Source organism: Hemibagrus wyckioides, linkage group LG16, assembly GCF_019097595.1.
Source record: "Hemibagrus wyckioides isolate EC202008001 linkage group LG16, SWU_Hwy_1.0, whole genome shotgun sequence".
Taxonomy (NCBI): domain Eukaryota; kingdom Metazoa; phylum Chordata; class Actinopteri; order Siluriformes; family Bagridae; genus Hemibagrus; species Hemibagrus wyckioides.
In genome coordinates, this window is record NC_080725.1 from 8,835,638 (window position 1) to 8,907,726 (window position 72,089).

General features: G+C 37.9%; 4 protein-coding genes across 9 annotated transcripts in view; 3 read left to right on the forward strand and 1 right to left on the reverse strand.

Moving 5' to 3' along the window:
- LOC131367309 (transcriptional activator protein Pur-beta) overlaps positions 1–57 on the forward strand; it is a 1,827-nt gene extending 1,770 nt beyond the window's left edge. Inside the window, exon 1 of the mRNA XM_058412651.1 lies at positions 1–57. This exon is cut by the window's left edge and continues 1,770 nt beyond it. The gene's annotated coding sequence lies outside the window, so the exon portion shown is untranslated.
- A 12,930-nt stretch (positions 58–12,987) lies between these two features.
- Positions 12,988–24,485, forward strand: erap1a (endoplasmic reticulum aminopeptidase 1a). The gene is made up of 19 exons (XM_058411263.1): positions 12,988–13,215; positions 13,361–13,876; positions 15,757–15,895; positions 16,039–16,173; positions 16,250–16,370; positions 16,659–16,813; positions 16,896–17,009; positions 17,286–17,417; positions 17,508–17,639; positions 17,985–18,068; positions 18,251–18,408; positions 18,487–18,566; positions 18,666–18,849; positions 18,939–19,095; positions 19,613–19,797; positions 19,888–20,049; positions 20,171–20,311; positions 22,649–22,730; positions 23,022–24,485. Exons 2-19 carry the CDS (start codon positions 13,407–13,409, stop codon positions 23,169–23,171), a joined length of 2,781 nt encoding a protein of 926 aa, XP_058267246.1. The 5' UTR covers positions 12,988–13,215; positions 13,361–13,406; the 3' UTR covers positions 23,172–24,485.
- A 69-nt stretch (positions 24,486–24,554) lies between these two features.
- Positions 24,555–42,210, reverse strand: LOC131367129 (uncharacterized). Its single transcript, XM_058412383.1, has 17 exons — positions 41,942–42,210; positions 41,766–41,829; positions 39,028–40,205; positions 37,516–37,548; positions 37,258–37,406; positions 36,962–37,133; positions 36,107–36,157; positions 35,363–35,471; positions 32,042–32,208; positions 31,666–31,718; positions 30,795–31,443; positions 30,426–30,593; positions 29,377–29,504; positions 28,080–28,262; positions 25,653–25,824; positions 25,417–25,458; positions 24,555–25,211 (listed from the first exon to the last, which is right to left on the reverse strand). The coding sequence occupies exons 3-17, from the start codon at positions 40,186–40,188 to the stop codon at positions 25,113–25,115; spliced, it is 3,336 nt and encodes a 1,111-aa protein (XP_058268366.1). The 5' UTR covers positions 40,189–40,205; positions 41,766–41,829; positions 41,942–42,210; the 3' UTR covers positions 24,555–25,112.
- A 4,343-nt stretch (positions 42,211–46,553) lies between these two features.
- Positions 46,554–72,089, forward strand: part of zfyve16 (zinc finger, FYVE domain containing 16) — a 27,217-nt gene continuing 1,681 nt past the window's right edge. Inside the window, exons 1-17 of one of the 6 annotated variants that reach the window (XM_058411592.1) lie at positions 46,554–46,704; positions 47,365–47,463; positions 51,855–53,887; positions 55,865–55,961; positions 61,296–61,472; positions 61,670–61,809; positions 62,024–62,231; positions 63,124–63,246; positions 63,347–63,502; positions 63,609–63,833; positions 65,678–65,760; positions 66,212–66,316; positions 66,395–66,545; positions 66,640–66,720; positions 66,937–67,102; positions 70,793–70,898; positions 70,998–71,174. In XM_058411592.1, the coding sequence (XP_058267575.1) occupies positions 47,394–47,463; positions 51,855–53,887; positions 55,865–55,961; positions 61,296–61,472; positions 61,670–61,809; positions 62,024–62,231; positions 63,124–63,246; positions 63,347–63,502; positions 63,609–63,833; positions 65,678–65,760; positions 66,212–66,316; positions 66,395–66,545; positions 66,640–66,720; positions 66,937–67,102; positions 70,793–70,898; positions 70,998–71,174 (4,098 nt within the window). In that variant the 5' untranslated portion in view covers positions 46,554–46,704; positions 47,365–47,393. The remainder of the gene's footprint in view (positions 46,705–47,364; positions 47,464–51,854; positions 53,888–55,864; positions 55,962–61,295; positions 61,473–61,669; positions 61,810–62,023; positions 62,232–63,123; positions 63,247–63,346; positions 63,503–63,608; positions 63,834–65,677; positions 65,761–66,211; positions 66,317–66,394; positions 66,546–66,639; positions 66,721–66,936; positions 67,103–70,792; positions 70,899–70,997; positions 71,175–72,089) is intronic. The other 5 variants (XM_058411594.1, XM_058411593.1, XM_058411595.1 and 2 more) reach the window with 5 other exon arrangements.

A 72,089-nucleotide genomic window follows, 5' to 3' on the forward strand; every position in this document is an offset into this window, starting at 1 on the left:
CAGTATATTTAAAAAAAATAAATAAAAAGTTTTGATTTTTTCGTTATAATATTGATGGTTATGGACGTAAAAGACCATAATTAATTGCCCATGTGGACCAGAAGAATAACACTGCTGTCACCTCCCCATGATGGGCTGTTATATAAAATGTATGGGCAAGTCATAGGAATAGTCATAATAAACTGAAGTCAGGTTATAACCTATACTATATGAAAAGAAAGTAATTAGTGGATGGGTATGACTTAAAGGCCCATGTGGAGGTATACCACCTTCAGCCGGGAGAGGACGAGTAATCAGTCCTCAATACATTTTAAGAAATATAAAATGCATCATAATTAAAGAAATGTTCATTTGGGGTGGATTGGATGAGCAAAAAATGTTATGTAAAACGGGATTTGAGCACTGTCTTTATCAACTCTGGTCCAAATTTGAATGTCTATACTGGAGTTAAATTATATATAACTTCTCTGTAGATATAAGGACCAGTTAAGGCAATGAAACCACACTCCTTTTTTATTTACAGGACAAAAAATAGACAATTCTTTTTGGTTGGTTCCTGTACTTTTTTTTTTTGTTTATTTAGAAAAATATAATGGCAGATTATACTTTGACAGAATTAACTGAACAAACCAGCATATTTTTAATACCTTAAGTAGAAAATATATTAAAGCCTCCAAGGCAAATTTTCTAAGATTAAAAATAATATGGAATTTGAAATAAAATGTCTTTCTTTTGCAAACAATTTTAGAATATATATATATATATATATATATATATATATATATATATATATATATATATATATATATATATATATATATATATATATATTATATATATATATATATATATATATATATAAGTATATAAGTATATAAATAAAGAATGTTAATGTTAAGTACATCTTGTTTCAGAAAACACAAATATCAACCTTTTTCTCCAGCACACCATCAGATTTTACATTGTATTTGCCATTTTTTTGCTTCATTTTCCTGTCTAAGTCGCTTCACTTAAAGGGACAGTTCAGCCAGACAATGCTAACAGTGTAAAAAAAAAAAAAGTTTTAAAAACTGTTCAGCATTTGATTGCTCAGAAATTAGCTCTGTTGGATTGAACTTGCTCTTTAAGTATACCCAGTGATAGCACTCAAGCTTTTCAAGCTGTCCTGTATTAATTATGGTGTTGTGCATGCTTTCCCCACATAGTTTGTTTAATTTATTAAGTTCTTTAAACATGGTGTATTGAGCTGTGTTGATGCTACAATATTTTGTTACTGTTTCTTATTTTCCCTTTCTTCAGAACATGCATTTAGAGGGCAAAACAAACAAAACCATCAATTGCTTACTTTAGTTATCATCTAGGCTGGGCACATGTTTTGTGTTTTGTTTTGTTTTTCTTACAATGAATATGTGAATTACCCAATGGTGATGACCACAGCTAGTAAGTGTTGCGTTGATTTGTTTGCCACATTTCATTGTTGCACCTTAAAAAGGATCAACAGTATCCCAGCGATTATGGTGCAGTTTACTGATAGTGATGTAGGTCATAATATATATATATATATATATATATATATATATATATATATATATATATATATATATATATATATATATATATATATATATATATATATATATATATATATATATTTTTTTTTTTTTTTCCCAGTTTGTTTGGGGTTTTTTTTAGCCACCTACTTACAGCAGTAAAAATCAAGAGATACTTTTGGGAGACATAAGTGTTCTGTATTCTTATATAAAACCATCTTTTGTTATCCCTACTGACTGTTGTACTGTTTCATGTTAAATGGCAGCTGTGTCCGTAACTGTGTCCTACTGTAAACGCTCAAGATCCGATTAATAAAAGAAAAACTTGTTTTATGCAGAAGATCCCATGCAGGAATTCGAGCGCAGTTTTTAACACAGAATAGGACTGGAGCAGAGTGACTTTTTGATTTTTTTTTTTTATTTTTTTTTTCCCCAATAAGTTGTCATTGGCACTTTTTCCTTCATGTTCTCCTTCAACCTGCAATCGCAGCAGCTGTTGTCCTGCAGCAGGGAGCTGACTTAGCAGACTGCCTATTTTAACATGAGTGGCGTGGAGAGGCTAGCATTCCTATCCAGGATTCAGCTGTGCCGTTAGCACTGGAGTGCTGAAAGACACAAGGGCTCGATTGTTGAACCCACTGTGCAAAGACACCCTCCCAAAAACGCAATTGCATCAACGAGACTGCAGTAAACACCCTTTCATTACTGTTCAGACCGTATCATCCTTAGCAAGGGAAGTAGGGCAACCCTGTCAGCCTTGTCTAAAGTTGTTGTTGTTGCTGATGTAAACTGAAGATTTTTCAGATGGCATTTCTTATTCAATATAATGCCGTTCAGCTGTTAATGCACTCCAGTACAATTGGCTAGAAGTGAATTGTTTGTATAAAGCATTGGGCTGGGTAGAAGCAAGCCAAATGAAAGTGTGAGCGAGCACCAGCAGCTGTTGGCAAGAAATCCTCCCCCATCAGCTGTGCTGACTACTTTTTTTTTTGGCTCCCATACCACCCTTGCAGTTCACTTAAGAAAAAGGGAAATCATTCTGATTATTGTGTTCATTCTGTGGACCTGTGACTTCTCTGTGCTCGTCGTAATGTATGTAAACTGAACTAATGATAGTTTTTTTGGTCTGTTTAAAATTTACTATATGTGGCTGGAATTATCCGATTAATCAGTACACTTCAGAGAGGAGTCTTACTGTGGATATAAACAGGCATTCCACTAATTACATTTGTATGCACTACATCATATTTCAAAAGCTCTATAATAGTTAGGATACTCTCTGCAAAGTCATCTTAATTGTTTCTTGTTTATTCTCACCAAGAAAGTCATGCCAGGAAACAATATACACGCAGAGAGAGAGGTTTGTGCCTATATATCCTGCTACAGTGGATTGTTTTGTCTTCCTGAGTTTCAAAGTTGAAGAATGTGCAAGTTCCATAGACTTTTTCCATACATTTCATAAATTTTCTTTTTTCTTTTTTCTTTTTTTTTTTATTTAGTTTTATTAGAAACATGCCAGTGTCATGTGTTGGATTTTGTTAAATGTGTTGCTGTTCCAGGTGATTCTCCAGAGCTCAGCGATTACTTGATGGACTGTTTTTGGACATGCAAGTGTGAACCCTACTTTTAATGTAATGTTCCTTCACAAATCTAAGGAATAGTTATTTTTTCAATTAATATGTTTTCTGGCAGATACGCTAAGGTCAACACCAAGCCCATATATGGTTTCTACTCAGGTTTTAGGTATCCTCAATTTATCTTTGTGCGCCCATCACGTACATACCTCCCGCTAAGATTTATGCTGAAGTGGTTAGGAGGCAGACTAGATCATTTTTCCTAAAATGGGAACTCTAATGAGGTGAACACTCCAGTCCTGCTGGTGCTTGACTATCTTAACCTCAGACTGCCTCCAATACACCACAAACTGGGTGGCCATCCATTTCTCTATGGGTGCTCACTTTTTCAAGTGGAGATTTACAAGTCTATATTTAGAAAATGCTATGTATGTTTGTACCAGAATAAAGAAACTTATAATTGATGGTAAATGAGTTGCTGTCCTGGTGCTGATGTCTCTTTTTTCTTGCAGGTTTTAATCTAATCATGCTTTAATTTTGACCACAAATGGGTATTATGGACTTTCAGATCAGGCATGGGCAAAACTTAAGAAAGTAGTCTGAATATAAAAAACATGTTACATGGTGTGTAATCGCTGAGATTGTGGGCCTAATTTTAGAGTATTTTTAATGGTTTTCTTATATGCCCAGTAGAACTAAACCGGGTTCTTTCTAAGGTGAGAGCAATTTAGCAGTGACTCAAATGCCTGTGTTCTTGCTGGCCCATCCAGGATTCCTAGGACACTGAGCCTGCTGCTAAATTAAATAAATAAAGCTAAAAACCATGCTGATTATTTAATGTGTGTATATGCAGTAATATTTTGTTGGGGTACAAACTGCCAGTGAGAGTGCTGACCCAGAAGTGATGAAATGGATAATCTCATGCCAATGATTTGTACCTAAACATTAATGCTGTAATCATAAAGAATGTTTTTATGTACTAAGACTCTTATTTGCAATAGTGGAGTTCTGTCAAGCTGCTTTGTGGCAATATTCTTTGTCAAAAGAGATGGAAGTAAGAGATTGAATCAATTTGGTTTTTAAGGAAACATTGCTAAAATACACTATATGACCAAAAGTTTATCTGCCAAAAGGAGGCCTGGGCTGTAGTCAGTGTTCCAGGTCATCCCAAAGGTTGAGGTCAGAGCTCTGTGCAGGTTATTCAGGTTCTTCCACACTAATCTTGGCAAGCCATGTCTTTATGGAGCTTGCTTTGTGCACAGAGGCATTGTCATCCTGAAACAGGTTTGGGCCTCTCGGTTCCAGTGAAGGGAATCAATAATGCGAGAGCATACATCGACAATTTATACAATTCCGTTCTTCAAAGTTTATGGCAGTACTTTGGGAAGTAATCATTATGGGTGTGACAGTCAGGTGTACATATACCCTTAGCCATATGGTAGTAAAACTGTAATGATAATAAATGAGAGTCAGTCAGTTGTAATCCTTATTTTGCATTATTTCTTAGAAAATAGTTGTCTCAACGGTAAATAGTTTTATCTCCATCTCATTCAGTACAAGTCTTACAAGACTTAACGAGTGCCTGGACTCAGTTGATTCAGTGCTAATCCATATCACAATTTCAAGGTTTTAATTTTATGCAGTGAATGCATGAGTGGGACTTCCCATACTTCTTGCTCCTTGTAGGAAGCTTCTGTCTATTCAGTACTATAATATAGTACTGATCATGTATTATAAGTAGAATATTACACTACAGGGAAACAGTGTCTAATAAGTGCTTAAGCTTAAGGATTGAAAAAACTGCTATTAATATAAATGCCTGTGCTATTTATGGGAAGCTCTGTGCTTTAACTCTACTAATAGAGTAATACTTCCTGGGTTCCACCATTGTAATGAGTCATTATGTTTATGCACAGGATAATAACAGCAATTGAAATGTTTTCAGCATGCTATGTCAGTGGATACCAGGAAAGCCTGTAGCAACATGTATGTTTTCAGATATTGTTAAAATGCATTAAAATTGTAATACATAAGCTTCTAAAGGGTGGAACGCTCATCCCAATTGTCTTACATGGTACTGACGAATAGTACATTCAGCTACCACTGTACCAAACTACTGTCTCTAACTTTTATTCCAATCTATGCATATGCATGACATCATCATAGCAACTATCATAGCAACTATGAGATCATTCATTTATTTATTAATTAATCCATGTTTAATAACTGCTTTATCATGGCCAGGGTCACAACAGATCCTGGAAACATTGGACCCTGAATGCAATGCCAAACTATCACAGGGGGAATTTTTCATAGTCATTCCACCTACCAGCATATTTTTGGGAGGTAAGGGAAACTAGAACACCTGAAGGAAACTCACACAGACATAGAGAGAATATGCAAAACTCCAGAGAGTAACCTGAGCTCAGGATCATGGAGCTGTGTGATATGGCAGCTTCACCCACTGTGCAACCATGCTGTGGGGGATGGGAGTTAATATGATGTCTCTAAAGTGAATTGTAAATTTTAATTGCATTACCATCACACACATGGCCCTAAGGACACTCAAGGCCCTGAAGTGTATTAGAATCAACCTTTGTTTAGTGTTAAGTGAAACATAGTGCTTTTATTAAAGCAGTGCCAAAGCATAATGTGTTCTCTCAGATACAGAAAATAAGGCTCCTACAGCAATTGCACATGTATCTAGGGAATTATTGGCTGTGAGATAAACACTACTGGAACGTAATCTGGCTTAGCAGCAAATATAGGGGCATGTTCATTGTTTAGTGTGCTTCCTCAAATGCAACAGTGTTTCAAGGACATTTCAAAACAATCAGGTAACCACACACAGAATGTGGTTACAGGTTAAAGCAGATCACTTCTAAATACCTACAGTTAGTATCTCACAATTATATTATGCAAGAAAAAAATAGAATAAATGGAGCCATTACCCTGTCTTTGTTTTATAAAAAATAAAAAAACCCACTTAACCTGATAAATGTTTTGCCGGCAGTAAATTTTAACATTTAATTGGAGTTTATGGAGCATTTAAATGAAGTTACTACCAAAGAAAGGAGATATATATGTGTGTGTGTGTGTGTGTGCTGGAGGTTGTTTCATGATGGAGGGATCCTGTGTTTACAGGAGAAAACCATGATCCCAGCGCAAGGCTGTGCTGCCAGGCTATATTTAGCCTGTGTTGCTGTGTGTGTTGAATGTGCATGGCAACATCAAGACAGGCGTCATCATACTGCGCATGTGAACATGCGAAACTGCAGATGGTTATAGAGGGCTGGAGGCTGTTTTAAACATGTTAATGCATATGCTGATGTGCAAATTTATAAAGGCTTTCATGAGATCAGTTATCCACTATTTGTAACGTTAGAACATAATCATTCTCCCATAATGAGAGGCATACATATATGTGAATATCTTATAAAAAAACAAAACAAAATATCTTCAATAAATAATAATGTTTCTCTGTTTGAGCTCATTAATACAACGGAATAGTAATAAACTGAATAGATTTATAAATTCTATTTCACAAATCTATATTAGTTAGTTCACATTCACAGAGAATACTGTACTAATTCTTTTTTTTTGCAAAATCTTTTCATTGGAAACATATTTGAGTCACATAATATTTAACATTACAGATTCCCATTTTCATTTTTACATGAAAAAGGAAAATAATTACAACAACAACAATAAAAACACTACTACTAATAATAATAACAATAATAATAGTAACGTTGATCGGACAATAAAAAAAAGAAAGAAAAGACAAGAAAAGAAAGAAAAAAGAAAGAAAGAAAGAAAGAAATAAAGAGAAAAAACAAACAAACAAACAACCCACAAGCCACCCACCCACCCAGGGTCCTGGCCCTTTGACAAACATAAACATAAAACACACATACATTGTAATTTTACAAAAGAGGAGAGAACCTAATCCGGTAGAACCTGAAGGGCTGTAAAATATTAAATAAACGGTTGCCATTTATGGAAAAATCTGGAAGTATTACCTCATATTGTATATTTAATTTATAATTTTTTTAAGGAAAAATGCTGTAGCCATAGTGAGTGAGATGGTGGGACAGAGGACTTCCACTGAAGAAGAAGGCGATGTCTGGCCAACAATGATGTGAAACTAATAACTTCTTTTTGCATAGAGTTTAACTGAGATGCTTCATCTGGAAGTCCAAAAATAGCAATCAATGGGCAGGGTAGCAAATGTACTCCTAGAATAGTGGACATTGTCCCGAAATAACCTGACCAATAATTATATAGTCGTGGACAGAAAAAAAACATATGACTCAGGTGACATTGTGAGTTAGAACATCTGTCACAGATGTCCTCAACATCTGGGTAAATTTGAGACAGTCTATATTTTGAAAAATGTACCCTGTAAATGACCTTAAACTGGATAAGTGCAAGCCGAGCACGAGACATTACGTAAACCACTCACAACACTATCCCACCACTTGTCCCCAAGCTGAAGTCCAAGTTCCCCCTCCCAAGCAGCCTTTGTTTTGGAAGTAGTTTGATCACAAAAATCCAGAATATGTTTATAGATCTCAGAAACAGCACCTTTTTGTTGTGATTTAAAAGTAAGCAAACTTTTCCACTATTGGAGAGGAGGAGATGAGGAAAAGGCAGGAAAACATTTTTGGACGAAATGCCTAACTTGAAAAAATCTAAAGAGGTGGTTGGCAGGTAGCCCATACAATGACGATAAATTAGAAAAACTGTTAAAAAATCCCTCTGAGTACAAGTCAAAAAAACAGTGTATACCTTTGCTATACCACGTTGAAAAAAAGAATCCAGACAAGAAGGAGGAAAAAGATGGTTGTTACATAATGGACCTAAAGGAGAAGCAGTTACAAACTTGAAATGTTTCCTAAATTGATACCAGATTTTTAAAGTGTTAAATACAACAGAATTTTTAACATACGAAGAAATTTTAATTGGAAGAGAAGAATATATTAGAGCAGATATAGAGGATGAGGAAGAACGTGACTTCTAACTTACACCATGCTAAATTAGGTGACTCAACCCAGCACCGTATCTTATGAATGTGCACTGCCCAGTAATAAAACTGAAAATTTGGTAGCACCAGACCGCCGCTGGATTTACATCTCTGAAGTAATGATTTATGCACCCTGGGAGATCCACCAGACCAAACAAAAGAATTAATCAACAAAAGAATTATCTAATGAATCAAAGAAGTGGACAACAATGGGAGTGTTAGAAATAAAAAGAGGAATTTAGGCAGAACATTCATTTTAATAGCATTAATCTTCCCAATCAGAGACAAAGGCAGACCATTCCATCTCTGAAGATCAGACTTAATTTTAGTTATAAGTGGAGTAAAGTTTGCAGAAAAAAGACCTGAGAATGTACGTGTCACATTAATACCAAGGTACCTAAATCCAGCAGGAGTGATTTTGAAGGGCATGTAATGGTGCTTAAGTTGCAAAGCAATTGTGTTGATTGGATAACATTCACTCTTCTGAAAATTTAATTTATATCCAGAAAAGGAGCTGAATGTACCAAGAGTGGATAAGATACCGGGCAGGCCAGATACAGGATCAGATACATAGAGAAATAAATCATCTGCATACAATGATAGTCGGTATTCGACGCCATTCCTAATGACACTCTAAAACAAAGTAGAGGTTCGCAACGAAATGGCTAAGGGTTCAATGGCCAAGGCAAATAGAGATGGAGACAGAGGGCAGCCCTGATGTGTCCCACGTTCCAATGGAAAATACTCTGAACGCACATTGTTTGTTTGAATACTAGCTTGAGGTGATGGTACTAATTCTTAAAATACTAAGATAGATAGATAGATAGATAGATAGATAGATAGATAGATAGATAGATAGATAGATAGATAGATAGATAGATAGATAGATAGATAGATAGATAGATAGATAGATAGATAGATAGATAGATTTTTATAATTTATTATTTAATATTATTTTATTATTTTTATGACTATATTTTGTCAGGATATATGCAATTTAAGGAGGAGTATGCAATTGAAGGAGTATCAATGGATTAGGCCAAGCTAGCAGGGGAAGTAAATTGGCCCACCCCCAACACCATCAAGGAGTTGCAAAGCTTTTTTGGCTTTGCAAAATACTGACACTTCATTCAGGACTTCAGTGCTATCGCTCTTCCCCTACATCCCTCATACGATAGCCCCAAGTTCCTGGTGTGAAATCCATCAGCCATGTGAGCCATGTCCCAGCTCAAGTAAGCTTTCAACTCAGCCACTGTCCTTTAGTACTCTGATCCATCCTAGTCCTTTGTAGTCAAGGTTGACACTTGAAAATCCAGGGTAGGGCGATCACCTCACAGAACTTTAGCAATAGATACACGCTCTATCTTGTTGCCTTCTTCCCTCTGTCAGAAGCCAAATACTACTACATTTTGGGCAGCCATGAGGTACTATCAGTAAAAGTGGCACATCCATTTCTCATCTTTACTGACCATAAGAACTGTAGTACCTGCGCATTGCCAAGATTTTGAACCATAAACAAGGCCTCTGTTCTTCACCAGGTTCCACTTCACCCTCTCCTACTGGCCAGCCTCTAAAAACACTAAGGCAGATGCACTGTCCCACATGTGCTTGGTTGAGCCCCAATCCGAGAGACAGCAGCTGATAAGAGAGGAGGAAGATCAAGCCCTAGCCCACGTCTCATGATGCCAGATACCCATTGCATGCCACCTAATAAGCTATTCATCCCAAGGGCCCTAACAGCCAAGCTTCTCACCTGGGCTCAAACCTCCATAGCCACGGACCACCCAGGGGTTCAGTGCACCTATAAACTGCTGTGGGTCAGGTAGAGGTAGCTAGAGCCCAACCAGCTGGCAAACCAATGTCATTGCCCACACCCCAAAATCCCTGATCCCACATGATTTTCTCATAGACCTTTCCAATTTTTTCATACTACACCACAATCCAAGTCCCAATGCCTTATTTTGGCATTCCTAAAGGTATAGTAAGTGTGCAAATCAATGGTGTGGACCAGTTTTATAGAAAAGTTGCCATTACCTCCAGGTACCACCCTGAGTCAAATGGCCAGGTCGAGTTGGTCAACCAAGTGATAAGCAGCTTCCTCCTCTCGTTTTGTGCCAACAACCCAAGGGATTGATCCCAATTTCTGCCCTGGGCCACTCTGCCATGCAGTTGACAAGCTTTCAGTGTGTGCTGGGGTATCAGCCACCTCAGTTCCCCTGGAACACCACCCCCACCAACTTACCTGCAGTGGATGAATAGTTCCGGCACAGCAAGCAGGTGTGGGAAAGCACCTGCCAGATTCAAAAGATTGGAGATTATTATAACAGTAAAGGAAGGACTACATCTAAGAATGGTAATAGAAATGGCAGTTTAATACAACCCTTTTTTAAATCATTTTTGATATAAGTAAAGCATAAAAGATGACAGGGCATGCTGAAGTGTTTTATTCCACTTATACCTCAAGAAACTATTACATTATACCATTACATTCTGCTGTCTATCAATTTCTGGTTAAATGTAATATTGTGGGAACAAGCACAAAATAAGATCCCTTGAATTATAACAGCTCCCTTACCAGTCTCCTTTTTGTCCTCTCTTTTCATATTAACAAGACACAAAACAAACCTTGTCGTAATCCTATGGGGAAAAATCCTTATTGGCTTTTACAAAGCACTGAAACTGTAGATTCCTTACATAATTCATAATAAAGCTTCACCATATCAATATACATTCGTCGTTGTGAAATAAAATATTTTCAAGAACTTTTAGTCTTCGATTATATAGAAAGTCCACTATACAAATCCCTGTCTAAGTGTGTTTTGGTGCATTAATATAAAGATGTGAATTGCTTTGTTATTTAATTTTTCAAAAATTCTGACCAATCACTGACCAATCACAATACTAATCATAAATTAGTATATAAATAAGCAGAATTCCATCATAAATAGTTGGCACCCCATCCATGGAATCCCCTTCCTTGTGCCCTTGGATAGGCTCCATGTGACCCTGTGTAGGATAAGCAGTACAAAAAATGAATGGATATTAACATATACATAGTTTGAGTCTTAGCTAAATGTCCAGATATATAGATGCTATATAGCACTTTTCCTTCAAATCAGTAACCCCAGCTCGTCTGTAGTCTTGCATTGTGTGAATAAATGTAATGCAAACCTTTAGAGAGACAATAAAGGAAGCAAGTTAACGGTCTTCATGCATCAATCCTTGTACTCTACCTCTGAGGATGTTTTAGCTCATAAATTTTCCACACATTACACCATTATGTTACAAAATGTAATGTTTGTACTAATATAGGCTCTGTGGTTGAGGGTGGCAGTAGAAGACATATCTATATACATTTCCCCAAGATGTTAGCTCTCCTGTAAAGCTGGCAAGCTTCCTGGAAATATCTCAGTATGTAGGTTGTTATGGCTTTCCTCACTGGGATTTGCACTAGTAGCACTCATGTATAGCAACCTGCTCTCTGTTGACCAAAATTACTCATGTTGATTTCATTCCAGATACACAAAGCTGTTATTATTTTTTAAATGTAGTCCATTGATATTTAGAATAGTAGGTCCAGCAGGTTCAAAAGCACAGGATATTTCACCGGTGTTGCTCTCTTCACTTAATTTCAAGCCATGAATGTTTATAATGAATATTTTACTTGATTAATGAAGTCAGCAGTGATTTTATGTCAGGGAATTCTGTAGGTAGGAAGCATAGAACTGAAAGCAAAATTATTTAAAAATTAAAATTATTATTATAGCTTATTTCAAATACAATAAAATCCCATTCAATTTAATTCAGTTTTATTTGTATAGCATTTCTAACAGTGTACATTGTCACAAAGCAGCTTTATATGAATATATAAATGAAGGATATAAATTATTGTATAAATTATAAGTCCAATTATATATTGTTTTAAAAATTGGGGTTAAACAACAAAATAAATTTACAATTTTTATTTCTCTTTAAAAGCAAGCTGTAAAATTCCTTGGTGCTCATATGTTTTATGTTTTTATGCTTATTAAGTAAAGTCTTTACTGTCATGACAGGCATGTGAACATTTGAGTTCCTGTGTGTTCCTTGCATATGTACAGAAAATCCTTAGTCATCATTCTGAGACCAGTTAACACAGAAACAACTATATGTGAAAATCTTCTTAGGCTAATAATAGGGCTAGACTAATAGAGATTGCGAAACTAGTAATCATGCTATTGAGCCTAAATACTTACGGTATACGGTAATGATACTGTGATATAATATTCAGTATGTAGTGTATACATGTATTTTGTCTCAACAATTACTTCTAAATAAGTCATAAGTAAATGTTGTATGGTACAGCTCTACTCTCAATGAAAACTCAATTTCCCAGATTCCTCCACAATCAGTTTTGCTATGGACTCCATTTCCCATGATGTATGACTACAAACACTGTCACATGATCAATCACATGATACTCAGTTCCTTTCAGTTGTCTGGGCTTGCATAAGAACATTACAAAGTCTCCCTCTTACATAGCCATCAGTCAAATCCTGCTGATTGTTTAACAGCCATTCTGACTTTTTTACATCAGTTTGGGTTTGCAGTTATGATTTATTTGCACAGTGTACTCCACATCAACATAGTATAGCATTTGGCAGCTTTTCTAACTGCATATCTTTTCGTATTTACTATTGATTAATTAATTATTCCATATTTAACTATAAAAGATTTTAGATGAATAACTGAATAATGGTAGGAAATTAAAGATGAAAGTGTAGGTTTTGCTCATTGCCTCAGCTCAATCCTGTAGCACAAGCTTCTTCTTTTGTAACTGCAGAGGGCACTGTTTTCTGTAGTGGTGAGGTTTTATTTCCAGTTCGTGGGTTAAACACGGGACAGTCAGCACTGAGATCGCGACAAATTATATATATGACAAAATATTGCGATTTGTTAGAGTAGTATAGAGTATATATGACCTTCTCTTCCGGGTTTACTCCAGAAAGTATCTCATTTCTGGCGGAAATTAGTTTCTTTCACTTTCTCTTTACACGGCATGGCTGTCGGGGATATCACTATTCAGGTGTGTGTGTGTGTGTTTTGTTTGTTTTTGTTTTATCCATAAAACAAGCTACATCTAATTTACATTTAATTTAAGTTTAGTCTTGCGCTTTGCGATAAATATGATCCTAGTTTATTTTAACCCTGTTATTGCCCTTTTCCAATAGAACACTTACTTCCTCCTGAGATAAAAGTTTCTCATCCAACAAAAATATGATGCAGATCTGCTTTCTCTTCATTTTCCTTACTCTCGTCAAGCCTATCGATTCCAAAGACTCAGAAAACACCGTATTTGTTACAAACGATTCCTATGTCCCATGGAAACTGAGATTACCAGAAACAGTAAAGCCAGTTCACTACGATTTACTAATCCACCCCAACCTGACTTACCTCAACTTTACTGGAAGTGTACAGATTCAGCTGGACATTCAGCGGGACACCAAGCACATTCTTCTTCACAGCAAGAACCTTCACATCTCCAGAGCAGTTGTTCTGCAGTCTGATGATGCTCATCTTCTTCAGGTCTACGAGTCTGATCCCTTTGAGCAGATTGCATTGTTTTCTCAGGACTTTACGTTTAGAAAAGGAATACATTTTATCCGGTTAGATTTCTCAGCGAACCTGTCCAACAGTTTTCATGGCTTTTATAAAGGCTCATACACCACACAGAGTGGTGAAGTCAGGTAGGAATACATTTTAATAAGGTTTTATGAATGTTCATTATATTTTGTATGTATCTTAAATGTTCGGTTTAGTTCTGGGATCAGGTTACTGTTTGTGTGAAGCTTCTGTGGATGTTCTTCCCATATCCATGTGGGTTTCTTCCAGGGCCTCTGGTTTCCTCCCAGCTCCCAACATGCCAGTAGATAGTTTGGCTACATTAAATTGCTGTAGGTGTGAATGAGTGTGTAAATATGTATAATAAATATGTGTGCAGGGTGTCCTGTGATGGACTGGTCTCCCTTTCTAAGTGTGTCCCTACTTTGTTCCTGTGTTCCTAGGATAGGATCAAGTTGCACCACAAGGAAAGAATTAGTGTAAAATCTAAGTGAATTCAGAAATTATGCTGATTTCTAAATTGTTCAAAATCTCCTGGTTACACAATTGTGTACACAATTGTGTACTGGTTACAAAAAGTGTGATTATGTACAGTTTTAGAAAGGAAAGATTTATAATCACACTCTTTGGTGTCACCCAGATGAGGATGGTTTCCCTTTTGAGTCTGGTTCCTCACAAGGTTTCTTCCACATATCGTATTATTTATATTCTGATTTTTTATATTCCTGTAAAGCTGCTTTGAGACCATGTCCAATGTTAAAATCTCTATCTAAATAATCTTCTTCCAAATTCAAGGGAATTATTGGGAAGTAACACAATAGAATTATTTTGTTACTGTACTTAAGTCCAATTTTTAAGTATCTGCCATTTGCTCAAGATTTTTTGGCTGAGGATGAAAACTAGCAAGGATTATCCTTCTTATCCTGTGTCTGTGCTGATCTGTGCCTCAAAACGTTTTGTTGGTTCTTTCGTACCAGCACTAACACTCACAGTTAAAAAGACACATTTAATTGTCATTCCACAGTTATTGCTTATATCATCTCAGGGAGATTGTCCTTGAGATTGTGCCACTGTTGCCTCAGACTTAAGGATAAGTTAAGGATAAATATAAATTTAATTTTTAATTTTGTCATTTTTATTCTGTAATTTTATATTTCTGCAAAGCTGCTGAGTTTTGTAAAGCTGCTGTCTATTGTTAAAAGTGCTATGCAAATAAAATTGAACTGAAAATTCCACATACCAAGGATACTGCACATGTAGATATACATAATTTATTATTTCTACTTATCTTATGCTATTTTGTATAGTATTCTAAAATTATATTTTTTGATTTCTTCTTTCTTGATTTTCATTTATATATTATGCTGTTATTTATCTTAACTTTATTTAACACAACTGAGCATTTAAGGGTTAAGGGCTTTGCTCGAGGGCCCAGCAGTGTCATCTTGGTGGTGTTGGCATTTAAACTCACAACCTTGAATAAATAGCCTTTAATAAAGGTACATTTCATCATCTCAACCCAAGAAACCCATGACTTAATATCCGTCATTCTAATCTGTCCATGAGAAACTGCTTAATATTGCAGCTGGCATCATGACAGATAACTGTTAGCTTGAATAATTATAGCTAATATCATGCTAGCTAACAAGTAAGATATTAGGAATAAAGTTATTATTAGCTAAAGTCTACCTATCCATTCCTTCCCACCACCACCATGGTTGCCTTAGTTTCTTGGTCGTAAATGCATTCATTTACCATCAATAACCAAAATCAAGATGCATACATCTTTGCTATTTGTGAATCTTTTTTGTATTCTAATTTCTGTGTTTTAAGTAAATTTATATTATTCTGCTTTACCTTAAGTGACAAATTTGAAGCTTAGATTGATGTTATGCTGAATTTATTTTAAGCCTTAATTTGCTGACAGAAACCAGCAGTTTAACAGTTTGGTGTACTTTGAAGTACAAATGATTTTTTGATTCATGTCTATGTTGATTTGTGTAAGGGCTTTGGCATCCACCCAGTTTGAACCAACACATGCTCGTGCTGCTTTCCCCTGCTTTGATGAACCTGCCTTCAAAGCCAACTTTTCTATTCGCATACGCCGGGAGCCAAGGCACATTTCCATCTCAAACATGCCTAAGGTACAGAGTGTGGCTGTGTGTTATTCACTTCAGATTTTCACCATCGCTGATTAAACAACTCATAAATTTAGGGGCATATATATGTATCTTTGTATTTGTTATGACTACGATGCATCAATTAACATTACTTTTTTTTTTTTAAGTTGAAAACGGTGGCACTCGCAGCAGACTTGCTGGAGGATCACTATGACATGAGTGTGAAAATGAGCACTTATCTAGTGGCCTTCATCGTTTGTGACTTTGTCTCCATCAGTAAGAAAAGTCAGCATGGCGTTCAGGTCCGTCATTTTCTTGTTTCTATCACCTTCCACTGAATATTTTGCTCCTTTTTCTAATATGGCCATGTTTTTGCAGATATCTGTGTACACTGTTCCAGAGAAGATTAATCAGGCAGAATATGCTCTCAACACGGCAGTAACGATGCTTGACTTTTATGATGATTATTTTGGCATCCCGTATCCACTTCCCAAACAAGGTGAACGTTCATTTTGTATCAAGTTACTATATAATAGAGGAGCTTAACTTATTGTAAGTGGCAGGTTGGTGATTTCTGGGGTCTAATACACTGCTAATTAACTTACTGATTAAGTCATCTACACTTACAAAAAAATGGCAATTTACGCTGTACTCCACTTCTCCTAGAACAAAATTATTTTTATTGTTACTTTTAAAAGTATTTTAAAAGTTTTGTACAATAAAACATCTGGTTTGATGATAAATCATATTACTTCTTATCAGCTAAAACTTGCCCTATTATTCTCAGATCTTGCAGCAATTCCAGATTTTCAGTCCGGTGCTATGGAGAACTGGGGCTTGACCACGTATAGAGAATCCGGGCTCCTCTTTGACCCTGAAAGGTCTTCGACGTCTGACAAACTGGGCATCACAAAAGTTATTGCCCATGAGCTTGCCCATCAGGTTGTGGATTTAAATTTTTCTACATTTTGTTTTAAAACACACTGCTCTGTTGGTTTAGGCTAAACTGCTTTCTTTTCCTCAGTGGTTTGGTAACTTGGTGACGATGCAGTGGTGGAATGACCTGTGGTTAAATGAGGGCTTTGCCAAGTTCATGGAATTTGTATCCACCAACATCACCTATCCTGAGCTGCAAGTGGTGAGGCTGAGTGGTTTTCATCTCTGTATTATTAACGTTCAAGTAACTGAAGCTCACATAGCAGTAAGACATCTTATGATCCTCTTATGATCTTGAAGACAGGTTGCCAACAGGTGTATGACTTTTCATCCAAACTGATCAAATCTTTAGAGGAAGAGACAATCTTCGCGATATTAAGGCTCCTGATCCACTGCAATTGTGAATGTATGATAAACTGTGTTACTGTGTCACTGTATGTGTGTATTTTTACTTTCATTAATTGTGTATCTACTTTAGAATGACTACTTCTTAGAGAAGTGTTTCACTGCCATGGGTGTAGATTCTTTAAGCTCCTCGCACCCCATCTCTACCCCTGTAGAAAATCCAGCAGAGATCAGAGAAATGTTTGATGATGTATCCTATCAGAAGGTACAGAAACAGCTGACATATCGTTCTTTACATATCAATGTTTAACTTCCTGTCCAGTATAACATTGATCTTTGTTGTGTATTCTGTCAGGGGGCTTGTGTTTTGAACATGTTGCGAGATTTTCTGACCCCAGAAGTGTTTAATCTTGGGATTATACGTTACCTAAAAAAACACAGCTACCATAATACCGTGAATGCTGATCTCTGGGACAGTCTGACAAATGTAAGTTTATTGTTTGACGTAAAACAACAACAAGTTTAGACAGCAGATGTCTTCACTGATTTGTATGATTTACTTAATGCACTTTTTGCATCTTGCCTCTGCTTGCCCCTGGTAACATATACATGGTGAAGCTGAAGTTTTTCCTTTATGAATCCCCCAACCTCTGTGGCTAAACACATTAATTTGTTCACTAAGTTGAGCTTTACAATACTTCTGCAGCCACACACTCTGAATTCAGTTCAGTAGAGTTAGGCACATACAGAGAGAAAGCTTTATCAAATCTATTTTACTGCTGTTTTCTCTACATGTGACTCTTTCATGACCTTTTTTATGTGCCTTTGTCAGATCTGTGACTCAAATGATTTTGACTTTGGGACACTGAACACAGATGGATTCTGCGCTGACAGCAAGTCCAGATCTTCTGCATCTGTATGTCAACGTGAAATGCCTCTTTATCTTATAATAATATAATAGCTTGTACATGCCCACTGAGCTCATTTATCAACTACTGTAAAATTGTTGTAGCTGCCAGAGCCTCATAACTATTAAATATGCATTTGTTATGAATTATAAGCTTTTTGGTCTTCTTGGCATTCTAACTGCATGAATAGAAATGGTACATGGAGGATAACCTGAATGTGAAAGCTATCATGGACACCTGGACACTGCAGGAGGGTTTCCCCATTATCACTGTGGAGATCAAAGGTCGAGAGGTCAAACTAAACCAGGAGAGGTTCCTTAAGGGGGCTGATACTTCAAAGAATTCAAGGTAAGATGTATGTAAATTAATGTAAATGTTTATAATGGTTCGGTAACATAACCAGTGTATTGTTTTGATTTAAACAAGCTTCCTTTGGCAAGTGCCTTTGACCTACATCACCAGCAGCTCCAGCTCTGTCCAGCGTTTTCTGTTGAAAGATAGAAACGGTATGTGCCACGTCAACTGGAAAGGAGAAAAGAAAGGTATTCATATAATTATACCAATTTCTGTTTCTATTAAAGTTTAAACGTCACCTTTTTCTCCAGACGTATTGTACTTGCCAACAGAAGTGGAGTGGATTAAATTCAATGTGGACATGAGAGGTTATTATATTGTCCATTACGAAGCTGAGGGCTGGGAAGCTTTGATCCGGCAGCTTCAGCGCAATCACACAGTTTTTAGTGGGAACGACAGAGCAAGCCTCATTCATGACATCTTCCAGCTGGTGAAGTGAGAGCAATTTTTCTTTTCAGTTTAGTCATTAGCTTCCATTTTAAGGAATTTCAATTATGGACTCATCAAGATTTTGTTTGTCTCAGAATTGCAAAGGTTCCTCTGGATAAGGCACTAAGCCTGAGTCTGTACCTGAAGCATGAGACTGAGATAATGCCAGTGACGCAGGGCTTCAGTGAACTCGTCCCGTTTTACAAACTCATGGAAAAGAGAAACATGGCAGCTCTGGAGAACCAGCTGAAGGTGGGGTATTTGATTATTGCTACTACTTCTATACTTCATCTACTACTACTACTTCCTACTATATACTACAACATTCACAACCCCTACTACCACCACTATGTCATTAGTTATTCAACTACTATTATTACTAATTATGTCACCCGTGGTCCAGTGGCAGGATTCAGTGCCCTCACCACTGTGGCCTGGATTCTATTCCCAGGCAGGTATCCAACCCATGGCAATGAGGGTTTAACTCTCAGTGCCTAACTCAAATATAGTGATCAGATGATCCGCTGTGACAACACTGGACAGGGAGCAGCCGAGGGATAGCAACATTATTATTATTATTATTATTATTATTATTATACATGTAATACAGTCCACTAAACCATATAATACAGTCCACTAAACCATATAATACAGTCCACTAAACCATTCAATTCAAATATAATGACAATCTTAGCATTTTGAAATAAAGTCTAATAAAATCAGGGTAATAAAGAATATTAAAGGCTGTTGTTTAAACTTTTGTTTGAAGGCCTACTTAGTGAACCTGTTCCAGGGACTGATTGACACACAGACTTGGAGTGATGAGGGCTCAGTGTCAGAGAGGATCTTGCGGAATTACCTGCTCCTCTTTGCTTGCGTGCGGCGTTACACACCCTGTGTTAGCACTGCCCAGGATCTGTTCCTCAAATGGAAGGAGTCAGGTGGCAACATGAGGTCAGATATTACCATTAACAAGGTCTTAATTCCTCATTTCCCTTGTAAAAAAAACATGCACTTATTACACCTTATGCTGTGAAACTGCAGGTTGCCTGCTGATATCCGCTTGGTTGTGTACACTGAGGGTGCTCGAACTGAAGAAGGTTGGGACTTCCTTATGGAAATGTACCGTCACACTATGTATCCGTCGGAAAAGAGTCAGATTAAAGCAGCGCTGTCCTACAGCCCACTGGCTCACAAGCTAGAGTGGTTGGTCCAAATATGATTCATAGAATGCAAATTAAACAATCAAAACACACACTGAAAAACACTATATAATAGGAGACCCTAGTAAGTAAAGTTTTGTTTTTCTCTTGCTCTCTAATCCCAGGCTAATGAAGCAGGGTTTAGAAGGAAATGTCGTGAAGACCCATGAACTGCCATCACTTGTCATTAGCGTCAGTAAAAACCCAAATGCATATAAACTGGCCTGGAATTTCCTGAGAGCCAACTGGCAAGAACTGGTTAAGAAGTGAGTACAAACTATGATGTAAAATGATATATTACTTAAAATAGACTGTATTATTCATTAATTCACTTTGATTCTGCTTTATTCTGGTCAAACTCATTCGCACCTCGGAACAATTTAGCATAGTCATAGACATCTAGGTCTAGGTGCGAATGTTTTGGGGCGATTGGAGGAAATCAGAGAACCCAGAGAAAAGCAATATTGAAGTGAAGCAGAATCAATTCCAGCAGGGAGCAGAACTTTAGAGCTGTGGTAGACTCAATCTGGTCACAAATCTTAAACTTTTCAACAATCACTGCCTTATATTTGGTACTTGCTTATTATTTCGGTTAATCAGTTTGGTCTTCTGGAAAGCATGGTGGTACGGTGAGTTGTGGTGCTCCCATTTAGGGTATGTTCTCATCTCACACCCACGGTTCATAAGCTTCTGATCAATTAAAACCCTGACCAGGATAAAATGCCTCCTGAATATGAATAAATGAAGCACAAAGTAGTAGCTTTATATGATTTAGATGAGTTTTACTGGTATTTGAAACAACATTGTAGTTACAGAAATTAGTTTATTCATATATTCATCATTCATACATACAGTACATGATGATAGATTTATGAAAATTCTATAAATTCAGAATTCATATCCTTCTCCTGCACCTTAGTGTTTGTAAATTTACTAACTAGTGTAAAACTCGCCTTGACTGTTTTTTTCTTCTCAAAATCATATAATCTGAATGGATTATTCCACATTTCTATGCAGTTTCTATGCTTCTCGGGTTTAAGTTGCATATTTTTGTTACATATACAGACCCCCTTATCCAGTGCTCATTTATTAATATTATATACAGTAGTTTTAAATATATTTGCACTGACATAGAAGTGACTCAAAATAACTTCCACTTTTCCCTTTCAGCTTTTGCTCTCTTCATAAATTTCGAGTCAAAACAACTACCACTTCTGTTTTGCAGATTTTACCTTGTTCATTTCATGCCTTCCTCGTTCATGCAGTTTTGTGGGAGTACACATATGCGTATAAAGAACTTCAAGTTTTCCAAAAGTGCTAAATCCTTTGGAAAATTTTAGCTCAGATTCAGTTGCGGCTGGTGCTAAAAGTTTTTGGGGGTACGCAAACAAACTTGAAGGAGAAGTTGACTTCCAGAACAAAAATCTACAAATAATTTCCTCACCTCCTTGTCATCCAAGATGTTCTTGTCTTTCTTTCTTCAGTCATAAGGAAAGTTTGAGGAAAACTTTTCAGGATTTTCAACGGTGTCTCCGAGTTTGAATTTCCAAAATACAGTTTAAATGCAGCTTCAAAGAGCTCTAAATGATCCCAGCCGAGGAATTAGGGTCTTATCTACTACTTTTCTTATAAGAATAAAAGATTGTATACTTTTTAACCACAGAAGCTCATCTAGCACTAGCTCTGAGAAGCACATCCTCGACACTGCTCACCAGGGTTTTAAAGAATGCTTATTTGAGTTACTATTGATTTCTTGTCAGCTCAGATCAGTCTGGTCAGTCTGCAGAGCCTCTGTTCACAGGAGGGGTTTTTTTGTTGTTGTTTTTTGCACCATTCTGCGTAAATGCTGGAGAATATTATCTGTGAAAATCCCAGGAAATCAGCAGTTTTTAAAATACTCAAACGTGCCGATCTGGCATCACCAACCATGCCATGGTTAAAGTCACAGAGATCACACTTTGTCCCTTTTTTCTTCTGATGCTGTCATGTGAAGCTCTCGATTTGCATCATCATTGCCAGTGTCATCTCTGGCTTGCTCATTAGGCATAAAGTTTCATTTTAAAATGTACTATTTATTTCCTGAATTTTTATTTTCCTGTAAAGCTGCTTTGTGACAATGTCCATTATTAAAAGCACTCTGCAAATAAAATTTAATTGAATATTTTAAGGGTAAAGCATCACACCCAAAGCACTGTAATCACTGTGCTGAAAATTCAATTTAGTTTTATTTGTATACCACTTTTAACAGTGGTCATTGTCACAAAGCAGCTTTACAGGAATTTATACATACAGAATAAAAAATATAAAGTTTAAAATTGTAATTTATATTTATCCCTAATGAGCAGACCTGAGGCAACATTTTCAAGCAAGAAAAAAACTCCCTGAGACAATATGAGGATGAAACGTTGAGAGGAACCAGACTCAAATGGGACCCCATCCTCATTTGGGGAGTAAACCGGAGTGTAAATAAATAATCCTTTCTATAACTTCATGATTATGTGCTAATACCCAAATGATCTCCAAATTTCTATTGATGTCTTTCTTCCCAGTAGGTCTTCATCAATCCAGAGTAAAATTTTGAACTAACTTTTTTTTTCTTCCAGGTTTGATCTTGGTTCCTCTTCAATCTCACGTATGGTTGTTGGAGTAACCAATCAGTATTCAACCAAGGAGATGCTAGAGGAGGTACATGCATCTCCAAATATCATACACAAATCCAAAACTTGGTAAAGCGGAATATCAGCTACATATACAACCGTTTCCTGCACTAATATTCCCAAAGCACTAACCACACTGACATATTTCTTTCTTATTTTAGGGATAAAATAGAAAAACTTAACTTTACTTAATAAAACTTTAATATTTTTCCCCATTGGTTCTATACTTCTGTAAAGCTGCTTTGAGACAATGTCCATTGTTAAAAGCTATACAAATAAATTTAATTTAATTTTTTTTCCTGATCATAATTCCCTACAGGTACGCGCTTTCTTCAGTGCACTGCAGGTGGACATGGGGGCAGGACTGCGTAGCATCCAGCAGGCCCTGGAGAATATTGAGGAGAATATTCGCTGGATGGATAGAAATGTTCCTCTGCTTAAAGACTGGCTCAACAGCCACAGTGAATGAATGTGTGTGTGTGTGTGAAACAGAGTAAAATACCTAGATCACTCTACTCCACTTTTTCCCCTCATGCATTCGATCAAACACATTCATTTTGATTCCCTTTGGACTGTGAATACAGAAAACCAGCTAGAACATGTTGGGGTTGTGTGTTCGAAAATTAAAATCAGGTTTAATTGAGGAACGCAGCTTAACTTAAAGTTAAGGCTAATAAGCACTAAAATGTAAAGTGTAAATAATAGACCTGATCAGTGAATGCTCTTTGATATGTTCAGCTGTCCCATAAAACTCTTATTTTCTGGTGGAGTTAGTTGTGTTGTTATCAAGAAAATAAATTAATACATAAAAATAATTAAAAATAGAAGATATGGAGTTATTATTTTAAATAAATTAATTAAAATAATTAATTAATCATCAATAACCACTTTGTATTGGTTAGGATTCTGGAGCATTGGGCTTCATTTATTTACAATTTAGAAACGTGTGTGTGTAAAAAATACTGTGATATTTTATTTTATTATTTTATTTATTTTATTTTTTTATGATGGAAGTGGTGGAAATCAACCTACTGTTAGCAAACATATTCCATTAATTACTGCCTTCCTTGTGGCTTGACCGGTCAATTGAATAAATACCTCAAACCAGTAGGCTTTTAAGTAATGTTAACTTGAATCTAAATATAAAAAAAAAATGCTCCAATATCTGTATTATGGTGCACATTTCTATAATGAGCAAAATATTTAAGTTGTTTGATCACACGATGTGTTGAGGGAAAGCCATGGAATTTATTTTACTGATTTATTTGAAGTGAAAGAAAATGAAAGAAAAAAGAGAAACTGAAAACAAGTGACGACAAGAAGAAAGATAAATATAAAATGCTAAATTCCATTAATGCAGCTTCTCCTTCTTCATTCAGTTTCTTTCTTTATTTCTTTTTCTTTGGTCTTATTTGTCTTTCATTTGATTTAATTGATATGAATTGACTCACAAGGTTTCTTAGTTTTATTGTATCTTTAAACTTGACACAGAAATTTTGTGAAGTAATTTAATTATTAAACAATGCATTATTAATCATTTGAGGTTCATTATTGAATCATTCTTCTACTTAAATTTACACAAATGCAGGAGCTCACATAGCATCCAAGCATTTTACACAAATCAAGGAGCATTTAGTAAGACACAAATGTTTTTCAGAACTGAATTTTGAGGAATTTCCATATTTTGGGTTTGTGCTTTTGAAAATGATTTAAGAACAAATTCACTCAAATGCAATTTGATGAACAAGACACAATGTGCGAAAGGTGAGAATATGGCTTTTATGGGAACTGCAGAGCAACACACACACACACACACACACACACACACAATATAGTTCTGTATCTGTTCTGTTTTGCAAAAACTTTGAAGAAAACATTTATTTTTCAATGTCAAAATTCTGTAAAATACAATTTGTTTACGGAGTGTGTTTATCTAATAAAAAAGTAAAATCAGTACACTGATCATTTGTATATTTACAGACAAACGTTTACATAAAAAGTTATGAAATTACAACACTTACAGTCCCTTTAAACACATAAAGCACAATACATGAACCTGAGTCTCTAAGATGAAAAATGGCCATTTTCACCCAAAAAAAAACAAACAAAAAAAAAACAGAAGGATAATTATATAATAACTTAAGTTGGCACAGCTTACGTTAACAGACGAAAAAAAAGTGATGGCTTTAAAATCTTTAAAATTCTTCACCACTACACACAGCTTTAATTTTGCACACCTGATTTTATCACAGAATTCAGGTTTAAAACCTTATGTAAAAATGGAGAAATCCTTTTGAATTTCTTGCTATCCAGTAAGAACAATTGTTTCCCATACTTCGTGTTCAGATGCCAGACACCAGATGGATGCAGTAGGGAGTTTGGTTTAGTTCTTCAGAGTCTCTAAGAGCTTTTATCTTCTACTGTTGTAATCACTGACCATTCTCTTGATGTGGCTCAGCTTTGCCTTCAGGTCCTTGCATTTCTTCTTCTTCATCCGGTAGTCGCCGCTCTTGAATAAAAAAAAATGAATAAAGGTGGCAAATTAATCTACAGTTCTAGTATGCATGTCCCTGTTCATCATCCTCTTCCTATCCATAAATGTTTCAATGGATAAATAAGTAAAAAGAAAAAAATTACAATAAAAGTAAAAATTCAAACCCCTTTCACCTTTATTTTAGTGCAACAGGATTAGTGTTTTTTAAATTCACTCTTACCCTCTTTTTGTCCTTCAGTGCATTGTACTCATCCATGACATCCTGTTTCAGGACAATAACAAGTCAACAAACAAGTATGCGAAATTTATATTTCTTGTAACACTCCCAGCATTAAAACACCCTACAGCAATGATTGTATTAGCAGTAAGCTTCATTCTTAAATATCTGACATGTGTAACTGAGGAAATTCCTATTATTCTTAATGTAGTACTCAACGGACCCAAGATTTCTTTTACCTGGTACTGTGGAGTTCCCTCCTGAAGCTCATCAAGCTCGCGGTCGACCTCAGCTAGCCGCTTGTTGATTTCATCCAGCTCGGCCTGCAGACTCTTGTATTCTTGGTGATCTCTGTCAAATATGTGCTTATAATTCTCCCTTTCATCATCATCAGCAATGGGGGGAAATTCCCTGAACAAACAGAAATAGAAACATTATATCAAATATCTAAAGAAATAGGACTTTATTTGATTTGGTCTTTGCAAGTTTGCCAGTTTTTAATAATTACTTCTACTTCTTGCACTTTATAGACAAAACAGTACACAACAGTCTGACTTTAAACTTATTTTCACCCATTTTGTTATGGAGTTGCCCTACTTTTTTGCTGCTTTAGAAAAAGAAAAACCAGGACAAGAGGATACTAGAACCAGGATCGAGTTTGATCATTATTTTTAACACACCCATGCCAACTTCCCTCCAGCATTTCCCCTTAGGGAAAATCCTATTTGTCACCGTGACATCTGGAGATGGGTTTATCTCTCAACTCATTCCTGATGGATGATTATTTTATTGTAATTAAAATCTGACCTGAAGTTTTTTTTTTGCAGACAGGAACCTCTTGTATCATTTAAACATTTCCATTTTTGTTATAATAACCGATAGGATATATAACTGGTTTCTTTAAAACTTGGATAACTGCCAGGGAAAGCGAGAATCAACTTGATATCTTTTTGATGAAGGTGTGAAAGTCGTATTTACTGCAAACACTGTCATGCAATCATTCCTGGCCTTTTTTTGTTATAAACTGAATACATTTGTGTTTGAGATCCAACAATATAAGCCAATACTGATAATGATACAAATATCATTATCAGTATTGTCTCATATTGTTGGATCTCAAACCCAATGAATAAATCCACGTGCGTTAAACAGCTTAAAATCTGGCATGTATAGCAAAAGTTTAGTAACAGATCATAAAGTAAATCACATATTTGGTTACATGTCTCTTGCCTGCAATAACTGCATAAAGCCAGTAACCCAGTGAGGAATTTGTTGTGTTGTTTGTTTTGGGTTATTGTCTTGCTGCATTAAGTTCCTAGTAGTTAAAAAGTAGTTAATTTCTCTGTAAAAGACAACGTTTTGAACTTCTGTGGCTACCATCATGAGTTACATCAACAATATAGATTATTGAACTTGTGTCAGAAGCTGCCATGCAAACCCAAGCCATGACATTACATCCACTGTGCTTGAACTTTTGGGTCATGAACAGATCCTTCTGAATCTTCTGGTCTGCTGAGGAGAGGTTTACATCTTGTGGTATGGCCTCTATATTTCTGGCCTTGAAGTCTTCTTCAAAAGATGGATTGTGATGACTTCACCATTGCCCAGTGGAGGTTGTTGTTGGTATAACCAACTATTGTTTTAGGGTTTTTCTTCACAAGTCTGATAAGGTTTCCGTCATTAACCACTGAAGGTTTTCCCTGGATGACTCATTTGATGTCCGGTTGTTGGTACAGCTGTGTTATTTCCCTTTTCAGGACATTCCAAATTGTTGTATTGGTATGCCCACTGCTTGCACAATGGGATTTTCTCCTCTTTTCACAGCTTCTAAATGGCTTGTGTTTGTCCTATAGACAGAGCTCTAATCTTAAGCTGGTTTATCTTTTTTAACAACAAATACAGTATTAACGAGTGAAACCCCAAGCTCAAACCAAGCAAAGACATTCAGAGCTATTAATTGGGCAGCAAGAAATACTTGTCAGTAACATGAAATTTGGTTGGGTTCAAAACAAATGGCTCCATGTGCTAAGTTGGTTAACACATCTAGATTGAAAGTCTAGCTGAATTTCTGATCCATCATCTCAGTCGTCTTGCTCTGTTGCCTTTTGGAGGGGAGTATTTGGTAGAGCAGTTTACTTTTCAGATTCTGAAACCTCCTATCATTATTAACAGGCCTAAAGAGGATTGGGTGTGATTTGTCAGGTGTCCACATACCTTTGACCAAATACACTGTATAACTGAGATTTCAGTAATGAATCCAAGTTTTAGATTGGAGCTAGCAGTAAAAAGGTACCGTTCCCAAGCAAGTTCAGGCAATCTTAAAGCTTATACACCTGATGCTTATTTTTAAGTTACTGAGTTATAGATTACGAAATGAATAAATTCCTTCATATCCTAATATACATGGCATCATTTTAAAGCACGAAGAACAACTATAATTATAGCGACTGTAGTGTGCTCCAGTATCATTACTTCACTGAAAATATAATAATAAAAGAGAATCAAGCTTTAAAATTGCTAGGGGAATTTGCTAGGGCATGTTAAAAAATTGTACTGGAGAGTAGAGCAGGACTAGGATCTAAAAAGCAGCTGATAATGACCCCAGTTTTGTTGTTTTTCTTAGCCAGTCCATTAGTCCATGCCCCATTGTGTATAAACTAGCTTACCTGGAGAAATCGTAGTCATCTAGTTCGTCTCCAGACGATGCGTAGTCCTCATCGTAGTCTTTACCACCAGTATGGTGGGGGCGTCCTGCACGCTTTTTCTTAGGCTTGCTTGTGGAGCTGCCCATGTCTGAACTGCTGTAGTAAGGAGCTGAATTCTGAACTGGAATATTGTGCTCCACACCCCTGCACCACACACAAAATACAATTCAATGTAGCTTTCATAGAAAACTAGGATTAAAAAAAAAATCAGCCAAATCAGGTGGCAGCAGGACAATGGGTACATTCATGCAGATATAGATCAAGAGCTTCAGTTCATTTTCACATCAGAAGGAGGATCTGTAACCGTGGAATGATTGTTGGTGCCAGTTTGAGTATTTCAGATACTGCTGAAGTCCTGGGACTTTCACATACAGCTGTCTCTACACAGAATGGTTTAAAAATTAATGTCCATACTGTGAGGCTGAAACACCTTGTTAATTAGAAAAGATCACAGGAGAATGACCAGATTGGTTTGAGCAGACAGAAAGTCTATAGTAACTCAAATGAGCACTCTTTACAACTGTTGTGAGCAGAAAAACAACTCAGAACATACAACAAATCAAACCTTGCTCACATCACCACATTCCACTCCTTTCATCCATGGAATCTAAGGTGATAACAGGCACCAACTAGACAGCTGAAGACTTTTTATTGTCATCTATACCTGCCCATGATGGTTTCAGGATCTTGTTCTTGGTTGACTGCAGTGGAACCTTATGTGGTCTTCTGCTGTTATAGCCCATCCAGCTCAAGGTTTAATGTTTTTTGCATTTTTAAATGCTTTTCTGCTCACCGTAGTTGTTAAGAATGATTATTCAAGTTACAATATTTGAAGCTCTTGACCTGTATCTGCATGATTTTCTGCTTGTGCTGCTGCCAAATGATTGGCTGATTAGGTAACCAGGTGGATGTGCAAGTGCTCCTAATAAAGTGGATATTGAGAGCAAGTCAAAACTCATGTCTGGCTAATATTTTAAGATGTTATGTTGAGGGCATAGAACCAGAGGGGTTTAATGAGACATGTAAAAACACACAAGACTCACATACTCATACACGCTGTAGCACACATGTACACACACACACAGCAAGAGAGGCATCACTCATTTGCTCTCGCATTTTACTATATAAGAATGTAAACCATTAAATCTGCAAAAGAAAACAGTAAACACACATTTCATCATTATTTATGCAACTAAAGGGCAGAGATACACGACCACCATGCTTAATTTCTCTGTTAAAGTGGAAGAAGTGTACTCACACAAGGCTTTCAGTGCCAGGAGGTTGGTCATAGTTTGTACTGTTGTCATCCAGGTATTCCCTTGAACCTCCAAATTTCTCAGGAAAATCACTATTTACTAGCTCTACATCACCATTAACATTATTTACCTGGAGAAGGAAATACACAACAGAAAGGTTTCTTTAAATTTACTTTGTGATTCCTAAAATGAACACAAAAAAACCCCAATCTAAAATATTTGGTTTTGAGCCTGTGCAGAGTAGAAGACAAGTTGGGACTCGCATATGTTCAAAAGGCACCTGCTGCGTGCACACGTGCATACCTGCGCAAACACACAAACACACTCAGACACACACACACACAATAATACATACTCACTCACATACGCGCACACACACAATACTCACACACATGCACAGACAATAATACACACATTCACAATAATACATACATACAGTAGTGATGATACATTGAGTAACCCCTCTTATTATGACTATTAACCATATGTATGGTTTTTTACACTGAGCCATATTATAAACAGTAATGTGTGGCATATAAAAAGTAAAATTAAACCTTTAAATCTGTCTAATAACAATCAACCCTCATAAACACTTCAAAACAAATAAATGTGCTGCTTTAGTGACTAAGGAAATCGTATCTCTCGACACATTCCAGAAAGCATCGCAGTGAAACTGCCACTACAAACCACTCCCAGAAACCAGGTCTGAGAATTCCCTTCCCCCATCACCTACTGCACAGACAAACCTGTCTTTCCACCTGCACCATGTTAGCTAAGAGTAAATGAATGTACAATCATATGCTGGGACAGAATTCAGTTGTGGGTTAAAAATACAGAAACTAAAGTGACTATTCTCACATGAGCGTCATCTCATCATTCAAAAACAGTCAGGAATGGACTGTGTAATTTCTAAACATTCAACTGTTTCCAAGAATGTCTTGATAAGTAAGACCTTTAAAAAAACATCTAGAAATGACAGATTTAAAAACAAATAGAAAACAAAAACAAAAGACTAATTTTTTTTTCAAGGAAATCAAAAAAGAACGCTTACCCAATCCTCTACATCCTGAGGAGGGTTAAGCTCTTCAGCAGGTTTCTCTTTGCGCCACAGAATATTCCCCTTCCCATAAGCATTAATGTTCTGGCGGGTCTTGATGGCAAAAACCATGATGATAATAAGGCAAGCAAAGATCAGGAAGCCAAAAACAATGGCGACTGCCTGGAAAAAGTGGAAAACAGAGTTGAAGATAATGTGAATATAAATATTAAAACTGTAAACATATTGATTCTGGCAAAAGCAGTCAACCAGATAAATGCTGAGGAGTATAAAAAAAAAAACCCACATATATTCAGTTACACAATCTGAAACAATAAGCTGTATTAGTTTCGAAGGGAAACTACAGCCAAGCAATGGGCTCACCTCCTGTGGATCCACCACACAGTAATGATACAGGTACTGGTTGATCATGAGCTCTGTAGGACGAGGACCCTGGAACTGGGCACACAGGGCCTGAACCTGGTAATATTGGACCGAGCCTGAGGCTTGTGCCATAGGGTTAACCGCAACCAAATAAACTATTGTGGCCACAAGCATAAACAGTGCCAGGATGGCTGTGATGATAATGATAATCAGGAAGAACTTCCGACTTTGTGCCCAATGCTGATGGGATAGGAGCATGATAAAGATGGCCATCACAGTTGCGAAGGTAACAATGGCCATTGTAATCATAAACGCCTTTGCTTGTCTCGGATCATTTTGTGAGCCCAGAATGCCATAAGCAAAGGGTCCGCCACCAAAACCTCCACCGAAGGAAGTGCCACCGTAGCTTCCACCATAACCTCCAGCGTAGCTTCCACCGTAGCCTCCACCATAGCCTGAAGAAAATCCTGTCACACTTGAAGTGGTGTCCCAGGCTAAAGTGGATGCCACACATGCAAAAATCCCAACACACAGGAAGATGCTGATGATCGCCATGATTTTGATGATACCTGGTGGCGAGTTCCAGCGATAGTAGTGTTGGATCTCATCGTCTGCATAATAGGAGTATGCAGGTTGTGGCACCATATCACTGTGGGTGGTGAGATTTAATATATATTTTAGAAATAAAGATTCATTTCATTGGATCTGACGAGGAAGGCAAACTATAGTACAGTAGGTTGTGAACACTCGACGTAAAAAAAAAAAAAATTAAAAAAAAGTTGAGCAGCATCAAGTAATATATACATAAATAAATAAACCATGTATATTCTATACCAATAAACCAAGAACATTAAAAGTTACATGCACTTACTATTCATGTTCGGACTCATAGGGAGGTGGACTCCCATTCGGCTGGAAAGACATTGTTTATTCTGCAGGAGAAAAGAAATCCGTAAACATTCAATTCAGTTTCGATTACTTAGGTGCATTTCATTTAAATGAAGTAACCTGGAAGGCTTTCTGTTGTAATCCAGTTTAAGCTGGAACCCAAACAGACCCGGAAAAAACAACAAATAAATCTTCCATTGAATGTTAATAAACTTATTTAATATTTTATCTTGCGTTTGTATCTGAAGCCTAAAGCCATTGGGACGCACAAGAAAGATTATTTTAGAGTACATAGTACAGAACATGAGCTGGAATACCATAAATATGTAGTAATAAAGGTAAACGTAAAAGACACTCACCTGTTTTGACGGAACGCTCCTCCTCACACTGATACCAGTACCTGTTTTCACATCGCTGTAAAGGCAGTCTAAGCTCCTCCCCCACACAGCCCAAGTGACTTCGGATGCATTAGGGTTGTCTGATTGTCTCTTTAAACCACGAGTGGTTGCAGGTGATAGTTTTCTACCTGGAGTTGAAGGTAATGCCCGTCAGGAGTAAGGCTGTGTTATGAATCGCTTCCTTCATTTTCTTTCTTTCTTTCTTTTAAACTTATTTTGACTCCTGCATATCAGGAAATTAAAAATGTAATCATGCTGGGTCCGTGTATATTCCGTCCAGTCTGTTTACTTTATTAGAAATTAAGCGTTAGGTAAAGAAAAATGACTGAAAGCGTATAGTTTAGTTTACAGTTGATTATAATTGTAGAACCGGTTGGTTTTTATTTGCAAAATTAAATTCTTTACAGAAAATGTAATGTAAGTGATCCTGTAATATCGATGTCTTGTCCTGGTATCTTAGACTAATACTTACAGTAGATGGGGGAAAAAAATACATGCTGAAGGACAAGGACAGGAATCGTTTAGTATCCTTTTTCTTAGAGCACTCTAGCACTTTCATATTTTTATGCTGTATTTATAAAATACTGTTTTAGTTTTAATAATTAATTTATTTTCAAAGGCAGAAAAGGATCTTGGAAATGTTCGTTTAAGCCCAAACACTCACTATACAAGCATTTTGTTTTCAGAGTTTTATTTCTACAATTTTAGAAACAAAGGTTTGCTTTTTCTTGTCTTAGGTGAAAGATACATACATTAAAACCAACCCTTCTACCCTTGATGGGTAGAACAGTGACATGGAAGGGTACAGCTTTATTTCTGAATGTCCATACACACTGAGTAACAACTGCTTGTCTGTGGATTTGTTTGTTCACTTTCCTATACAGTCAAACCCCCCAAACACTCACTCTGTCAAAATAGATGGAGGATATCTAAGTCGAACGCTATCTTTAACCACTTTCACAAGTCCAGACTTGTAGTCATAGCAAGTCTACTCAAAGTAACAGTATGCAATCAGTTATATAAGCAGTATACACCAGACTGGCATACAAAATTTGGATAGATGTGCGTGCATGTGGTTACCTGTATGTGTGTGTCCACTGTGATAATCTGAGAATCTGTTTAATGTGAACCCACCTTCTGAAATGTACTGATGTTTGGATGACCTAAAAAGAAGGCTTTATTTGTCATATATACTCATGCATGCATATACTGTATACTTGAGTTGTCTTTGCATTACTCAGCTTTTTAGGAAGTAAGAGTCAGACCCTTTATACAGCATGCAGACTCTGCTCAAGACCCCAACAGTGGCAGCCTGGCAATACTGGGGCTTCAACCACCAGTTCTGTGTAAAATTTATCAGTATATCAGTAAACAATATGCTATAGGTTAAAAAATAAATAAATATACTTTCAGGCCTATGGGAAAATGGCCTTGACTCCTATGACTGGTCCATTTTTAAAGATGACACTACACAGTGCTTAAGTAAAATGCTTATTAATAAGTAGAACCTAAATAAGTAAAATACTTATTTTCTTTTGGAATACTTAAATACATGGTCATGGTATAATGTACAGTACTGTGCACAAGGTTTATGTAGGTGTGAGAAAATGATGTAAAGTAAGAATGCTTTCAAAAAAATCTATATTTTAGTGGTTTATTTTGATTAATTTACCAAATCAGCAAACAGAAGATCTAAATCAAATCAATAATAGGTGTGACTAAGCTTTGGCTTCAAACCAGCATCTTGCACGCTTTGTACACTTGCACAAAATCAGGGATTTTGTAGGATCAGAGTCAAGTGTATGATTAACCAACTATACCAAGCAGGTGCTAATGACCATCAGTTTCATATGTAGGTTGAAAAATTGTCATTAAATGAAACAGAAACAGCTGTGCAGAAGCTTAAATCTGTGTGACGAACAGCCAAACACTGCTACTAAGGTGAGGTTGTGGAAGACAGTTTTATGTTTTATGTCACAGGTCATACACTAGGGCAAGACTGAGCACAGTAACAAGACAAGCAGACTGGGGTTTCAAGATGGACTGTTCACTCTATTTTGAAGAAGCACAAATAAACAGGCAATGTTTAGGACTGTAGACACAGTGCTCAGCCAAGGAAACTTGAACAGTAGATGAAAGACCCTTCATGCTTTTTTCCCTTTGACATCAGATGTCCAGCAGTGCCATCAGCAAAAAAACTGCCAGTGGAACCCAGGTACACCCATCTATTGTCTGGAGAAGTCTGGACAGAAGTGGTCTTCATGGATGAATTTCAGCCAAAAAGCCATACCTTCAACCTGGAAACAAGACTAAACCACTCAACTATGAACAAAAACATATGAACTGATCTGCTGAAAAATGGCAGCAGAAGATCTGGACTGATGAGTCAAAATTTGAAATATTTGGCTGTAGCAGGAGACAGGTTGTTCGCCAAAGAGCTGGAGAGTGGTACAGGGATGAGTGTCTGCAGGCAACAGTGAAGCATGGTGGAGTTTCCTTGCATTTCTCAGAATCAGAATCAGCTTTATTCGCCAAGTGTGCACAGACACACAAGGACTCTTGTGGTTTTTAAGGTGTTCTTGGTACATACACACATATACATATCTGGAATGAGAACAGTAAACATTAAAATAGTCAGACTTAACAATAACTTAAAGGTTTGGTTCCTTTTTTAATGAGCAAAAAGGTTTCAGGAAATACTGTTAATACATTTCACACTAAAACCTGCATAACAGAAAAAGTAAAACTTTTTTGTATGAAATGTGAGGAGTCATTCAGTGCATCAATAAATGTAAATCCTCTCTGTCTCTTTTTCATATATATACATACATACATACATATACACACGCAGGTTAAAAAGACAAACTGAAAGTACATGGACAATAACCAAAAGCATTTTGATATAAAAACATAAGTGCTTTTTTTAAAGGAAATTCACAACACATATTTTCAGATTAAACAGTCAAAGTCACAGTGTTGAAACGATTTTAAGAACATCACAAACCATGTAGTATTTATACACAAGATTAGTCTAATAAAACCAAAATGAGGAAAAAATGACCCAATAACATAGATATGATTTTCTCCTGTCAATACTGTATTTTGCTGAGCATATTAAGACTTATAATGCAAATATTCATACTTATAGACTTTCCTTTGGCTTGATTGTCTGACGTCTTGCATGTGGGTCATTTCACATCTTTGTGGCTGGTTTGTGCAGCATCATGAAGAAATATAGGACCTTTACAGCATGTAGTGTCAGGAAAATCTTTTATCCATAGCCATCATTCCATGCCATGACCTTATCATATTCTTGAATGCGATGCTTTATGTGAGAGAGTTTGTTTTTGAGGTATTCGCATCGTTCCTTTTTCTCAAGAAATGAAGGATCCTTTATTTAATAAAAAGACCAAGACAAATAAGTAAGTTTACTATTCACATCAACAGCAAAATCCAAAGTAGATCTGTGAATTGTTTATGCAAACTTTTACTCAAATCAGAATTCTATAAGTGCATACTAATGCAGGGGGCTAACACTGCAAAGATCAAGAGAAGGGGGAAATTCTGACAAAGAGAGTTGGATTTACCAGGAATTGATTAATTAACATTAGTTATTTATATGAAAAAATGTTTTTAAATGTTTTAAAACAAGTAAAATATTAATCTATATTTTAAACAAATTATGATGGCTTATGCAATTGCATTTCACGTCATTTCACTGATAAAAATCTGCTTATAAACATTATAACATCAAATATTATATTATACTAAAATAATATTTTTTGTTAATGTATAATTATCCTTTGACATCCAGGCACATCTATGGTTTGTATTTATTTCACCACCATTAAACGTATTAAGTATTAAAGGATTTTTTTCAAGTCCCCCTTTTGTCTGAAGAGTCAACTGCTATTTCCTGTCTGGAAAAACAAATTAGCCTGGCCCTTTCCCTCCCACCCCTCTTCCTCCTTCATGCTTCTGTGAAGCAGGAATTAGGACTGGTATGTAAATATGCATTGAACTTACATTTTTCTTTTGCTGATATATCTGAAGGATGTGGTTTATGCGGTCGTATTCCTGAGGGAACAAATAAATTGGTTTCAGTTTGCAACTTTGTTTTTTTTCTGTGTGTACAGAAGATATACATAGAATGTCAATATTGTAATTAAAATTTAAAAAAGTCTAGTGACTGCAATCTCCAAATTTGTCATCAGATATGCTTGGCAGCCTGGGAAAGTCTCTGTTGAAATGCTGACATTTTTGAAGAAGAAGCTTTTATTTGTCACATTTACATTACAGCACAGTGAAATTCTTTTCTTTGCATATCCTAGGTTGAGGTCAGAGCACAAGGTCAGCCATGATTCTGAATCCCCAGGGCAGATTTGCTCAATGACCCAACAGTGGCAGCTTGTCAGTGCCTGGGCTTGAACCCTGACCTTCTAAACAACAACCCAGAGTCTTAACTGTTTGAACCACCACTGCCTCGAAAACTGAAATATGTTTTTTCTTTTATACATACATCAACCAGAGGTTATAGCTTTTTAAAATCCGAAAAGTAAAATAGGAGAAATTTGCATTTTACTGCAGATATTTTGACAGCTCTTATCTGATTAGAAAAAATAACATTTAGGTTTGTATCCATTTTGTTTTTAATGAAATTTATTTATGGATTCAGCTACAGCAACATCTCAGACTGCCACATATCTTAACATTTAGCTTAAACACATACTGTACATTCCTAAGTGATTCCTAAGACTTTCCTCCAGTGACTTTTACTGACGTATTTATACACATTTCCTGAAGTGTATTAATATTACAAACTTGAACCTACTTCAAGTGTTCTTACAAGAAACAAGAAATTATTATTAGACAATAACAGACCTCCTGACTGGACAGGTTTCGAGGCAGGTTGCGCATCATGCTATCCAACTCATCAAACTTTTTCAGTGTTGCATGAACCTCTGTGTGCAGTTCTTTATACTCAGAGTACTGGTCATTAAATACAGCTTTGTACTGGTCCCGCTCTTCGTCAGTGTGAATTGCTGGGTATTTACTGCAATGTAACCAAAAAAAAATACATAGTACACACTATGAAAAAAAAAATACAAAAAAATACACACTCACACACGCACAAACACACATGCATGTATTTAGAGCACAAAGTAAAATGTACGCACGATAAGTAGTCAGGCACAATCACAGGTTTGGGAATGTGTCCAGGTGGAATATGTCCTTTAACCACTTTTGCCTTGGAAGGTGCAGGAGCGTCTGTGTGAACTGGCACAGCAGAGGAGATGAGGACAGGCTCAGGGACTCTCTGTACTGCCTACCAGTAGAAAAAAAAAGAAAAAACAAGAAACAAAAAGAATCTAGGTAATCACCAGGTCAAGAAGATCCACTAAATACAGTAGAAAAGACGGAAAAGTATTAGTTACCACAGACTGAGCCACAGGGAATTTTGACTGCATCTGAGGAAGGAAAATGAGAACGTATGAGAATGAGGAAGCATGTCTACATCACGGGTGATTGCTTCTAGATTACACAGGAAGTCAAATAATACACTATAAAGCTCTAACTTCTTTTTCAGCTAGTGATAGTGACCTTGTAAACCAGCTCCGCAGTGATGTCACTAAGAATGGCTAAAATTTGACTTCCTCATATGAATATATTACTGTGGATGTACACTGTATTTCATGAGTTTCACACTTAATTTGTATAAAATTAACAATCTTTGCATTTTAATCCACATATTAAATATCAGTGTCACTGTTGCTATTTCTTCATCAAAATCTGACCAAAGTTCACATTTATCAGTTTCTTTGTATAGGGATTTAGACAAACTCAGGGGTTTTCACAGGATAGAAGCAAGGTCAAAATTCCATTAATTTATTGTTATGTTAAACTGATTTATTTTCTGAATTACAGAAAACTTAAAACTATGGTGCTCAATCAACAAATGTTAAGTCATAATGGTGTAACATTACTAAAAGTGCCTGAATAAATGAATGAAATTTAATAACAAATGTTAACACATGTATTTTGCCCTCATGCACATTAAGGAGGATGGTCAGATGATGGTCAGATGATGATGGTCAGATGATGATAACATTTATCCAAAATATCCTATGAGGTTTTCCTGGGCTAGTTCCAGGGCTTAATTAGCTATGATTGATTTTATTGCATTTATTACACAGCTTTTGTTTCTGTAAATGCTGCTGAGATGTCTGAATTTATTTCTTAATGTACAGTAACTGGAACATAATGCCGAAAGTTTTAATCAACTAGAAAATGAACTCAAAGGCACATGCTCAGTCAATATTGCAGTTGCTGTATTGCATCAGGACAACCGTATCCTACTGAATATGAAATCTGACACGTTACACTCATAATAAAAAGCTACAGATAGATTTTTTTTCTGGGTGAAAAAAGTGTAATCAGTCTATATACATGTCTTTATAAATGAGGCCCCATATACACTATACGTCCAAAGGGTTGTGTATACCTGACTGCTACACCCATATGTGCTCTTTCCAAATTTAATCCCCTCTTTGTTGTAATAATAACCTCCACTATAATTGGAAAGTTTTCGCTTAGATTTTGGAATGAGGTTGTGGGAATTTGTGCTCATTCAGCAACAAGAGTGAGGAGGCCTGGTGTGTTTTCCAGTTCATTCAAGGTTCAGGAGCAGGCCACATGAGATCTTCCACACCAACCTTGCAAACCATGGAGTGTAGTTTGTGCAAATGGGCATCGTCATGCTGGAACCCATTTGGGCCTCTTAGATCCAGTGAATGGAAAGTAATGCTAGAGTATACAACTGAGTGCTTCCAACTTTGTTGCAACAGTTTGGGAAAGAACCACATAAACGTGTTATAGTCAGGTATCCACAAACATTTGACCAAATAGAGTATCTCTGAGAGATGCAGTAAATCAGCCAACAGTCTCACCTCATGGCCATATTTCTCTCTGTAGCGGCGTGCGGCTTCGTGTCTCCATAGTTTCAGGCAAACAATAGCACCTATCAGGTACACCAGCATGGCCACAAAGAGAAAAATGATAGCTGCCGTTTGCCCAGCTTCAACACGACAGAAAGCTGCGTTGATTCCATTGTTGAAAACAGGGTAATAGCAAAGTCCACCTCGAGTTGTGTCCCTTACATACACGATACCAGCAGCCATGTAAAGTATAGCAAGCACCAGGTTGATCACAAATTCTGTAAGAGGCCACCAGTTTGAGTCTAAAAGAATGGCACGGTAGTACATGGTCATGCCCATCACCAGCATGATCACAGTCACTATCCATGCCAGGCCTGCCACAACAAGGACAAAAGGTGTCTTGGGTCCCGTGTAATATGTGTCCCCATACATGCCATACACACCACCATATCCGCCGTACATTTGGGGCTGCGAGTAACCAAACATGTTGTACCACTCATTGTCTTTGTGAATGTATGCACAGACACAGGCAAAAACAGCTGCCCCTAAAAGCAACTCAATGCAACCAAGAATTCTCAGCAACCCTGACCAGGACTTCATGTAGCTATAACGCTGTTGGTATTCCTCAACTCTTTCACTGTAGGTTAGAGTGGTGTGTGCATTGGTGTGTGCAGTGCGACCATCCATCGATTCTGGATGCTCTCCTAGCATAGCTTCATGCTCTATGCGGGAATGGTAGCTATCTCCAGAGCCCCCAAACTTATCGTGATATGACCCTGAGCCTGAGGGCGAATGAGGAGGAGAGCATCTAATGCCCTTTGTTGTGGTGTTCAAATTACTGGATACAGGTGCTGAGCTATTGCTGCTTCTGTTGCTCCCACGGAAAAAGTTCTTCCACGAGTCAGGAATGAAGCGGTGGACAGGTTTAATATCAACTGATGGATTTTCACAGTTTTCACTGTCACCAAGGTCGGACTCTGGTCCAATCGGAGGCTCGTCAGGGAGGGGAGGAGGAGGTAAAGGGTCTAAGCTCAGAGCCAAATCCGATGATGTCTGATGTTGCAAACTGGAGAGGCCATTACTCTTCTGTGATGAGCTTGGAGGCACATCATTATAGTGAGGTGCATTTCGGGCACGCCCAAAGCGGCCAGGAGAACCACCGCTAGAGGACATCGGAAATGCAGTTTGACCTAGACAGACAATAAAATTATTGAACAAAGAAAATTAAACAACAAACAATTATCCTTTTATTCTGATCATTTTTTTTTTTATTTGTTTTATGATCATTTTCCTTTAACAGTGTGTATGAGTTTTACACTGGAAGTAGAAGACATCATGTACAAATGCAAATTAGGTATACGTTTCCTCACCTACCCATTTTACTCCGGCTACAGAGATAAAAATGATTTCATTTTTGCTCACTCTGTTCCCATAGTAACTGTATTTCTGGCATTTTGTATACACCGTTGTTTGCAAGTGCTCATGGTGAGTAGTTCTATGAAGTACTTTACTAAAAAATCCCATGAAAACAACAAGAATGTACAAGGACGGATTATGTCAAGAAAAAAATAGCAGTCTTCGACAGTCACCTTAAATTGCTTTGCTTAATAATGCTTAGCACTGAATATTACTGGTGTTTTTTTTAAGTTACAGATTGACAACATGCCACACTGTTATTATTACATCCTTGGTGGGAAATTCGCTCTTATTTGAAAAGACGTAATTTAGATCTGCTTTATGCATGTTTTACACATCCCTAGACAGGAAGCTAAAATGTTCTCATAATTCAAAGTCCACAAGAGACGATATAATGGATTAGTAATCAAAGACACCAGGTTACTGGGTGGCAGTGAGTATAATACGGCCTTCAAAAGATCCTCAAAGGCTCTGGTTCCTATTTGCCAAGTTGTGACTGTGTTCAGTGTATTGAAGGGAAGTTAAAAAACTCTTTAGAGGGAAGTTCCTCTGTTTAAAAGAGGAGACTTCATGTTTTTATTGTTTTATGATCACTTGTTTCAATTCCCACGAGTCATTTCTAAAAGTCAGATCAAGGCATGATAAGATAACTTATATAAAGTCTGGGAAATAAAACACTATATATACAGTGTCCACAGGATGTAATGAGTATTAACGAATAAGAGCTGAGGATCAGCAGTAAGACAATACTGGATACCAGGCTGTTCAAGAGGATGGATAGTCAAGCTGTGTAACATGAAGACGGCTCTGATACTACTGTAACCAAACCCTGTGGTTCATTCGCAGAGAAAACTGCTGGGGAGCCTGAGCATGGCTTTTAGAGCAAAACTGAATTCTTTTCATTCACCAAAACGGAGAGCAGGTGTATCCGAGTTATTTTGGGTCAAATATTTTTTTAAGTGTGCATTTAGCTGTTTCAGTTGCAAGTGTTTATTGACTTTATATCTCAATATTAGTCCAATTTGACTTTTGAAAAAGAATGAATAGAATTATAAATAGTATAAAAACATTTTGGTATTATCTATCACACACACACACACACACACACACACACACACTTAACTGACGTGCATTTCTGGGCAAATCTTACCTGGCCATTAATTAATATCAACGTTCAAGGACAAAAAAAAACGCTTATAAATCTGTCTATCTTCCAAACTTTCAGGCACCAAATATCTAACTAATGTGTGTCCTCGAAAGAAATAAAGATAAAATGCTAATGATAGTTCAGGTGACATTCATAATGATATATGAGGGTAAGTGAGACAGCCTACATGTTATTGCTGAAGTAAGTGGGAACGGCCCGTTCGCTCCTGGAATTCAGCAATGCAGGCTACACTGTTAATCATATAAACAACAATTAAAATGGAGAATAAATACCAATAGAAATACAAATAAAAATACATATAAATACCAACAAAAACATGGTCCTGCAGTACTAAAGCCATACCCGTTAGAGAGAGAAAAGCGTAGCCAGTCATCATGAAGCGCGCGCCATAATAAACCAGGTAGCAATCAGTCGTGTTGGTCAAAAGTTAACATGTCCTTTCTCTTCGATATCACTTTAAACTAAACAATAGACTTAAAGAAAGTCTGGACTAAATTTGTAATGTTAACCAGAGTACGAAACGAAACATAAACTCTCCTACCTTTCCGATCTCAAGCCAAATTTACGTACACTTTTACGCCTTCGCATTTTTTTTCCCTGAACCCAGCGGTTTGGAAACTCATACCACGTGACCAGCCTATCCCTGCCCGTGACGTCACACAATGAAACCCGAAGCTCCTTGAAAAGCCGGGAAAAGCCGCGATTTTTAAAATCTTTACAGCGTATATAAATTCCAAAAATAAATACAGAGCAAGTGATATATCATAGTGCAACAGAGTGTTGAAACTATTTAACCCACAGTTAATGAAAATGAGCCTTGAAGAATGCACCGGTCTGTTTCAGGTATCCATAGATCCAACTCAGTTCCGCTTATTATTCACAGGGTCACAAGGTACCTTTAGCCTAACAGAGGAGACAGGGGCACAAGTTGGGGACACCGCAGACACCCATAATTAATAGGACCATATTAGAACTGGAAAGGAGACAGAGGAAACCCATGAAGCACTGGGAGAACCCCTGGGTCACAGGGAGACTCGAGGGTCCCTGGTTCAGTTGCAAAACTGTATTGTTGGGACATAGATAGATAGATGGATGGATGGATGGATGGATGGATACTTTATTCATCCTGAAGGGAAATTCACAGTTTCCAGCAGTATCCACAAACACAGGTAATAGACAAAATAGGAATATAACAAAAATACTAAAATACCCAAATTAGGGTACAAAAATATAACAAAAAATATATCAAATTACAAAATATAGCATAATATAATAATATAACAAAATATAGCAGAAAAATACTAAATACAAAGATTTAGGAATAAATATGGAGAATGAGATGAAAAACAAGATAAGTAATGTGCAAAACAAGTGTTTAAGGTTACAGACCTAGTTGTGTTTATGAGTCCTGTGCAAATCTCAGTTTATTGAGAGTTCTGTATAAACTAGAGTGTATTATGTGTAGTGTGTGTTTTATTGTACAGTCCAGGACAGAGAGAAGAGTAGTGTCAGCACTGACTTCTCCCACCCCGCGTTGAATTAAAGAGTCACATGGCATGGGGGAGGAACGGCCTCCTCAGTCTGTCAGTGGAGCAGGGCAGTGACAGCAACCTGTCACTGAAGCTGCTTCTCTGTCTGGAGATGATGCTATACAGTGGATGCAGTGGATTGTCCATGATGGACATGAACATGTCTGTGCATGTTCTCCCTGTGTCCATGTGGGTTTCTTCTGGGCTTTCTGGTGTCCTCTCACAGGCCACTATCTGAATTGACTATGCTAAGTGTCTGTGTACATAGAGCTCTGTGATGAATTGGCATACATTCTCATCTCACATCCTGGCCCCACATCCAGTCCATAACACTGAATTGAACTTGTAAAGAAAAATTCATGGTTGCACACCTGGTGCACAATGAATATAAAAATAGTCTACATACCCCTGTTAGTATGCAGATTTTTGTGATGCAAAAAGAAAACCAAGCTAAACTATGACTGACCTTTTTCCAACTTAAAAAGTGGTTCCAATATAGCAAGAATTCAAGTGAACAAAACATTTTTGGGGAAAAAAAGAAAGTGACAAAGAAAATTGACAATAACCCAGTTTGCTTAACTAATACTTTATTAAAGACGGCCTGTTCTTGTTAATGTCACTGTCAGAGCACATTTCCTACACATTTCCTCCACTTGTTGATCATGGCCTTTATGATGTTCCATCCATTACTTTGTGAATCTACCAGTAACATACACAGTTTCTCTCTCTCCATATCCATATCCATATCTCTCTCTCACTCCTTCTGTCTTTCAACTTCTTTTTTCAATAAAATGAAATGAAAATAGAATAAGATAAAAAAAAATGAAATTAGCTAAAAGTAAAATAAGATTAAGTGAAAATTGTTGTGCAAAGTAGAGTAGCAAATAAAATAAAGCGACATGCTCTGACCAGAAGAAAGCGGTTACTTATTGGGGACACACAGGGGTGCAGAGTAAGGGTGAAATTGTCTTTTTATTAAAAGGAAACAGTGTGGTGAATTTTTCTCTTTCTAACCAATAGGCATACGAATTATTACAGGTTACTTACAAAGTGTCACATTTAATCTGGATACTCTAAACTGTCAGTTTATTTTCTTCATTCTCTGATATGTGTAGACAAAGCTTTGTGCTAGACAACGTTCTTTTCTTTTCTTTTCTGCACCATATCTGTGTCATGTGTCTTTTGCCACTTTAGGTGAGCTCAAGGTCATCAGTGTCTTCTCTCAGTCCAGTGAACTCACTTGTTATTGCACTCTTTGAGGCAATGAGTTTGGAATTAATTTGGTCTTTTTGTGCCTGGATATTCAATTCAATTTAATTCAATTCAATGTATTTATAATGCTGTTAACAATGGGCATTGTCTCAAAGCATCTTTACAGAAGTATAGAAACATAGAAAAAAGTATAAAGTTTAAAGTTAAGTTTCTATATATAAAGGTACTAAACAGTGTTTTCTGGAATTCTTTAGATTTTAGCTCTGCTGTCATTAGTGTATAGTGGAAATTGAGGAGTTTCCATGCACTGACTATGTTTTTATGAAACATTCTAAGCATATACTGCATAGGCTGCATGTAGGTTTGGATGCATAACAAAGTAATTTCATCAGTTATACTGTAATTAGTATTTTTCTGAGTCATTATATTCTGTTCTATAAATTTGTTATGTGTGAATATACAGAATCCGATCTCAGGTATAGAGTACTCTGTTGCTGATCTTTTTATGTGCCATTATCAGTGCAGAAACAACAATGCATTAAAAGGTCTCCCCAGGATTTAATGATTTTATGATTGTTGAAATTAATACAAAATCAAGCAAATTACCACGTATTTCAGCCAAGATGCATCATGTTGACCAAAGAGCTCTATGATTCACACTCATCAAACATTAGTACAGCTATTACAGAAAGAAATTATACATGTGTTTTCACTGGGTGCAGCTTAAAAGAAGAATCCTGTGCTTTGCAATTTCACCAGTTCAAGTAGTGTTAATAAAAATCACAGCAAGGTGCTTCACAAATTTTTAAAAAAGCTGCTGCAAAATCACGCATTTTTGGCCACAAACAATCACAAAATCCTGAAATACTGTAGACCAGAAAGATCATTTGGGTCATATACACTAGGGTACCATCACATATCTGATAATTTATCAAGTACTGTTAAAAGATTTTACAAGTTTTTTTGTTTTTTGTGTTATAGAATTATAGATAGATTTTCTTAGAACTTCTTTACTTCTTTACTACTTTTCTCAGTATACATGAATAAATAAGTAACCTATGAGTCATATAACGAGTGTCTAGTCAGGGATTTATTTTGATTTTATGCAGTATTAGACAAAGCGATGGAATTATTCATCTCCAAACTCCATACCACAAAAGTAGGAAAGAAGGTGTTGATTCATTTTTTGTAGCAGTAGCACTTGCATAGTGCTGGCACAGAGACTTAATCAATCATCTATCAAAGAAAAACCTTGTTATTGTTGATATGGTAAATCTTTCTGTAAGGAGACATTTATCTGATGTTTATGAAAGGAGTCTCTTGTCAGGGCTTTGTAATGGTCAGTAGGTTTTCAGCTATAGGAGAGTCTTCAGAACAGAAGGCTTTGCTTCTTGGTAACATAACAACCTGTGTTTTTTCTTAACATGAAAAAAGAAAGGTAGATGGGGGAATATTGATTGCAACTGCTTAAATGTAAGTGATAAAAGGAAGTAACTTGTTTTAGGGATCTTCGCAACATTACTTGTAAGTTGAAAATTAATGAAGTTCTAAAATTCCAAAAAAAGAAAGCTATGAATAATATATTTTAATTGCTAGCAGACTGAAGTGGAACAAGAGGAATAATACATTTCAGGAAGCGCTGCTGAAAAAAATCAACATCAGGGTAGTAGCAGTAATACTGCTTTGTGTCAGGTCACATCCCACTACCTGGTCATTGGTTATTTTCCCATAACAGCTTGCCCCAACATATTTTTATTCCTTACATACTGTCGCCTATATGTAGGATTTAGACACAGCAATTTAGAATGCACATGCACACATCTTCATAGCATGATATAATTGTGAGGTTACAAAGTTTCATAAATTAAAAAAGAAGACTAGGAAATGAAAACCACCTCCATACTGGGTGTGTGGAGTTTGTGTTGTGCTTTCATCTATGCATTGTAGGATGGTATTTCTAAATTGTGTCTGTCTGTCTGTCTGTCTGTGTGTCAGAGAGAGAGAGAGAGAGAGAGAGAGAGAGAGAGAGAAATGGGGTCTCCCACAGAAGGACAAAAGATAAAGTAAAGAATACAATAAAATAAAATCATAAAAAAAATCAGATACATAAAAAGAAACCACGTAGAAAATAAAATAAAGTACAATGTATAAACACAAACAAATGAATCTGCTGGTCAGTGAAAAGGGTGCACTGTGCCTTTAAGAGAGTTTTTCCTGCTCTACACACCGGCGGTGGAAATGGTCTCACTGTGGAATTTATGTGGAATTATTAATAGGCTGCTTGGTCTCAATACTGAATCTCGTTTAGGACAAAACAGAGTAACTCCCCGAAGGACGAGGATTGAGACTATGAAGCATTTTACGGTAGCTAACTCACGAAAACAGAGACGTGACTAGTCATCTTATTGGGATTTGTTTGTCAGTAAATGGTTAGCTAGCCAGCTAACGCGTAAACGGGCTGAGTAGCTAGCGAGCTACAAACAGCTTTGGCTAACTATGCGAAAGCCCTTTAGCTGTTTGCTGACACTCTTTATTTTAGATGGCAACGTTGTTAAATGTTTGGGTTATAAGTGTTATAAACGCTGATAAAGCAGTTAGCCTATTTTGTGCTGTTTATCTATTACACGGATAGTAGCAAATCAACTAACTCGCTAGTTAAATGTTGTTGCTAGGTGATTATTCAGAAACGGTCATCATTTTAAACACTAACGTTTATGTGTAACTTCTGTTATTAGCGAAAAGAGACTTTACGGGTTGAGTAGCTCCCTTAGGGGCGGAAGATCTTAATCATCTATGAATATGCTTGTTATTGCACGTCGGTTTATAGTCTAGTTTTTCCCTAATGACAAATTTATTCAGTGTCGATTTAAAATCAGCAAGTAGTTAATTGGCGAGTTCTAACAGTGAGCTTTGGCTAAGTGATTATCTCTGGTTATACTGACTAAATGCTCTGGATAATGTTTTACTAGACAGTGAATTTGAATAGAGATTAAGCTTTAAATCGACTTTTAATTGTTTCCACAGAGTTAAACAAAACATACTCCTTCCTTAGGATGGACAATTACTTCAAAGCTGCTGTATGTGACTTGGACAAACTCTTGGATGACTTTGAATCAAACACAGGTTAGAGAATTTGCCTTGTGTCCCTTTGTCCTGTAGCCTCATCTGAAATGGAGAAGCTTGAAATGTCTCACTGCTCTGTTCCCTATTCTTTTCTGGCTCAGCTGTACTCCTTACTCTCCCTTACTAGAGTACTACCCTTCTATAATGGCTAATAAAATGGGGAAAAAAAAAAAAAAAGGGACTCCTCCCTTTTTTGGGAGACTCCTCCCAAAAAAAAGCAAGTGATCTTCAATCTTTCCTTAATGTAGAATGTAGTTTGTGATGTCCAGTGTTATGACAAAATAAAGGACAACACCGCTATGCGAAACACATTCAGTATGTTGAAACATGGGTTAAATTGATGTTGTGGAATTGTTGGTCGATGCTGTATGCAACTAGAGATCGATAGCTGGTGGCTTCCTGTGAAATGACATGGGCGACACTGACTGTTGGTGACACGATGTGGGCATGTCCCGCTATGTGACCAAAGATGAGGAAAGTTGAACCTTATGCAAATATGGAGTGACTTGGTGCAGCGAAGTTAACTGTTTTGGAATGCAGATTGGTGACCAGTCACTCTCTGTAGCAGAGAAGAGAAACCATCGAAATCTGCCGATCTTCCTCAAAAAGAAGCTTCATTTATGAATTTGTGATGAGAGAAATCAAAACCATGTAGCAGCAACAAAATAAATTTAGGAACTGGTCTTTATCAGAGTGACTTGCAGTTCTGTTTATTTTGATATTTATGCTTAACCCTTGTAATGTGTTAGAAAGCTGCCCACCTTTTTTGTGTTAGCAGGTCAAATTTGACCTATGACATAACTCAGCCCAAAATGCTCAAAGAACAATGATTATCATCCAATATCGTTTTAAACCTCATAGCTAACTTGTTGTGCATGGATACCCATGTAAACACTGTTCTAAATGTTACTTTTTTTGGCCACATGGATGATTTATGTAAGAACGTAACACTCGTTTTCAATTAAAAAATGTTTAAATTCTAATTATATTTTTTATATTATTATATTATAAATTATATTTGCTATGGTGAAGACAATGGGTATTTGTTATCTGACCATAATAGATTAATATTAGAACATACCTCCAAAAAAATTGCTTGTTTTTTTTTGTTTGTTTGTTTGTTTTTTTGTTTTGTTTTTTAATATTATTAAGCATAGTGACATCTGTTGTGTTACGGGTTAATATTGACCTGCACAGATTTATGTTAGGAAAGAGGTAAAAAGTCATTCCTTTTTTTACATAATCAAACATTCTTTTACTCAAAATTCATGTGCATGAACCACAGAATGTGTATATACACTATATTGCCAAAAGTATTCGCTCACCTGCCTTGACTCGCATATGAACTTAAGTGACATCCCATTCCTAATCCATAGGGTTCAATATGACGTTGGTCCACCCTTTGCAGCTATCAACAGCTTCAACTCTTCTGGGAAGACTGTCCACAAGGTTTAGGAGTGTGTTTATGGGAATTTTTGACCATTCTTCCAGAAGCGCATTTGTGAGGTCACACACTGATGTTGGACGAGAAGGCCTGGCTCTCAGTCTCCGCTTTAATTCATCCCAAAGGTGTTCTATCGGGTTGAGGTCAGGACTCTGTGCAGGCCAGTCAAGTTCATCCACACCAGACTCTGTCATCCATGTCTTTATGGACCTTGCTTTGTGCGCTGGTGCACAGTCATGTTGGAAGAGGAAGGGGCCAGCTCCAAACTGTTCCCACAAACTTTGGAGCATGGAATTGTCCAAAATGTCTTGGTATGCTGAAGCATTCAGAGTTCCTTTCACTGGAACTAAGGGGCCAAGCCCAGCTCCTGAAAAACAACCCCACACCATAATCCCCCCTCCACCAAACTTTACACTTGGCACAATGCAGTCAGACAAGTACCGTTCTCCTGGCAACCGCCAAACCCAGACTCGTCCATCAGATTGCCAGATGGAGAAGCGCGATTCGTCACTCCAGAGAACGCGTCTCCACTGCTCTAGAGTCCAGTGGCGGCGTGCTTTACACCACTGCTTCCGACGCTTTGCATTGCACTTGGTGATGTATGGCTTGGATGCAGCTGCTCGGCCATGGAAACCCATTCCATGAAGCTCTCTGCGCACTGTTCTTGAGCTAATCTGAAGGCCACATGAAGTTTGGAGGTCTGTAGCAATTGACTCTGCAGAAAGTTGGCGACCTCTTCGCACTATGTGCCTCAGCATCCACTGACCCCGCTCCGTCAGTTTACGTGGCCTACCACTTCGTGGCTGAGTTGCTGTTGTTCCCAAACACTTCCACGTTCTTATAATACAGCTGACAGTTGACTGTGGAATATTTAGGAGCGAGGAAATTTCACGACTGGATTTGTTGCACAGGTGGCATCCTATCACAGTTCCACGCTGGAATTCACTGAGCTCCTGAGAGCGACCCATTCTTTCACAAATGTTTGTAAAAACAGTCTGCATGCCTAGGTGCTTGATTTTATACACCTGTGGCCATGGAAGTGATTGGAACACCTGATTCTGATTATTTGGATGGGTGAGCGAATACTTTTGGCAATATAGTGTATATGCTTCCCACATGTGTGGCAAGTGGTACTGTTTTTTCTATCCTTGCTATTGGGGCAGGTCTGGCACCTCCTTCTCTTGATCCCTCTGGCATGCTCTGGTTAGTTCCTTGTGCAGCTTTCTGGTCTGCATGTAGCATGAAGTTCTCTCACAGAGTTGACAGAGGTTTGATTTTGGAGCAACCACTGTCATTTTTCAATGTGGGGATTCACCAGGGTCCTCACCAGCTTCTCCAAAAAAGCCTCCTCTTGTAGGGTTTTCCCCATGTTCTTTTCTGGAAATATTTCAGTCCATACTACAAATGCATTGTATGCTGAGACTTTCAGTATATTGTAAAAGACAGCCATTGGCCATCTTCTGTTCTTCCGTTTGCATGTGAAGATGGCAATGACCTTGTCTAGATTATCAATTCCTCCTTTGTTTTTGTTGTTACTCATAATCATGTTTGGATTTTTGTCCTCCCTACTGCTCACAGCAGCATTCTTGTGAGGAGTGGACATCACAGAAACATTTTTATTTTTTCTGGGACAGTATGACAGAATTGTAGTTGATTCTGTAAATGCAAACTTGGAGGAAAGACGAGCCCTGTCTCTTATTCCAAGAAGTGCAAGAGGAAGTTCAGGTTTTATTTTTCTTGACCATTACCACCATGTCACTTTGCTCTCTCTCAATATCACTTTTATGACCAAAGATATGGTCAGTAACCTAATAGACACTGAATCTCTTGCTCATGTTGAAACAGACTGATGCTGCTGCAAAATGAAACTGATAACACACATGAGCATTATTTATAGATAGTAACATTCAGAGAATTCTGTGCATATTGTTCACACCCCATCCCCAAAAATTATCTAAAATATTCTGTGAGAAAAGTTGTGTTCCCTTGCGGTCAGGTGTCCCCATGGAAGACAGGGTGGGTGGGGGAAGGGGTAAGCTGTGTCTGTGTGGTGGGTAATTGAGTCAAATTTGATTCACAGATCAACCCATAACTTTTATATGATGCATGTACGCATATAACAGTCAATATTCTCCGTGGGTCATATTTGACCCATAGCACCACAGATGTCACTTAAAAAAAAAAACCTTTAGAATTTACTAAAATGGTGACAGTTTCTTTTGTTGTGTTAAAATAGCTGTCTTTGAGGATATCATGAAGCCTTGTTCCAACAGAAAAAAGTAAATAGTAAATAGGGTCAAATTTGACCCTAACACAATATAAGGGTTAAAATGCAATTCAAGGAAAGCTGTAATGATAGTTGTTCTTCTTAATGCACTTATTGGAGTGCAAGCATATCTTGTCCTGATTGTGATTACCTGAAGTGTTTAAAATTGTTAAAGTTGCCAGATACTTGTTATTAATGTACTCTGATCAGGACCAGGGGAAAAAACTGGATCCGGACATCTCTAGTCGGCAGGTAGTCAGTCAGCATTATGGGTAATGTAAGAAACCATGAACCAAAGTGAAAATAGGTCAATGTATCGATTAAAGGTAGACTAAACCCATTTCATTTCATTGCAACATGCTTTTGACACAGTTGTTGAGATGTAAATCTTTTCTACTCGGTAATCAATAGCACAATTTTAGAGTCTGGATTGAGCCTGTGTGTCTCTGCTGTAAATGCCCCAAAACTCTACACGGTCCATGATGAACTTCATCCTAACTTCCTTGCAATAGTAACCAAGTACTCTGTAAAATCACACTTCTATCACAAGCACTAATATTTTTACCATAGCACAGTAGATGCGATTGTAAATCATCAAAACATTTTTTAAAGTATCAAATAGTTGGTTATATGACTACACAGGAATTCATATCATAAACTAAATCTTTTCTTTCATTCCAGAGGAGGCTGAGAACACATCTACGACGTTCACAAATTCTGTGTGCCAGAACCCAGCCATCTACTCCCAATGCTTTATACCTGAGCCATCCACAGTTTCACAAACTCTCCCTGATGTTAATTCCCTGCACTATGGTCCAGCTGCACCTATTAGTGCCCCTGACCAAATAGATCTTGATACAAAAGGGAGGGTGTTGACTGGTGTTGACCTCCTGTCCTCTGTTGACAGCAGAGCTTCCAAAAGCTTGATTCCTCCTTGTCCAGATAGGTCTTTGAAACCTGTATGCGACCTTGTTAATGATACAGGATCGGCCAGTCTCCCATGCACAAACAGTCACGATGCTTTCAGAGAGCTAGAGGTTGCTGAGAAACAGCTTGAGGAAGAACTACTGGTAGATTTTGATAGTCCAGCTGTTATATATCCAGAGAACGTAAGGCCTGGGCATGATGATTTACAGGGACTGGATGCTGGTGGCCACTTCGATGGTCCCTCAAACTGTTTTAGTTTGCTGGATGTTATATTACCCGCAGCTGTGGAGAGGACTGCTGAACATCAGAATGTTTCAAATGACCTAGAGCCTTTAGATAATAATGAGGTTCAGGCACCTCAAAGTAGCTGTCCAGAGGTGTCGAATTCATCTAAACTCCAAAGCAACTCCCGATGTATTTTAGAATCTGAAGTAACCCCCAATAACCTGATTTCTTCAAGTGTAACAGAGGAGAACACTGCATCAACTTCTGATGTCAGTACAGGTCTGCCTAACGTACCAGATGATGAACCCTTTGTGGATAATGGTGACAGGGACCAGGAAATTAACATAGCCATTCCCACCAGTGAAAGGGAATCTTCTCTATCCTGCCTCCCCATGGCTGTATCCATGTGTGGATCTCTTGTAGCCTCTTTAGACCAGGACAAGATGGTGGTTGAAACCAAAGACAGCACAGAAATCCCTCCTTCTGAATCTAAAGAGAGTCCGGTCACTGAAGAGACTGAAAATGTAATTGTTACAACTGGTGAAGTTGAGGCCTCCTTATGTCTTAGCCAGCCAGATTCTTCACCTGAGGATGATCCTGAACTGGTACAAATAATGTCAAACCCAGAAGCGTCAGCTCTTCCAGTCTCTCTCTGTAACAGGACATTTGAATGCAGCTTACCACTTTCAGAGACTCTCATCGCTAGAGATTTGCCTGAGAGTATCCAAACTCCCAGCAATACGCAGAGCCCAGATTATCCAATAGAGTTTGATTTTACCAGTGATTTCCTTCCTGAAAGTGAGCAAAATATGATGATGGTAACTGATGAAGAGCTAGATGCCTATCTGATGGGTGAGTCACAGAGAAACAACTGTGAGGTATCAGCTGAGAAATTTGTGGATGAAGGCTTTTCAGAATTTAACGGGGATCTCGAGGGAGAGTTACGAAGCTGCCCTGTTGATTCATTTGCCTCACCTGAAAGTGACCGATCTCTTCGCTTTTTAGATGAGAGTGAAGGTTCCAATGTTTCTTCCTCATCTCAGGAGAGTAGTCCCTTGAAACCAGACACCACACAAACTGATAATAATATGGAAGATTTGCCGAGTTCGACTGCGATTCGGTCAGCCTGCAGTGCAAACCAGTCTCCATGTTACGGTGGAGCCCGACCAAAGCAGCTGTCCAGCCAAAACATAAGATCATTTCTACCACATGACGGACAAAATAGCCAATCTGAGGAGAATGTTTCAAGTTCTGAGGAGGAGAACATCTCCCCTGTAACCCCCATAGTGAGGCAGGCTTCTAATCACAGTGATGGTAACTTTGAAGATACCAGTCATATTGACAGTAGTGATCACATTTATGGCCATGAAGAGCTTTCAGAACCACCTCCTTACCCAGGAGAGGTTTCTGGAGAAGCAGTCGATCAGTCAGGAACAGAGGATAGAGGCCTCGGTTGGAGGCAGCCACCCTGGGTCCCTGATTCTGAGGCACCTAACTGCATGAAATGTGGGCAAAAGTTCACTTTTACCAAGAGGAGACATCACTGCAGAGCATGTGGCAAAGTAAGTCACGTTCGTAGCTTTCATGTTGCAGCCTTAACTGTTAATTGTGGATTGTAAAATTGATTGCTAGTCTGTGTTATTCCTCTAGGGGGCAAAATAGAGCACTAAACTCAAGATGTGTCCCAAATGGCATGCTTAGGCACTGTTCTATGTTATTTTGTAGTATAAAAGGTGTGAGGTAGTGTTTTCACATTAAATATTCACATGTGCCTGTATGATGCACTTATTCACCTGAAAACACTAGGTTTTGGACACTTCATGCATTCAACACTCAGCTTTATTTAAAACTATTTTCAAGATGGCCAATGACAATCCAGTGGACACATGTTGTGTGATTTATTTCAACAATTTAAAAATTCACCATGTTCTGCTAAAGCTGGTGGTATCACATTATGTGCACTTGACATCAGTTTCCATAGTTTTGTAAAATGTTTATGGTTAGGTAGAAAAAAAAACGTTTCATTTGAGATGATAATACCTTTCCAAAAATCCATACACTAGACAGTAGAGTACATAGTGCATAATCTAAGTGTATAGTACATAATTTGGCACACAGAAGTCACAAAAGCTTCAGTGCACTAAACTCATCTATTAAGCAAATGACATGGATTTCTTTATTAGCAATAAAAATGAGATGAGAATTCAACATATAATACCAGTTGACCCACCTGACATTGGGATAAGTGTAGTTAAAATGCATTTGACACCCCTGTTGAAAGAATGGCAACAGGTGGTGCACATTACTCCTTAGAGTATGTTGCCATACTGTGCCGAAATCTACTAATAATAAATGCACACAAGTGACAAGTTATTATTGAAAATACCTGAATAACCGTGTAGAGAAACATAAGTAGAATCTCCAGACTGGTGTTCTGCATCATGTAATTAAGCAGTTCCTATCTTCACGTTGTGAGGTGTGTAAACACTAAGAAGGCCCAGTTGACCTTTGTTATAATGGCAAATGACTAAATGGTTTTCTCTATTTGGAAACTGTTTTAATGGGAAAAGTAACTAAAGTTAAAGCCATATTGGGCTGGTATTTGTGGCCAAAACTGTACATTAAGTGAGAGTGATACACATTCTTTAGTGCAATTACATGTGTGGAAAAAAAAACAGAGAAACTGTTCTTCATGTGACTGAGAATGTCGGTATAGGACTTGATCAGCAACACTTTCTTATTCTGCCTGTCAGCAAGACATCCATCCAATATATACAGAGAGATACTGTTACAAAGATAAATGTCCATTTGAGAGTTTAGTGGCACAAAAACCACAGGCGAGTGGTCTACAGGGATGAGGAAAAATTTATATGATCAGATCAGAGCCATCCTTCATTCTGTTCTTGACAAGTATAAAAGTACTCTCCCTGCACAGTACATCTATCCTGTAACACATCTGATTCAACTTATCACCTACCTGTTAAGCCCTTAATGAACGAGGTAGGCCAGGTGTGTTGAGGGTAAGGAAAACTGTGCAGAGAAGATAGGCTTCAGACTGGACTTACACATGTGTGTTGTGAGGAATTGCAGTGTGAGCACCTTTGTGTAGCGATTTATAAGAAGACCTCAAGTAAGACCTGCTTCAGAAGGAAGAGTCACTGTAAAGTTATTCTTACCGATCCCTTTAACTTGTTATGAATCCTTTCTGTCCTGAGGGGGTGTTGTTTTTCGAGGAGACAGTACTAACATCCACAGGGCTCACTGAAGTCAGACAGTCCTCTACTTCACCATCAAAAACTTTTATTTTGTTCTTGGTCTAGCACAATTCCATAAACTTGTAGAATTGATGCCAAGACACATTAAAGCTGTTCTAATGACTTTATTTTGTGGGTTTTTTTTTTTTTTTTTTGAAAGTAGATTTCATGACTTAGTAGTTATCAATTATGACACTTTTCTAGACAATGCCAAGTTGTTCAGAATACCTGAAAATATTTATTTCCAGTGATTTAGCTTTTGCTGATTTATATATCTGGTTATAGGTATATTGTGCCATTTGCTGCAACCGTAAATGCAAACTGAAATACATGGAGAAGGAGGCTAGAGTTTGTGTGGTCTGCTATGAAACTATCCAAAGAGGTAAGTAATTTTTTTTCCTTGTCATCATCACTCACATTCACATTGAATGCTGTACAACAGCTCATGAAAGTAACCTGAATTGGTGAGATCTGGAGAGATCCAACTCAATCTGCCGTTGTAAAGGTGTGAGTCGGACAAAATGGCAAAAAGATTTCTTTTTAATCGACTGATTGGGTTGTTTGAAGCTGTATTTGCTGTATGTGAGAGAACCTTGGGTTGCTGCTGGTTGGTACTGGTCTACTTCCAAAATGCTACTCAATACATCCATTTATCATTTCCACTTTTACACAAGATAAATGAAAGCAGACATGTTCCTTCCATTTCTGTAGTGAAGAATTGTGTTACAGATTTATCAGCACTGGATGATGGGATCGCTTGTAAATAATTTTTTGGAGTTAATAGTCTGTTAGACAAAAAGATGATATTACGAATGAGGTTTGTGGTCAGGGTCACTTTGTAGCTGTGGGGCATATTGGTATCGCTTTTAAATGTAATATAGAGTGTCTATGAAACACAAGTGATTTTGTTGTTAATGTAATATTAATTAGATTGTACTAGAGCCAGAATGCGGTTAATTGACTGCAGGGCTACAATGAATCTGTGCAACAAATACTAGAAATCAACCAAATGCTTAGTTAATTGTAGGGATGCCACAGTACTCAATTTAATATTGAACCGTTCGGTACGACAAAAAAATGACTGTGTGCAAGCACCGTTACACACGAGTTACATACGCAAATGGAAATACTTCCTGTATGACCGCACATCTGCAGTGCCATGACCAGCGATATCACTGTGTGGAAGCAGGATGGCAGAGCAGGTAACACAGTCATCCAAAAAGCAACAGTCCATAGCTGATTCCTTCCAGCATTCATACCAAACTGATTACGAGAGACACAAAAAAATGACAAATGCAGTAGGGGTGTTCATTGCTAAAGATTTGCAGCCGTTTTCAGTGATCGGTGATGTGGGCTTTCAACACCTTTATAAAAGTGCTCCACCTGCAATACACACTACCGTCACATACTTTTTTTTAGGCACCGAGGTCATTCCCAACCTCTACGAAAAGATGCGCAAAAAAATCAAAAACGAATTAGCTAAAGCACAAAGGCTTGCTCTAATAACAGATAGTTGGACCTCGCAGGCAACAGAGAGTTATCTCACCGTTACTGTTCATTACTTGGTGGATTGGGAAAAAAAGAGTGTCGTACGTCATAAGAAAAGTTGACAAATGCTGCAAATATTGTGCATGAAGCTGACGTGCTGTGAGCTGCCGGTGTTCATTTTTTATATATCTTTATTTTTCATATCTCACTATTTTCAGTACACTGTAAATGTGTACAAGTTTTGCATTAAAGTAAAATAAAGAGAATTGCAACCAAAACCAGTTTTTTTTCTTCTTAACATCTTACTGTTCCTGTCACCTAAGCAAAGAATAATAATAATAATTATTAAGAATAATAATAATAATAAAGAAAAAAAAACTTTAATTTGCCAGACCATCCGAACTGAAAACCGTGGTTAAAAACCGAGGTACGTATTGAACCTTGGGTTAACTGTATTGTTGCATCCCTAGTTAATAGGAACATTTAAAGTAAAGGTCTACTTCCACCTTTTCTGTCTTCACCTTGATGTCATGTCTTTTACCACAGTGTATTTGCATCAATGTAGGCAGAGCACACTGTGTTAATGCATATCTCCATTTATTTTGAACATACATACAGTTTGTTTAAATACAGTTTACACAGAGATGTGCTCAGTGGTAGTTTGAACCTTCAAGACATGTTAATAGACAGACGTATGATGGCAAATATAGTTTAAATTAAATTACAGTTACTATTTTATCCCTATTTTATCTGGTGGCAAGGAAAAACTCCCTGTGATGATATGAGGAAGAAACCTTGAGAGGATCCAGGCTCAGAAGGGAACCCATCCTCATTTGGGTGACACTGGACAGTGAATAACGTAAATGTAAATAATGTCCTTTCTACAACAGCAACCAAGGGCTAAATATGGCCATGTACTGTTTATATTATGATCCTACACTGCACAATATGGCATGAATATTGTGTTTTATCTTGGCAGGTTTTAGCAAGTAATAATTTAAGAATGTTGGTTTAGATCTGTACAATAATCAAATCACTTTTCTGTTGAAACAAGTGTAGATTTGAGCACTGAGAATGGTGTACATGCCAAAGAATGGTGTCAAGTCGGTGTCTAATTGATGAAACTGTTGTCAGTGGCAGGAAAACATGACCACATGTGATAAAATGAATCTGAAGTAAAGTGTATCATAAAGTTATAATGTTTCTTCATAAGCCATTTATATCCAGTGTCCTAATGTTTTCCTGACTGATGTGTTCTGTGGAAGGGTTTTTTTTGTTGTTTTTTTTAATGTACCACTCTTCTCTAGGAAAGTCTTAGCAGATGTATTTACTGTTCATTGACTCAGATTACTGTGTAGATGTATAGTTCAGTTGACCAACAGACACCTGTCCTTAAAGCATAACAAACGTCAGAAACATAGGAACAATTCTTATGCTTTCTTAAGAGTTGTATTTCTGTTTTTGTTAATTTTGGTGCACTTGCACCATCTACTGTTAGATTTTGATATTTGGTAGTATCCTAATCCTAAATATGAACCTAAAATCAAGAGAAAGGAAGGTTTCAGAAGTAAAATACAGTAGGAGAACGATATTCTAAACACTATATGGATGTTTTTCACCTTCCAGTGTTTTTGATAGCAGTGGCCAATTTTATAAAGCCATAAAATCTACAAACCAAATGCAAATGTAGTTTGACTTTATTTGATATGAAGAGTTCCTCCAGAATTTTGCAATCACAGGAATGAATGCAAAATCGCAGTACACTTGGTCTCATAAACTGTTAATGTAATACATGAACCATCAAGTGATCTTAATATTTTATTGTTTTATTAGCAGGAAAAAGTTAACTTATAGAACACACACAATACTACACTCTTAATATTTACTTATTTATTGCTTAAATATACACTTTAATACATTTACTGCTTAAGTATACATGCATTCTATATTTATTTATTTTTAAGTCAATCATACACTAGGGTCACATTAAGAAAGGAGGGCACTATACCTGTTAGCTCCATACATTAGTTTACAGGAATGTGTTTTGGCATCTTGTAGATCTGTAGGTCCTGTACTCCATTATCACACACATGGACTTGAAATGTTTCAATTACGTACAAGAATAAACACTTAAGATATTCAATAGATATGAAATGTCTGGAAATGTAAGAGGAGATGGCATATCCATAGCATTACTCCACTCTGCTTGGGAGTTGGTATAGATCTGCACCAGCAATCCTGACTCAAACAGCTTTTGCTGTGTGTGTGTGTGTGTGTGTGTGTGCATAAACAAGAACCTACAAAAATGGCAGAGTGATCCTATAATGCAGCATGTGATGTTGATTACCAAGGTCCTATTGAAGTGAGATTTGTAGCTGCTAGAATGAGTCATTAATTTATAAACAAAAAGCATCAAGAAAGCATATGCTGTTTTAGTTTGCTAATTTGATAAGTGATGCATAGAATAGATCCATCCATATCCATATATCCATCTTTGTTTGCCAGAATACATTTTATTGTATAGAGTGAAAATGTTGTTGTGAATAAGACTTTTTGTTTTTGATGAGCTCTGGTGGAGTCTTAAAAAAAGGTGTCTATCAGCACAGATCCATTTACACATTAAAAGGAACATTAATCATCAGTGTCAGCACATGAGGGTGAGCAAGACAGAGAGACTTATCTGCTGGGTGGTGCCTCTGGGCACTGGTTGTCCTTGAATGTGTGTGGCATAGATCCACCTGGGATGCACAAGACTGCTCTCAGACTCTGCTTCAGCTTTGGGCAGAGATTCAGACACACACACACACACACACACACACACACACACCCTCCTCTTCAGCGTCAGGACAGGAAAGCATACGTCACCTCCCTCTGTTCCTTCGGTCGTTTCTCAGTCCAGGACAGCCATTTAATACTGACTCGTCCATCTTAGCAGGCATTTGATGGAGAGAGGAAGGTAGGACCATGATTGTTATTGTAGAGGTTAGATCCAGGACACATAGGAGCACAGCATGATCGCATGAAAGTGGGCCGCTCACTATCTGGAAAGAGGCTGTAAGGCAAAAGAATGCCTGCCCTCTCTCTCTCTCGTTCTCAACCCTTGCTGAGTTCAGGCTGAAATGCTCCAGGGAGATTGAACTGAACACATGCACCATGACTAAGATGAAAGGAAATTCAGGTTCATAATTAAGGTAAGATATTTTGCTACACCAAATAAAGTCAGATTGATTTCAGTCAGAAACAGATTGATAAATACTGATTAGGCTTTATGACACAAGTTCCTTGAAGTCTCCTTGACACTAGCAAAGCATCTTTTCGGCACTGCTTGTGCTCAGGACAGTTACATTTACAGCCTGGTTGAAGGACACACAGAGTGTCTGACATAGGTTGCCATCAGCATCATGAGTCATTTGAGTGCCTTTGTTGTGTTGTTGTGTTTTCTGTTTATACTGCCAGTTTACGTGTTCATTCTCATCAGAACCATTGCCAGCGTAATCGAGTCGATGAGGTTCTATGATGCTTAATCAATATACCGCAAGGCGAGGCTTACTCAGCAATTTGGTTGGACTCAGCAGCTATGAATGCCACATCTGGCACTAGATCTCAAAAGCAACTTTTACTTACCTTAATGCATAATCAAGTCCTGTGGTCTGCTGTGGTTTTCCAGTTTAGCGTACTGTCTGTAACTGTGTGTTTGAATTAATTGTTTTGTTTAAAATATTAGTGTCCGAGTAAAAGATCCTTATTAAACCATGTTCATCTTTTAATAAGTTTATAGACCTGTTTATAGAATTCTGTCAGTGTAAGTATATTTAACCAGTGTCAGCTCTGGTTTTTTAACCAAACACCATTAATTATTCTTCTGCACTGACCTTTTTTTTTTATTATTTAAAATGAATGTTATTTAAGATGATGAAAGTCCTAGGGTTGTAAACATGAATGGTGAATGAGAACGGGTTTGACTTACATTCTCATTCTGTTCATTGACAAAGCTTATGTCATGAATCTATATAGAAATAACACAAGTCATGCATGTAAAGGTGTGGACATGAACGTACACACGACCATGAGGATACAGATTGTCTTAAAGCATCCTACTGTTCACATATAATGTTTAGCATAGCAACTTATTTTAGTACAGCACAAAAATAAATTTTGAAAAATGGTGGGATTGGTGCATCCCCAGAGTGTGTTTTTGATTGATGATTTGATTGCTGTATTTTTGTAGCTCAGGCCCTTGAGAGAATGATGAGCCCTACCGGGCCTAGTCCAAATCCAAACATCCCATCCGAGTACTGCTCCACGATTCCTCCCATGCAGCAGGCTCGTGCAGCAGGCACTCTCAACTCCCCGCCCCCCACCGTCATGGTGCCAGTTTCTGTTCTCAAACATCCTGGTAATGATGGTAAGCACACGCTTCTACCTTGCTTCATTGAGCCAGTTTTGAGGGTGTTGCATATGGTTATTAACAGCCCCAACTCACTCTCCCTAGCTCAGTACAAGTAGAAACATTTAGTTAAAACCTTGGCTAAGAGCAGGTTGACGCATTCACTTTTGGCAAATGCATGGTTAGCTCTGTATTCGCTATTATTTATTTGCTAGGATTCCCAAGAGAACAGAAGCATGTCTGGTTTGCTGATGGAATACTGCCTAATGGCGAGGTGGCAGATACCACTAGGCTTTCTATAAGGCCACGGAGATCCTCTCAGGAGTCCAGCCCGGTTACGCCAGACCCTCCAACGGTATGGTTAAAGCAAGCTAGATATGAAAGTTGTCACAGTTTTGTGCTCTCACAGATGATTATTACTGGAATAAACACTAGCTTTTCAAGCACTAAGTAACATTGATGACTAGAAACTATTAGAGAGTGTTAAGGCACAAACACTCTTATGGTTATGCTGGCAGCAGAATGGAAAATGTTAACTTGATCTGGTGAACTGCCTGTGTCCTCTTCAGCCCACTAGCAAAATCCCAGAAGCAAGTGACGGTTCAGCACACAGCTCTGAGACTGGTTCAGAGGCACTAAGGAAGGCACCCAGTGGGCCCTGGGACTATGCGTTACTCTGTGGCCTGGGCAGCAGTGTGCAGCAGGCGCCGAGTCTCCTGCCTGATGATGATGGTCTGCCACCGCTGCTCATCACCACAGGAGAGGAAAATGGTGGGGGTGAGAACGGCTACATTGGAATTCTTTTGTAAATTGTAAACTGTTTTCTTGAATGACAGGATCAACCCAAAAACAAGTTGAAGCACTTTTTGTACAGGAAATAAGACTTGACTATTATGTGTGAAGAACATGCTGACAGCACTGAACATACTGTACACATCAGTAGTTCAAACAGAAATGTTCTAGTCTGTTTTGGTCAATTGTGTTAGAAATGTTGGTATTATGTGGAATACACCGTGTCCTTACGCTTGAATGGATAGCATTTCTTTCAGGCCAAGTACAAGTACATGTATTCAGGGGTATATAAACATGTAGTTTATACTTCCCTCATTTACATAGTGGCCCTGAAAGCATGTGTTCATGCCTGTAGGATGCTATGCTTCTTCTTTATAACATTAGCTAAGAAAAAGCATTTCTGTAAGTAAAGCAAGTCATGTTTTTATTGTGCCGAATCCCTTTTATAATAGAAGAGGGGTTTTTTTTCACTCACGTAATGTTATTTTTTTTCTTTAACCAGCATTTGCTGTAGTGTTGGTTGCTGCGTTGTGTTATTCGGTTGCTAGTAAGGAATACCTTGTGCCAAGTTTTACATTTAAAATATTGTAGGTTGGTGACGTGAATTATACCATGACGTTGATGCAAAGGTATGAGCAATGATTGCTCATTGGTTAAGGCTCTAGGTTATTGATTAGGAGGCCAGGGGTTTAAGCCCCAGCACTGCAAAGCTTTCACTGTTGGGCTCTTGAAGAACCTTGAAGAACCCTCTTTGCTTTTTTTTTTTTTTAAACACCCTACAAATATCCTGATATTTTATCAGGATATTTTTATATAAAGGTTTGTATTTACTCTAAGTACACGACATGGTAATATGTAACTTTGGTCCCTTTTGCAGATTTGTTAGTGGAGGAGCGTCCCGCTGTCTGCCAGATTATGCTGCTTTTAGAGGAAGGAGGTCCGAGACCTTTGACATTTGTGCTCAACGCCAACCTCTTGGTCAATGTGAAGCTGACTACATGTATGTCTTCTGATTACTGAATTAATTAAATATAGCTCTGAATACACCATTGGTTTGTTTGTTTCATGATGCTTGTTTTTTTCATTTACTTGTGTTTTAGATTGTGGGAAGAAGTGCTGGTGTATGAGCTCTAATGGTCTCCAGGGTGTCGGACAGAGAGATCTGGCATTCATTATTGAGCGCCTCCCCGAGGAGAACAGTCTGCCTAGAGACATCTTCAGTCTTTATATAAGCGTATACCAAGATGCTCAAAAAGGTATGTTGTTGACATTAGTCAGAGAATAAAGAATATAGGAAGGTCATGTTGATGTTGATCGAATAGCTTGTGTTCTCTTTCTGAGAATTGCCTTTTTTGTCTACAGGGAAATATATTGAGGAACTCGGCAATGTGACTTTTGCAGACAGTTTTCTGGGAAGTAAGGAACACGGTGGCTTCCTCTTTTTCTCTCCGAGCTTTCAGCCTCTGGAAGGTCTTGACCTGCCTCACAGCTCCTTCCTGTTTGGGGTCCTTATTCATAAATTAGAGGTACCCTGGGCAAAAGTGTTCCCCCTCCGCTTAGTACTCGGTATGGGAGCAGAATGTAATGGTGAGTCTCGCATATTTTGCTTTTAAAATCAGAACACATCTTGGATTACTTCTGCAAAGTTATGAATACCTGACAGTGCTTTAAACAATATACACAGTAATAGTCACTTTGTTATGAACACCACAATCACTTCATTATAAACACTATGTAGAGCAGGGTTCCCCAACCTTTTTTGTACCGTGGGGGGGCGATAGAGGGAGCTCATTTTAGCTAGGTTTAGGTCGAGTTCACACTGCACGATTTTTAAAGGGGTCGGATCACTGTTGCTTTCACACTGCATGACTATCTGGCGGAGCATTCAGTCACTGCTGCGTTCACATCGCATCATGGATAGGTGACACAAGCTTTCACAGTGAATGACTTCACAAGAGGAAGAATCACCGTCTGCGCGGGGAACAATGATTGTGTTCTGCAGAATTGACCAAATGAATAATTTTGCAATGTGCTGCTGCTGATGCGGCTGGTCAAGCAAATGTTTTTGCTTTATTTTGGTTTGATGTAATTGTAAAGCTTATTTATTCTGATATATCTATATATACTTTTTTTTTTTTTTACATATAAAAACCTATAAACACTATTAAACTATTATATTGTGCTCCAACCGAAGCCATGCTTGCTGATATTGTGGTCTGTGACTCCTCCTCGAACTGACCGCTGCCCTGTATCTCACTCTCTTACTGGCTGTAGGTCATCGCCGTGGTATTTTTCAGTCAGAACTCCTTTCACACTGCACGATTTTGAGTCGCTGACAGGTCCAGATATTTAGCTTGCCAAATATTTCACGGACACTTCGGCGATTCTCTTCGGCGATTCTCTCAGATCGCATCTTTGATCATTCACACTGCGCGATTATCACTTGCATGCACAAGCTCGGATTTGCCTCTGATTTCTGGCATTTGTCAGCGATTTCGCAAAACCTGTCGGCAATTCAAAATTAGGGCTAAAATCATGCAGTGGGAACTCGGCATTACTGCTGTATAGAAAAACCAGTGGCTTCGTCAAATGCGGGAGTGATGCTCGTTTATTGTTTCTTTGTGGCCCAGTACCGGTCCGCGGCCCGGTGGTTGGGGACCCCTGATGTAGAGTAACAGTCACTCCTATGAACAATATCTACAGTCACTTTGTTATGAAAATTGTATATACTAAGTTAGACACGGTGTTATTATTCAGTTTATTATGAACACTATACAGTAATATTCACTTCATGAACACAAGATACAGTAGGTATCAGAGAGGGACAGATAGATTTCTTAGAATGATGGATAGATATGGAGAGACTTCTAAGTTTCACAGTTTAATATGTAAGGTTGTTTATGTGAATCCAGCCTTCAGATTATGATTTTCCATATATTCAGTTACAGCAGAACTCATTCTAGTAGCTGTGTCTAAATAGATGAGTGAAAGTAATATGGGATGTTTCTGAGGTTGGCACTGGCTAATAAAATGGATTCAGGACTTTAACTAATTCTCCATCACAAGCAACACAGAAAATCACTGCACACTAATTTTCCAGCATGCTATGTAATTATGATCTATACATTCACCCTGATCATACTGAGTGTTTTTAACAATTTGTTGGGCCGCATTGCATTACTTCAGGAATTGTTGTTGGCACAATTGCTTATAAGTCTGCCTGTTCCCTTGTTTAAAATGAATATTGCTTTGCATCCATTAACAAAAAGAGAATATCAGGATATCACTCTATACTCATATTCTTTACTTCTTTATTCAGGAAAAATGTGTACATTTTTGGTCAGAATGATTTTTAATCATGTAGTCATAACTCAAGTTTTAAACCTACTTTCTTTCAACCTTCTTCCCCACATGTTGCTTTTTTTTGCCAGTGTATCCCTGTCCTTTGGTTAGTGTCCGGTTCCGTGAATCTGTCTTCAGAGAGACTGGGCATACCATCATGAACCTGCTTTCAGTAAGTGACACCTTTTAAACTTTTTATCTGCTGAGACACAAGTCACACAGCCTTTCACATAACATGTTTCACATGTCCAGCATTTGGTCATTAAAGATTTTAGGCACATAATGATGTTGTCGTCCCTGATATTAGATTAGTTCTAATTTATAGCTTCTTGGGTGATTTTTTTGGACCTCACATGCTTTGATTCTCTGATTAAATGGCTACTCGGTTGATTGCCTCTCTGCCCTAATGTAAGTCTTCAAGACTGTCCATTTTGTCCATTCTTTAGATTTCTCAGACCTAATCTATCTCTTTCAGCCTAATGTTGCACAAATATTATACAGCATATTGGCGTGCTTGTATTTGAAAACCTAATTAAGTTAAAGTATATCTTGACTGTCAGGTGTAGCTGTACTACCTAGAAATTGATGCCTGTGTTAACTGAAATTTATTCATTTTATTACAGGACCTGAGGAATTACCAGTACAGTGTGCCTGTAGTTGACAGCTTGAGGATCCACATGGAAGTGGGGAACAGCTATATTGACATACCCAAGTCAAAGTTTAATGAGGTGATTTCCCAAACACTTTTATGCATTCACATTGTTCTAAAATATTCTTTGTCATTCTAAACCATGTATTACTTGCAGATGCTGAAAGTGGTGAATTCTTCCAATGAGCATGTAATAAGTGTTGGGGCTTGCTTCAGTACTGAAGCAGACTCTCATTTGATCTGTGTTCAAAATGAGGATGGAAGCTACCAGACACAAGCCAATAGCATTCAGGGAAAGCCCAGAAGAGGTTAGATGGTTTTAATACTTCTCTCAATGTAGATTTGTCTTTTACTAAGCTAACATGCCATTGTCATCATCTTAATTTAATGCTTTTTTTTTAGTAACTGGTGCAAGCTTTGTGGTTTTTAATGGTGCTCTGAAGGTCTCTTCAGGATATATTGCCAAATCTAGCATAGTTGAAGGTACCGTGTCAAATCCTTTTTAAGTTTTTCTAGCTTTAAATACACATGCACAACAAGGATGTAAACAAATGTCGACTTTGTAATGTAAGGTGTGACGTTAATTTAGATAGGAGAGTTTTATTTATATATATATATATATATATATAATTAGTATATATAATTAGTATATATAATTAGAGCCTTGAATAGCTGTTTCTCTTTCTGGGAATCCTTCAGATGGGTTAATGGTGCAAATCCCCCCGGAGACAATGGAGGCTCTGCGCCAGGCCCTACGGGATCAGACAGACTTCCGAATCACCTGTGGAAAAACTGACACACCGCCAGAGGACAGAGAAAACGTCAACATTCGCTGGGTGGACTGGACGGCTCCTGTCAATACAGGGTAATGCAAATGCTCTGCTAAATTTCAAGCTGATCAATTCTAATTGAGAGCTTATGGTAAATCCACTTTGAGTGTTTGAATAGTTTGTTTAGTTCTATGAGAATGGCTTTTATGAATGCTAGGTGCACTTAAGAGTCTGCATAAAACACATGCTTTAAATATCTGGTTTACCTCCTACAGCTACCTGAAGCATGTTTGCTTGCACTGTTTTATTTAGAAGGTTTTCTTCAATTAAAGGTTAGATTTCTGTTGTGTGTGTGTGTATGTATATACACTATATTGCCAAAAGTATTCGCTCACCTGCCTTGACTCGCATATGAACTTAAGTGACATCCCATTCCTAATCCATAGGGTTCAATATGACGTCGGTCCACCCTTTGCAGCTATAACAGCTTCAACTCTTCTGGGAAGACTGTCCACAAGGTTTAGGAGTGTGTTTATGGGAATTTTTGACCATTCTTCCAGAAGCGCATTTGTGAGGTCACACACTGATGTTGGACGAGAAGGCCTGGCTCTCAGTCTCCGCTCTAATTCATCCCAAAGGTGTTCTATCGGGTTGAGGTGCAGGCCAGTCAAGTTCATCCACACCAGACTCTGTCATCCATGTCTTTATGGACCTTGCTTTGTGCGCTGGTGCACAGTCATGTTGGAAGAGGAAGGGGCCAGCTCCAAACTGTTCCCACAAAGTTGGGAGCATGGAATTGTCCAAAATGTCTTGGTATGCTGAAGCATTCAGAGTTCCTTTCACTGGAACTAAGGGGCCAAGCTCAGCTCCTGAAAAACAACCCCACACCCCTCCACCAAACTTTACACTTGGCACAATGCAGTCAGACAAGTACCGTTCTCCTGGCAACCGCCAAACCCAGACTCGTCCATCAGATTGCCAGATGGAGAAGCGCGATTCGTCACTCCAGAGAACGCGTCTCCACTGCTCTAGAGTCCAGTGGCGGCATGCTTTAAACCACTGCATCCGACGCTTTGCATTGCACTTGGTGATGTATGGCTTGGATGCAGCTGCTCGGCCATGGAAACCCATTCCATGAAGCTCTCTGCGCACTGTTCTTGAGCTAATCTGAAGCCCACATGAAGTTTGGAGGTCTGTAGCGATTGACTCTGCAGAAAGTTGGCGACCTCTTCTCACTATGCGCCTCAGCATCCGCTGACCCCACTCCGTCAGTTTACGTGGCCTACCACTTCGTGGCTGAGTTGCTGTCGTTCCCAAACACTTCCACGTTCTTATAATACAGCTGACAGTTGACTGTGGAATATTTAGGAGCGAGGAAATTTCACGACTGGATTTGTTGCACAGGTGGCATCCTATCACAGTTCCACACTGGAATTCACTGAGCTCCTGAGAGCGACCCATTCTTTCACAAATGTTTGTAAAAACAGTCTGCATGCCTAGGTGCTTGATTTTATACACCTGTGGCCATGGAAGTGATTGGAACACCTGATTCTGATTATTTGGATGGGTGAGCGAATACTTTTGGCAATATAGTGTGTATATATATACACTACTCAAAAAGTTAAGGGTATTTGGCTTTTGGGTGAAATTTATGGAAAATGTAAAAAGTTCACGCTACAGTGATATTATATAATGAAAGTAGGGCATTTAAGTAGAAGCATGCAATGGTGATTTCCTCATCTCAAAAAATTTATTGAAACAAAAGCCATAACAGTGTTGGGTATACCACAACAAAAAATGTCAGTGTCTCAATAATTTGTCATGTGCCCTTGACCATCAATTACAGCTTGACAAAGACGTCTTATGCTGTTCACGAGTCGACTTATTGTCTGCTGAGGCATGGCATTTCACTCTTCTTGAAGAGCAGCACTCAGGTCATTGAGGTTCTGGGGTGCAGGGTTACGAGCCTCTACACGGCGACTCAGCTGATCCCATAGGTTTTCTATGGGATTCAGGTCTGGAGAAAGTGCACTCCATTTGAGGTACCCCAGCCTCCAGCAGCCGTTCCCTAATGATGCGACCCTGATGAGCTGGAGCATTGTCGTCCATGAAGATGAAATTAGGCCTGTGGTGTTCATGCAGGGGCACAATGACTGGATTAATGATGTTATTCAGGTAGTATTGGCTTGTCATTGTATCATTCACAAGATGTAGGGCAGTTCTGTATTGAGTAGACACACCTGTCCAGACTGTAACACCACCACAACAGTGGCTGATGCATAGCGCTCTCCTTGATGTTTCCAACATCGTTGGCGGCCATCATTTCTGCTCATTGTGAATAGACTTTCATCAGAGAACAGCACTGAGGCCCACTGGTCCCTCGTCCAGCGTAAATGCTCCCTGGCCCGACGCCTGTGCGCGGTGGTGTGGTCAGGTACCCTTGCAGGTCGTCTTGCACACAGACCACGCTGATGTAAACAGTTTTGCATGGTCTGACGTGACACTTGGGTGCCTCTCACCTCCTTTAAATGTGCCTGGAGTTGAGTGGCATTCATCATCCGGTTCCATCTTCCAGTCTCTCTATATCTCTGTTTCAACCTGCTGATGACACTCTAAGCTCAGTGGCCACGTCCCTCTGAGAACATCCTGTTTGAAGCCTCGCAATGGCGGGGTACTGTTGATCAATTGTTAGGTGTCATCTTGGTTTCATGATGTCAAAATGTGAACAGCATGATGAAGAGGACTGTTTAAATACCAATTCTAATTGAACCAGAAAATTTATTGGTCGATTCATGGATCAAACACCAGTTGTGAATTTTGCCGTTGAGCACCTTGTTAGAGAACAGCAAGTTATGCAAAAAGTACTGAAACACTGAACAGTTGGACATGTGCATTCAAAAGTGTAGAGAAGGTCAAATTAAGTTCACCTGTAAAGGTTATAGTGCATTTTAGGTGCATCCCGAAATTTCACCTGAAAGCCGAATATCCTTAACTTTTTGTGAGTAGTATGTGTGTGTGTATATGTATGTATGTATGTGTGTGTGTGTATGTATGTATATGTATATGTATATGTGTATATATATATATATATATATATATATATATATAAATATAAATATATATATATATATATATATATATATATATATATAGATACATATAGCTTCAGAGACATTTTATAACTTTTTTTAACTAATTCTTTTATTAAGAGTGGCAGTAATTCTGAGCAAACTGTACTTAAATAGTTTTGGGCATATGTAGAATAACCTAAACAGCTTTATTGCACTTCATAGATATCTTGAGAACCATTGCTCTAGTAGATATTCCCTCAAATAGGGTTTTGACTATGGCGTTTGTGTTGTCTAACACATGTTGTGTTGTCCACCTCATGATTGTTCATTAGGTTGTGATCTGGAAGGCCATTCAGTGTCCCCTGAATTCTCAGCCTAAAAAAGACAACTCCTGTGTTTAAATAATAATAATACATTTACCCCGGTTAGCAGTGACGCTTCCATGTAAGGCAGGGGTGTTCAGTCTTATCTGCAAACAATCGGTGTGTGTGTGCAGGTTTTCATTCCACTCAAGCAGGAGTCACACCAGATCTCTGTTTAATCTGCTTGGTTGTAATGAAAACCTGCACCCATGCCAGCCCTTTTCGGAATTGGACAACTCAATCTTTGGGTACAAATGCACCCAGAAAATGCTTCCCACAACAAACCCTCAAGGTGCCACTGATATTCTTCCTTAATTTGTCCCCTATCTGTGTGTGTGTGGTATATTTTTAGCATCATCAGCCCCATAGACGGCAAGTCTCTAGAGGGTGTGTCCAGTATTCACATCCAGCAGGACTCTGAGTTTGAGATGGATGGCCGGACTATCAAATGCACAGAGGTGCGCACTCATGGAATTTTGTCATTGAGCTTTAATGAGAGAAAAACAAAGTCCACTATCCCTTTTTCTAACCTGCTGTTTTTCCCACTTTCCCACAAGGTCTTTTACCTTCTGAAGACCCCCGACTGCACCCTCTCTGCCGTTCTCTCCTCCTGCTCTCAGTTCCAGAGAGAGATTGCCACTGCCAGCTGTGCAGCGCTGTGTCCTCACCTCTCTGTCCTAGTTGCAAATGGAATTAACCATCTCGCACTTCGTGTCTCTACTGACACAGACATGGTAACTGTCGTCTCAAAAACTGTAAAATTTTCTAATATAAGCAATGTTACAGTGTTGCTACAACAGCAGTTTGTTCTAGTAATGTGGATTGCTCTGTTATATAAGATAGAACTTTATTAATCCCGAAGGAAATTCTTTTCCCAGAGACTGCTGCAGATTATAAGAAAAATAAATTTAAATGACATATAAATGAAAAATAAATGAAATATCTATATATACAAATGCATTCAAAAGTACAAAATGTATTTGAAAATACAGGTTGGGGCGCAAACACTTGCCTTGTTTGAAGGCGAATGAAAGAAAAATTGTGGCTGATAAACAAAATTTATTTTTTGATAATGAAAGAACATTTCAAATTATGCTGTTTTAAACAAAATATCTTGAAGGTGGTGGTCACCGTTCTCTATGCACTGATGCAACTGATTTCTGACGTTTCCCTCTACACATTCCAACATGTTTGAGGGCAATGTGCCCCGGACGGCTCATCTCAATTAGAGGCGACATCCCGTGGGCGGTGCGCTCGCCCGATCTAACGCCCTTTGATTTTTTTTTTTTATGGGGATACCTCAAGGCAGAGGTTTTCAAACATCGCCCCACAAACCTGCTTCAGCTGAAGAATGTTATTTGGCAGGAAATGGCCCGAATTCCGGTGGACATGTTGGAACGTGTAGAGGGAAACGTCAGAAATCAGTTGCATCAGTGCATAGAGAACGGTGACCACCACCTTCAAGATATTTTGTTTAAAACAGCATAATTTGAAATGTTTTCATTATCAAAAAATAAATTTTGTTTATCAGCCACAATTTTTCTTTCATTCGCCTTCAAAAAAGGGAAGTTTTTGCGCCCCACCCTGTATAAATGAAAAATAAATTATATATTCTATATATACAAAAAAAAGTGCTAGGGAACTAGAAC

Coding starts and splice junctions, on each gene's coding strand:
- erap1a (XM_058411263.1), top strand. CDS start 13,407: ATGATGCAGATCTGCTTTCTCTTCATTTTCCTTACTCTCGTCAAGCCT. Junction 15,896..16,038: donor CCATCTCAAACATGCCTAAG/GTACAGAGTGTG, acceptor TTTTTTTTTAAG/TTGAAAACGGTGGCACTCGC. Junction 19,798..19,887: donor GAGTCAGGTGGCAACATGAG/GTCAGATATTAC, acceptor GTGAAACTGCAG/GTTGCCTGCTGATATCCGCT.
- LOC131367129 (XM_058412383.1), bottom strand. CDS start 40,188: ATGTCCTCTAGCGGTGGTTCTCCTGGCCGCTTTGGGCGTGCCCGAAAT. Junction 36,158..36,961: donor GAAACCTGTCCAGTCAGGAG/GTCTGTTATTGT, acceptor TTGTTCCCTCAG/GAATACGACCGCATAAACCA. Junction 28,263..29,376: donor CCTGGCACTGAAAGCCTTGT/GTGAGTACACTT, acceptor TGTGTGGTGCAG/GGGTGTGGAGCACAATATTC.